Raw genomic sequence first — 72,089 nt, 5'->3', positions numbered from 1 at the left:
ATCAATCTATTTGAGCATCCATAATCAAATCTAATTTTTTTTTTAAGTTAGAACTACAACTTTTTTAATTTTATGAGAAGATTTGGAACTACAGTTTGATTTTTATTGTTTTACATATCCTATACTAAATGTACATTTAAGATTGATGTATGTATAAAATGTTGCATTTGAAAGCGTCAAATGTAGTTCAGATTGGTCAATTTGCTGCTACCTAGTAACTACCCAATTCTAGTTAGAGACGGAGCCATGTATTGGCCTTGGGGGGCGCCATGGCCCCTTCCAAAATTTTTAAAAATTTGACTATTATATACATGCACAAGACTTTTACAATTTTACCCCCAAAATATATACACTTGCCCCCCTCCCCAAAAAAATTACAAACTGACCCACGGAACCAAAAAAGAAAACATTTGGAATTGCTCAATTTCCCAGAGAAACCCTCACACAAAAAAAAAAAAAAAAAAAAAAAAATCACAAATCCAGATAACACAAGTTTCTAAAAAAAATAAATAGAGATAAATATCCTAATGATAATTATCCTAATTAAATAGAGATAAATATCTTAATTAAATTGGAATGATAATAGTTAATCATTATCTCTATTAAAATAAATAAACAAAAAATAGAGATAATTATCTACAAGGAGGTCAATCGCAGGTGGGACTCATCCTTTGAAACCACTATAAATAAAGGGCATACCTCCTCTCATTCAGGAAGAATTTTTCTAAGACGCCAAAACTCTACAGAAATTCTACCTCAAGAGCATACAAAGAACATTCAAAGAAGTTCCTTGAAGTTCTATCCCAAATCCTTGAAGCTCAATGGATCAAGCCTCTAAAGTCTCAAAGAACTTCAACCTAAAGCCCTTCGCATTTAAAGATTTGAAGAACAACAAATCTCTACCAAGCTCAAAGCTAGAAATTTGTTATGAAGACCATTCAATCCATCTTCCAACTAAAGTCAAGAAGATTTCTTATTCAAGTCAAGTTCAAAGAAGATATAATCAAAGGGTATTCTTTTGTAAAAGAATTGAAATAGAGGTTGTACTCATTATTCATCAATATAAATTTATTTTTGCAAAGCATTTTTTTTTTCAATTGTTTGATTTTTCGCAATTGAGAAATTTTGTGTTTACAAATTTCTAGCATGCCCAGTGGGACAATCTCTACCTCTCATCTATTCTTCATCAACTTGTCACATCCTTTAAAGTCCTATGGCTTCAAAGAAGACTTGAATCAACAATCCTCTTTTTGGAACAAGTGAAGTTGATCCTACAATTGATTCAAACTCTCAAGTTTTGATACTCCCTTGTTTTCAACACTTCTGAAACCTAGAAGTCACAAACAGCCTCATCTACTCAGGGGAAAAGCAAAGATGTAACTGGCTTCATCAAAGAAATGTTGTCTCAACCAACTTTTTCATCAGAACCAATCCAAGAAGCTCCAATTGTTGAAGAAGAGAATGAATCACTTGATGGCTCTAAGTTCTCTTTTTTAGAAAATATTCCTACTTCCAAGCTTAGGAACTCTCCTTACTCTGTTAGTTCATTTGTCATGCTAGTCATGATAACTAACACAACATCTCTAGAAGAACAAGTCTCAACTATAGCCCATACTTTAGAAGAACTAATGAAGTCCATGAAAAAAAGGGAAGCATTGACAGACACACAAATAACTTTCTTGATGGATAAGATGGGGAATACATCTCTATTGAATCGTGAAGATGAAAGCTTTAAGCTAAAACAAACTCATAATGATAAACCTGAGAGTTCAACAAATGATCTCAAACTCTCTACAAATGGGTCTATCTCTTCTTACCAGCTCAAGGACTTAATCAAGGAAGCTATCAAAGACCAAGTTGGGGGGTGGAAGTCAATCATCCATTGCCTATGCCAAACCATACACTCAAATGATAGATCTCTTGAGGATGCCTTAGAGAAGTTTTTCCCGTTCGTCAACAAATCACCGTGTTCTTTATTTTCCACTGCATATTTTTTATTTTGGTGATTTGTTGGTACCTTCACGATTTACATGTAATTTGACCTAATTAATCAACTTGGGTAATTGAATTAATTAACCGGTGTCAATTTATAACCCAACATACATTTAAAAAAATCAATAAATAAATAAAAATGCAATCTATAATTTGGTTCAATAAAACAGATTGTGGTCTATAATTAATAACGCTTTTGTTTTTCTTCCTTGCCCTATGCATGAGTCTTTTCCCCTTGTTATGATATTGCTCGGTATAAAATTCTATATAGTTCTTTTTGGACTAAGATTTGGTGCATATAATCCAAGGATTGAAATTAAAAATTAAAAAGTTAACTTTCTCCCTTAAGCATAAGATTTTATTATTATTATTATTTACATTTTAACTTTTCCGATCTAATAGCTAAGTGAAAAAGTTCAAAAATTAACTCTTAATCTCAGCTCTTAGAAGGTACAATACCATCTCAGTTGGTTCTTTCATGGGGTAGTTGGTTGGAGTAAGACCAATGCAAGCATCCATGCACGTATAAGCATTTTGGTAATTTTTTTTTACTCAGTTTCAAGAAATTAAGGTCAATCCTATTTTTTTTTTATATATATTATATAATACTGATATTAGAGAGATTGCAACCATATTTCGAGTGAGGTAAACTGTTGCAAAATAGTTCTAGCACTATTGCGGTAGGAAGGCAAGCAGAGAATTTTCAAAGATTGTATTGAGAGTCTATGCTTAAGATTTTAGATATGATGAGGTTTGAGATTTATATTTCTTTTAATATATTTGGATTTAGATTAGGTGCTTTTAATCCAAATTTGTCTTTTACCATTATGTAACTGCATAAAATAGATCGAAGTGGTCCAAATGGACAAAATTGGACCAAATTGAACAAAGTGAATCGAATGGATGGGCTATGACAAAATGGACCAAATATGAACAAGGTGGACCGAATCAGATCAATTTGGACCGAATAAGAACAAATGGACTGAAGTGGACTAAATAGAACCATAGTAGAAAAAAGAAACTGAATATGACCAAAGAAGACCAAATGGCCTGAATATGACTGAGGTGGACTAAAGTGGATGGAATGGACCAAAAAAGACCAAATAGAACCTAAGTGGACAGAATAGGACTAAGTTGGACCAATATGAACCGAAGAGAGCAATGTGGATTGAATAGACCGAATTGGACGAAATAGATAGAATTGGATCGAATGGGCCAAATACGAACAAGGTGGACCAAATAAGAACGAATAGACCGAAGTGGACTGAATAGAACCAAAGTGGACAAAATGGATTGAATTAGACCAAGTGGATGAAATGGCTCGAATAGGACTGAAGTGGACGAAAGTAATGGAATAGGACCAAATAAAACCAAAGTGGGTAAAATGAATTGAATAGGACCAATGTGGACCAAAGTGGACAAATTAGGACCAATATGGACCGAATAGAGCCAATGTGGACTGAATGGACTGAATACAACCAAAGTGGACTAAATAAGAACCATTGTACCGATTTGGACCGAATAGAACTTTAGTTGATAGAATGGACTAAATAGGACTGAATGAACCAATTAGGACCGTATGGACTGAATAGGACCAAACTAGACCAAAGAGGATAGAATGGACCGAATAGAATCAATGTGGACCGAATGAGACTTTTGAATATTTACCATTTTTAGGGCTCATATTTCCAATTTATAATGTCTATTTTTTTTTTTTGTATTTATTAACTCAAAACTATAGAATTTAACCCAAATATAATAAAATTTCATATCTTTTAACTCAAATATTAAGAAAAAAATGAATTTTTGAGCTAAATTTGAAAAGGCAGCCTACAAAAAGAATCAATTTGAGGTCCAATTAGTCTAACATGGGCTAAAGGAGACCAAAATTAACTAAGTGAGCTGAATTGGACCGAATGGGACTGAAATAGATCTAATTGGACCTAATAGAAATTGTTTAATTTTTAGGGAGAACAAATTATCTTCAAATAATTTTAGAGAAAAAATTACACATTATATTACCATACAAAATAATTATTTATCCACATTGGCTCTACGTCTAGTTCCTTTAATTGTCAAGAGTCTTGTAATTTAATTAGTTGACAATTCTTGATGTTTCCAACCAAGACATTTAGGGTTCAACTCCCCTTACCCCCAAATATTGATGTATCAAAAAAAAAAAAATCCCTTTACCTTTGTTAGCTGGATAGGCCAATAGAATTATTGATGATTTCAGATCTTAGCATAATAGTAAAATTAGAGGAAAAAAAAAAAAAAAAAGAGAGAGCAAATTCCCATAGAGATTTATGTAGTTTGACAGTGTGCCTACATCCACAAGTGAGTGCCAAAAAATTCATATAAAAGGTTTACAATCATTTATGGTGCCTCCATATATGGAGTCCAAATCTTCTGTCTCACTTTTCTTGTTCCACTCTATACTCCACTAATAAAAACTTGCCACGTGTTCACCTAATTAATTAAATATTACTATTAATTAATAACGGTAGCATTAATAAGTCAATAATGATAGTATTTAATTAATTAGGTGAACATGTGACAAGTTTTTATTGGTGGAGTATAGAGTGAAGCAGAAAAAGTGGGACAGAAGATTTGGACTCCCATATATGACTCGTACATTGGAAATTTTCAAAATACCCTTACAATTACTGGGGGTGACCCCTAAATTAGAGACTGTTACTTCCCATTGAGAACATGAGATACTATCTCTAACAAAAGAGTGGAGACCATTGTGACCGTGTTGGATTTTCACAAATATTAACATTTCTTGCAGTGAGAACATCCATTATTATGCTCTCTTGATTACAAGTGAATCCAATTCCTCAATATCAGCGTGCTTTTTTCTTTAGCTAAATAGCCAATTGGTTTTTTTTTTTTTTTTTTTTTTTCGTTTTTAAAGATAGTTTCAACCTGTAAGTCCATTTATGATGATAGTTTTTTATAGTTAGACTAAGACACCAATCAATTTTTTGTGTAGATTAAGATTGAACTTCAGATCTCTTATTCAATTATCAAGTATTTTATCAGTTGAACTAACTAAAACCCACAATAAATAAGCCAATTGGTTATTTCATTGTAAGAGTAATGGGACATAATTTTTTTATAAATACTAACATGAGATGTTGAGATTGGAATTTTGAATTATATTTCTACTTCAGTCCATCAGTACTGATACCACATTTATTACATACAATAAAAACAGCTCATGGCAGTGATCGTAAAAGATGTTTTTAAAAATGTAATGGCCTTAGACTCGTTGTACAAAAACCCAAATAATTAAACGTCTTAGCTTTAAACTTTATGCCCACCCGTTTGAACAAAACTTGTGCATTCCTTGCTTCTGTAAACTATCGAGCGTGTGGTTCAGTAACAGATTCTTCATTGACAGACGAAACAGACCATGACATGGACATGCTAGTAGATTGATCAGACTCCATAGACATTTGGGGTAAGTTCTGGTCTGTGTTGCGAAGGAAAAAAGCTGGCTGTTGCGGTGCTGGTAGACTAACAGAGTGGCTATTAAGCGCGAGAACTATTGATGCCATAGTGGGTCTGTCAGCTGGATCCTTTTGAACACATAATAAGCCAATGTGGATGCATTTAATGGCTTCATCTATCAAATAAAAACCTTCCAAAGTTGGATCCAACAATTCCAAGGGCCTCCCATCCCTCCAATGTATCCAAGCCTGCACATTTTATAAAGTAGTGTCTAGAATGTCATGCTACTAGTGGTGACCCTAGGCATTAAGAAAGGGAAACAAATTACACTTTATTTTATATACTCACGTAGCTCAAGAGGTCCTCAGCCCCTTTTGATTCAAAGTTACTGTTCTTTTTTCCGGTGATAATTTCAAGGACAAGGACACCATAACTATATACATCGGATTTATCAGAGAATTCTCCATGCATTGCGTACTCTGGAGACATATAACCACTGCAAACCAACACCAAAAACATAGTAGTGTTACTAAAGGACAACGAGGAACCTCATGATTATGTTCTTCAAGTTCAATGTGTCAAAATTACCTTTTTTTTTTGCATTTTTTATAATATATTTTTCAATGATTAATTACTCGGAATAGGACTTGAATAAATGCATTAATTCTGATGATGCAAATTAGAAGAAAAACCATCTAAAACTTACTATGACCCCACAATTTTACTTGCATTTCTTTGAGTTTGATCAACTTCAAGAGTCCGTGCAATACCAAAATCTGAAATTTTTGGATTCATTTCTGCATCTAACAATATGCTGCTATCCTTTAGATCACAATGTATAATTCTAAGTTCAGAATCTTCATGAAGATATTGTATTCCTCGAGCAATCCCTCCAATTATCTTATATCGTGTTTCCCAATCCAATTGTCCTTGTTTTTTTGAATCTAAAAGTTCATCAAAAGAAAAAAAATAAAACAAAAACTAAGAATTCCAAATGCTTATAAAACTATTGGATGCATGTTTAGAAAGACAAACCATATATAAAATTGTCAAGACTCTTGTTGGGCACAAATTCATAGATAAGTATCTTTTCTTCTCCCTCCAAGCAGTATCCCAATAGCCTTGCCAAATTTTTGTGTTGAAGCTTTGCTTGTAGTTCAACCTCATTCTTGAATTGTTTAAATTGTTCTACTCCTTGTCCTGAACTTTTCCATAACCTCTTTACAGCTATTTCTTGTCCACTAGGAAGTGTGCCCTGGTAATATATGTATTTTAAATAGCTTTAGAATAGTTTAATTCATGGAATTTATTAAATTCCAGTAAATTGAAAGCTTTTCAAATTATTTTTTTGACAATTCAATAATTGGGGATGAAGGATTTAAACTCTAAATGTTTTATTGGAAATACTAGGAAATGTCAATCAATTGAACTATAAGATTTGTTGACAAAACTTTTCACATTTGAATTCTAATTATATGCAGTAAATTTGCTACGTATGGTTATTTAAGTACCCAAAAAGAAAAACTAGAAATTAATTTTGATATATACCATGTATACTTTACCAAATCCACCTTCACTAATCTTGTTATCATCTGAGAATTTGTTTGTGGCAGCTTCAATTGTCCCAAAATCAAATTGCAAGGACTCCACAGTTGTTAATTCACTTGCAGCTAAACATGCAAAAAATAAAAGTAAGATATTACACTAGAAAGAGCAATGTTAGCTTATCATAAGGTGAGAGTTTGTACAAAGTCAATAACTTCTTTCTTATTTTCTGAAAAACTACCATATACCCTAGAAGTTTAAATTACAAGTAGTTTTTAACACTCCCTCAAGAACGACTTACATCGTAGACTCTTATTAACTCAATTGATAAAATTTCTTATCATCAAATAAGAGATTTGGGGGTTTGAGAACCCCACCTATACAAAAAATTAATTGGTATTTTGGTGTGATTCAAAAATCAATTGGCATCTTTATCTGATGGTAATAAATAATTATCATAGAGCAAATATTATAGATTGAAATTCTATAATATAAATATATATTAAAAAAATGTCTTAAATCAATGGGTTTTGTGTCCAATTAATTATTTTGTTTATATATAAAACTAATTATGATATATTAACAACTCATTTTTGTGATTATTATCTAACGTGGAACTTGAATATTTACCTATCTACACCACTCACACTTGAACTACACCACTCACACTCGAATATGTTAACATCATTTTCATTAAGACTTAAAAAGGAGAAGAAAGTGACATATGATGTAAATATAAGACTACTCGCATACCTTGATAATTTAGGATATGGTTAGATTTCTTAGAAATTTCTCCCTTTAGAGCATTGGTCTTCTTTCTTGCTCTCCTTAGGAAACAGAAGGATAGGATGACTAGGACTAGCACCAAGGCAGCTATTGGAACAACAATGGCGATTATTGTTGCGGTTGAGCTTTTGTCCTTTCCTGCGTAAACAATATCATGTTTCATTGACAACAGCAAACACTCCGTTAAGAGAGAGTTGCCCAATAAAATATTTAGGGTTAAACTTGTTTCACAGAAACTGTTTTACTCAGATGTATGCACACTCCAAAAAGGAGTAAAAATCGTAACTTGCGTGTAAAATTGTGTAAAATAATTTGTGTTTAATTAACATTACTTATTAATGGTCTGATAAGTCTACTTTGAGTCATTTTTCTTTTTGTTTCCCCATGAAAAAATTGTGAGGATGCGACCCCAGTCCTCACCGTACAAATGAAGGCTAAAGTGCCATTTGACTATATGACAAGATTGGCTGGTATGCTTGAGGCTTCTTCTTTTTTCTTTTTTCTTTTTTTTTAAATTTATGGATTTTAATATATTTTTAAAATTTTCTGAATACATAGCAGGTGGAGAGGGGAATTTGAGTCGTATGCCTGACCACTTCCTCCCACTTAATCCTTCAATTCCTTACATTTTCTTTTTAGATGAAATATATGTAGCATTTAAAAATCAAACAAATGTTATTTGTCACATATCTATCTAAAAATGAGAGAGAGTTTAATGTATCAATAGAAGAGGTTCATTTCGCTCATTAATTTAGGAAAATGGACAGTCATCACTCACAAAAAAGAAAAGATGATAGATATAGGTGGAAAATCAACCAACTAAAGAGTTTGAACTTCTTTTTTTTTTTTTTTTTTGAGAAATTAGGGCTTGATTGGTACTATAGTTTAAACAATAGTTTTCATTGTTTAAACAACAATACATGTATTTCTACCATATTTTTTCATCCACACATATTTTTACAATACTAACAACGATACTAGAAATTTCTTACCAAACGAGCTCTTAATATCAAATCAAACTTTTCTTTTTCTTTTTGTTTCACCTATATGTATTTTCACAACACTTAAACAACATTATTAAAAAAATTTTTACCAAAGGAAGCCCTTAATATCAAATAAAACTTTCTTCTTCTTCTTTTTGTTTATTATTATTATTTTTTTGTGAAATTTTTTCTTTTTTTTGCTAAACCTTTTTTTTTTTTTGGGTGAAAATGTTGATCAAGAAGAAAAGAGAAAAAAGATCTCATGTATCTTCCCTCTCACAAAATGTAGCCCCTCATGACTTTGGAGTCAGTGCACTATTACTGCCATTGCTGGGGAGGGAAGAATGTTTAGTAGATCTACCATGTTGATCCAAAACCATTATTCAACCTAGGCATGGTACAATAAAATCATTACTTTTAAAAAAAAGAAAGGATGAGCCCAGTTGTGAGTTTTTTTTTTATAGGAGTCAACCTTTTTTTTTTAAAATCATGCGCGCAGTAGCTACAGATCTCTACTTTTTAAATAAAGAAAGGATGGGCCCAGTTGTGAGTTGTAACAATTAAAGAGTAAACTTTAATCATGCAGTAGCCAAGGTTATATATATATAGGCCCACCAGCACCTGGGGAGAGCGTGAACCAATAACAGAAGATTATATATGTAGGCCCACCAGCACCGGGGGGAAGCAGGGTGGGGGTCTCTTAATAGGGTAAATTATTAGTTTACATTATACTATTAATTTAAAACAATAATCCTTTATATATATAATTTTAATAAATGGCCTCCAAAAGCCAAACAACAAAGATAAAAAATCTCACTAAGTGAAAAAGTGGGAATGCCAAGTCTCTATGTAACACTAATGTATGAATGTCATGTAATTTATTTATTTTTGTTAAAGTAGTTCACACCAACTTTTCACATGCACGCTATTCACTCATTAGTCATTGCATGTAATTTAATTGTCTGCTAAAGTGGTTGAAACCAACTTTTCACATGCTATTCACTCATTAGTGGTTATGTGTGACTTATACTTAGGGTTGTTCATGAGTCGGGTGGTTCGGATTGAAGAAGAGAAAACCAGCAATCACTACGGGTTGAGTCAGACAAGCTCTGACAAACGATCAAGTTGGTTTGGTCGAAACCGATGAAGCCATGAAGGAACGGCTTGTGGGTCGAGGGTAGTAGATCTTCACCGAATCTGAGTGAAGAAGAGAAAGATTCAACCGGATTTAAGACAAACCTTGCTAGATCTATGCCAAATGTCACCGGATCTGAGACCAATATCGTCAAATATGAGCAGATCTATGCCAAACATTGCTGAATCTTAGACAATCTAAGTTAATCATCACTGGATTTAAGTGGATCTAAGCAGAGAAAGGCCAAATATGGCCAAATTTGAGCTTTGAAGGCCTAATAGTCGCCGAATTGAGATAGACTCTGGTCGATTTGAAGGTTTCTTAAAGTAGTTTTCCGGTCAAGTCGGGTGGCTTGAATTTTGCTGGAGGACACCCACCACTCGATTCCCCGAAGTTGGTTTCTAAGAGAAGGAACTCGTGGCCGACCGATGAAGGGATCAATTAGGGCTGCTGGCAATCAATTTCAATCAATTCCGTCAGTTCTATCGAGTAGCCGGGTTTTTTGGACAACCCTACTTACACTTGACTTAGTATAAGTTGTTACAAGAATTACTTTTTCAGAAAAGTGAATCATAGAGGGATATCAGCCCTGCCAATGGTGGGTCTACATTCTACCCCTCACCGAACAATTTTGGTGGGCAATGGTCCAATGGAATGGCTTGTTGCCTACTCCATGGTGTTTGTTTTATCTAATAGCTCCATCCTTTAGAGTTGTAACCCACTTGGACCTGACTTTGTACATAGCTAATTGTCCATATTCATTAAAGAGCGAAGGTACATAGCTAATTGTCCCTATTCATTAAAGAGAGAAGGACCGGCACTAAAATCATACACAACAAAATTATCAATAACGACAAAGATTCATAAAGTATGCCATGAAAATTGAATCCCCGTTACTCAATAGCTAATAATATAGAGTAATACTATAATCATAAACTATTTTATTATATTTTTATAAAATGTTGATATAGTTAGTTTCTTTTTTGTTTTCATCTAAACTCACTATTAATATCACTTTTTCATTTACAAATAATCACTCATTACTTTAATAATTTGTAACTTTTTTTATAAAAAAATTTGTAACTATAGCGTTAATCAATAATGTAAAGAGAAAAGGGAAAAAGCATTCAAAGTTCAGTTACCGAACCTGGATGTGAAGATGTATGAGATGATGTAGGCATGAATGTCGCATTTTCCATCCGGTAAAAAGGGTACAATTCGTACCTAACATTACAACTCGGAAAGATGACTCTTCCCCCTTGCTTTCCACTGCAACACCATGGAAGAAGATTTATAGCAGCCTGAAGACAAGTACTACAATCGTTTCTGGACAAGTCCGCTGTGCACTGTACAAGGTTGTACAGTGTTTGAAAAGCAGAGATATTCACTTCTTTGGTTCCAAACTTTTTGGAACCAATAGGAGCATTAGAGGCCTGAGCTGCTGTCTCATTCATTGACTTAGCCAGTAGCTTGTTAAACCTGTCCTGTTCAGTGATATTCTGCGTGTTCAATAGGGCAAACTTTGGCTTTTCGTCCACTGTGGAAAAGAATGACCGATTTGAGTAACGCAACATGCACTCATCGTACCATATTACAGCAACCTTTTCTCTGGAACATTTTTTGGTTATCTCTTTGACTGCTGCAGCTACACATTCTTGGCAGAGTTGAGGGGTGACATCGCCGCGGCAGAGGAAGAGGCCGGAGACGGGGTTGGAGGTGTTTTGGCCACTGGTGGTGTTGTAGAATTCGAGGTTGTGTGTGGCGCTGTAAGAGAGTGAAGAGAGGAGGGAGTTGAGATTGGATTGGTAGATGCTATTGGAGCTGAAAGTGGTGTTTGCACATACCTCATTGAGGTGAATTGGGGCAGTTGCATGAGCGGTCAAGCTAAGGATGCTAAGCATGGAAATGAATAGAAGGGTGATAGAGGGATTCAAGCTCAAAGAAGTCATTTTGATAGTTCAGTCTCTTCCAATGTGTGTAACTGTAGCTGATTTTCTGCTTTTATTGATGGAGTGAGTGAGTATTGATAAGATTTTAGATAAGGAAATGCTGTTTTGAAGATGAATTTTTGGGTCCACATATCTTTTAATATCTTGAAACACGTGGGAAATATGCGCGTATTTGCATTCGATTTTTTTTTTTTTTTTGTTTTGTTTTTATTTATACACAAAAGAACAAAAATAATTTGTTTTTTTTTTTTAAGAAGGTTCACAAAAATATAATTATACTTAAAAATAGTAGATAAGTCGTGCAATACACAAATATATATATATATATATATATATATATATATATATATATGTGTGTGTGTATTTGCTTTGTTTAATTTTTTTTTTTTGAAAAATAAAACTGATAACTATAGAACAATTAATAGGAATTTATAATAATTTTATATGCATATGCATTTATCTATTCTAATAATGTGGTAATATTTTAAAGGAAGGTTTATATATAGAACATAATATAAATTCAGTTAAAAATATTTATTTGTTAAAATATTAACTTTTCAAATTTTGAGGTTTCAAAAATTTATATGAAAAATTATTATGAAGTCAACTAAAAAGTTAAACTATTTTAAATTAATGAAACTTTAAGACATATATAATAAACAGATTTAAAAAAATTCAAGAAAAAATTCTAATCCAAAAATATATGTTTTTGACTTATTCTACTTAATTAATATATATATAATTCCAACTATACAAAATAAGCCTTTTTCCGTGGTAGGATAGGAACAATACCCATCTTTGATATCCTGATTTCTTGTTTTATTCCATGAGATAGAGATGGAGATATTTTTCCTTTTTATAGTCTTGTTGTGTTCTATTTTAATTTGTGTTTATAAAAGTATTATCTAATAAAAAAAATTAAATATGTGTAGTCAGTTCAACTACAAAAGTATCTTATCCACTATTAAGAAATTTGGGGTTGAACCTCACAGATACTAAAAACGGATTAGTCTATTATGGTCAAATAATATATTTGGGGTTCGAACTCCACCTATACTTTAAATTAATTGGTATATTACCAATCACCATGATAATAAAGAACAATCATAGTTAAGCACCACCGTTCTCCCTTGGTGCGGTGGTCACTCTACAAGTATAAATACTTGTGGGGTGTGGGGGGTAAGGGTCAGGGTTTAAGTCTCTAAGATGGAGCTTTACATACATATAAACTTAATCATAGAAATTTTATCTTATATATATAAAAATTAAAAAAAAAAAACAATCATAGTTAAGCAGCCACAATAAATTGAAATTCTATAATATTTGTAAAATAAATAAAAAAATCTCTACGAAGAAGACATCAGTGGCGTAGATGCAAGCATTTGCTTGAGGATAAGGTTAGAACTTAGGATACCTTTCACCGTCTCTTGGACAAGGATAGGACTTGGGAGTTGGGACAAGACGTAAGTCATGTAAATTTTAGTAATTACTAGTAAGGGTTGCACGTGCTGCCCTGAGAAAATTTAAGATAATATTTTTTTTTTGAAGTAATATCAAACCATGTATTTAAATTTAAAATAGTTATTCAAGATATGGCTATCTATTTAATATGATAATTTCTTTGGAGATGGTTATGGTATCAAATGATACCCTGTCAACAGTATTAAAATTCAATAAGTCTGAGACATGTCAGCAAAAAATAACTAACCCACTAACAATTGAAAGACATGTGTTAGTGGGTAGTTAGTTTTGCACGCATATCTCTCATTTATTGGATTTTGATACGAATGACGTGATATTATTTGATACAAAATACTTTTCATTTCTTAGATACTATTTACTAAAGACAATATCTTCTCACAAAAAAAATTCCACTAAGAATGATAACAAATGTTGTCATCTTCCAACAATAAAAAACTAAGTTTTGATAAAATATTGTTATAATATTTAAATTCTACTAATAAATGATAACATATACTACAATTGAAACTCTGCATCAAATTAAATAGGCCATATCGGCCATTTACCACTTTTCGCAGAAATTATTAGCAACATATCATTGTTTGCAAAATAAATAGCAATATACCACTTTTTTGAAATTCAAGTTCATGAAACTCGAGTATGCTGTGTAAATCAAGTTTTAAACACTTGAGTTTCATAAAAAATAAAAAAAAACTTGTGCTGACATGGATTTTTTTATTGAAAAAATGTCAAATGGAACTTGAGCTTGGTAAACTCGAGTTCCATACTCAAGCTTACCAAGCTCGAGTTCTTTGTAAATATAAAACTCGACTCTTTAATGGTACTCGAGTTTACCAAGCTCGAGTTCCTTGTAATAGCTTAAATGCTTTTTTTTTTCTTTAATGGTACTCGAGCTTACTAAGCTCGAGTTCCTTGTAATATGGAACTCGAGTTTGCTAAGATCGAGTTCCTAATACTTTTTTTTTTTTTTTTAATCAACAAATAAACATAAACATAAAAATAATTAGTTTTTTCATTTGAACGCACAAACATATGTTATTATTTATTTAATTAGAAGCATTGTAAAATATAGAAATTTTCGTTTCAAAATATGAATTTTTAGGCCAGTCATACCCCTTGTTCATTCAGTTTTAACACACTCATCAATTTCTAACTTCTCAGAAGCATTATGGTCAAATTGGTTAAAATATTAGGGGTTACAATGAGAAATTCAAACAACATTGTATACAAAGAGAAATTCGAGCATGCTAGGAGTGAATTGAAAAGAAATGGGGGGGGGGGGGGGTGCAAATGTACATCATTGGGGGGCCCAATTAAAATTTCTGTAAACGCTGGTGGACTTTTTTTTTTTTTAGGGGCCACGGCCCCTCCAAGGTGCAATGTGGCTCCGCCCTTGGGCCCATTTTTACTCCCGAAATTTCACACTTGTTTTTGTTTGATTCGTGCTGCTTGGTCACCTAAAAACATTCTCTCCACTTGGACTATTAAATTGTCAATTTTTGTTGAAACTGCATTAGGAACTTCATTGTCGCCTACATTGTGATCTTATATTTTCTCTAATATAAACCTCGTACTTGCCCAATCAAGCGTCATGAGTTTCCAAAAGGGAGATTTTGTGAGTAACTTAACAAATATTAGCGGCAAGCTAGGGAAAAACGCCGCACAACCAAACATTGGTCTCCACGTACCAAATTTCACACTTGAATGCTCTTTTTAATATCTAGTTTATGTTTAAGAATTGTTTATTTTTGGTAGCTAATTCACATAATGTGAGAAACAAAAGTTAAAAGTTAGCTTATTTTTTAAAAACTAGAAGTAAGATTATTTGAAATAAAGCTAAGATTAAAAGTTGTGTGGGACACGTGAATAGTAAATAATTAAAACAAAAAGCCAATTTTTAATCTGTTGCCATACACATACCTAGTAAATCTCTCTAAAAAAAATATTGTAAAAAAATCCAACTCTGAAAATAAGAAAAATCATAATTGAATCCCCTCTCCTAGCCCAAAAAGAGGGAGAAAAAATGGTGAACAATTTTTTAAATAATGCTGTATAGAAAATAATTTTATGTAGAATGCTAGAAACAGTTTGTGTAGAAAACAGTGAACAATTTTAATGAGAAAACAGTGTATAGTTTTAATTAATGCAGAAAACAGATTTTATGAATGCAGTAAGCAGATTTGAATATACAGTAAACATGATGTGCAGAGAGCAAATTTTTTTTTGTTCACAATGTTGTTCAAATTTCTCATTGGAACCCCCAATATTTTAACAAATTTCACCATAACACTTTTGAGAAGTTAGAAATTGATGAGTGTGTTAAAAATGAATGAACAAGGGGTATGAGTAGCCGAAAAATATATTTTTTGAAATTAAAATTTCTATATTTTACAATGCTTCTAATTAAATAAATAAAAAAATATGTTTGTGCATTCAAATAAAAAAAAAAACTTATTTTTATGTTTATGTTTATTTGTTGATTATTAAAAAAAAAAAGTATAAGGAACTTGAGCTTAGCAAACTCGAGTTCCATATTACAAGGAACTTGAGGTAAGCTCGAGTACCATTAAAGAAAAAAAAAAAGAGCACATAAGCTCGATTTTTGTATTTGCAAAGAACTCGAGATTGGTAAGCTCGAGTATGGAACTCGAGTTTACCAAGCTCGAGTTCCATGTGGCATTTTTTCAATAAAAAAATTCATGTTAGCACAAGTTTTTTTTATGAAACTCGAGTGTTTAATTCTTGATTTACACAGCAAACTCGAGTTTTATGAACTTAAGTTTTAAAAAAGTGGTATATTGCTACTTATTTTGCAAACAGTGATATGTTGCCAATAATTTCTACGAAAAGTGGTAAATGGCCGATTTGGCCAAATTATAAACCTATTACCATTTGCAATGAATATTTTGTTGTTCATACTTCTTTCTTTATAATTTTATTTTATGAGCTTAGTTACAATGCTTAACTTACCTAATTTTTAATGAACACCTTTTTTAAGAAAGAAAACAAATAGAAAAAAATAACAAAATAACAAAAGACATATGTCATTGAAGTTTCTATTAGATAAAATTATAAATCTAGAAGATTTAAACCACTAATAAATTAGTGCTCTCTAGGTAACAAATAGAATACCATGGGTCACCATTTTTACTTTCTCAGTATGACTAACACATAAAACTCAAAATATATGAAGAAAATTTTTGGGACATTAAATTTAGTGAGGCATTTTAGATATTGCACAATGAAATATTCTAGGAATCATAAGATTTTGTTAGGGTTTAACAAAGAGAGTAACAACAAGGACTATATACTTGTCTACGAAATATAAAGGAGGAAATTATTCAACTTTAAAGTTGGGGGATGAAACTACCCCAAATATAAAGGGGGAAAATACTTTTTTCCATAATTCTTTTTTGTTGGTAAAGCTATGTGTTTTTTATTTTAAACAATACGTTAAAAAAAAAAAAAAAAGGAAAAAAAGAAGCCAGTCCAAGAAAATTGTTCATAAAACTATGAATTTTGGCTCAACAAATTGGCTAAACCAAAAACTATGTGTGTTTTACTTAAAATGGTGCATAAAAGAAAAAAGAAATACAAAAAAAAATACAAAAATTCAAGCCAAGAAAATTATATGTGAAATAGTGAATTTTTGCTTAACAAAAATTGACTAATAAAAAAAAATTTCTAGAAACACAAAGAATGTCATAACAATGTCATAATACCTTTATAACTTTTCTTGACTTGTAAAAAATTGACACCACAACAGTTTTGAAAATATTGTGACAACAACAAGTTGTCTTAACATTTTTATAAGAAAAACACTATGTTCATAACATTTTCATTACGAATCATAAGTAGTAGGTTGTTATCGTTGGGCAAAAAAATAATTTCATTGGTAAGTTAAATTAGAATAACAATTTATCACCTAAGATTTGTTATGAAAATGTTGTGAATGTAACACTTTTTTTTTTTCGTAATACCTTTATTTTTAGTTGTAGTTGGTTCCAGTATGATATTTTATTATTGAGAAATGCTATGTCCACAAAATTTTTACAACAAATTATAAGTGGCAGGTTGTTATTAGTTGTTATTGTTGGGGAAAAAAGTAATCTCAGTGGTAAGTTCAAAATTTGAACCAATAACAACTAGTCACCTATAATTTGTTGTGAAAATATTATAAAAATATTATGAACGTAATAGATCTCTTTATTAATTTGTTTTGACATATAAAGAACTAACACATCTAGGGGTGTGCAAAAAACCCACTGACCTGCCAAACCCGACCCGACCCAACCCAACCCAACCCAACCCGCCGGGTTAGGTCAGTTTTTAGGGCTTGGTGGGTTGGGTTGGGTTATAAAATTACAAACCCGCCAAACCCGACCCGACCCACACATATTTTAATATATATTTAAAATATATTATATATTTAATAATTTAAAAAAAAAAAAAAAAAAACTAGCTGTTGGGCACTTCCTCAGTTCCTCCTACTATCATATATATATATATATATATATATATATATATATATATATATATATATATATATAATAATTTTTTTTAAACCAGCTGTAGAGCACTTCCTCGGTTTCCTCGTCTCATATATAAAATCCTATACCTATTAGTTCATAATCAGTAAACCTAATGTGCCGCCTCCCTCATTCATCAAAAAAATGTGCCGCCTCCCTCTTCCCCTCCCCTCTCAGTTTCTCGCACTTCACTCACATTTGAACTCTAACACTCTCTCCCTCTACTAAGCCTCTGTCATCCACCAGCTATCATCTCCGCCTCGACGGTGGTTCTATCTTTCCGGTGTTAGGTAAAGTTTCTCAATGTTTTCTCTCTCTCACTCACTCTATCTGTTTATCTCTCTTGCTGTGGTGGATCAATGTTTAGCTTTTGCTTTGTTGATTTCTTAGTTTTCTTTTGGCTAATTTTTAAATGTTTTTGCTTTGTCTCAACCTATAAGTGTATTTCTTACTCTACAATATTGTCCAACAAGATGCCATGGGTTCAACCTGACCCAACCCGACCCATGTGGATTGGGTTGGGTTGGGTTGAATTTTTTTTGACCCACCATGGTGGTTGGGTCAAAAAATCCCCTCAATTCGACCCATGTACACTCCTAAACACATTAATAATTATGAAAATATTGTGATAATATTTTGTGTTAATATTTGATTATTATTATATAATCAAGTTCAACGCAAGTACTGTTGCGCAAGTACCATTAAAAAAAATGAAAAGAAGAAGAAGAAGGCGTAAGTGTGAGTTTGTGAGACATAATCCATTAGATACCTCCAGCTCTAAGTGTGTAACAGTGGATCAAGTGGAAGTTGAATAAACCAAAGTACTGTAGCACAAGTACTGGAGCGTTATACCAATTGACTCTTTTTATGTATAGACTAGTGTGGGTTGCATTGTAAGGCACGTGCTAGCCCTTTAGTAAAAAAATTAATATAGATTTTTTTTGTTGAAGAAGTATGAAATCATGTACTTAAATTTAAAATAGCTATTTGAATATCTATGTACTATGACAATTTCTTAGAACTTATTTACTAAATTTAATATCTACTCACCAAAAAATGCTACAAAGAGTGATAATGAATGTCATCATCTTTCTGCAATATTTAAATTTTCGTAATAAATGATAATATATGCTACAATTTTTTTGAAGATCTTCATTAAATTAAATATTTGCAATCATCTACAATGAAGATTTTCATATTTCATTCTTTATTATCTTATTTTATGAGTCTAACTACGATGTTTAGCTTACTTATTTTTAATGAATACCCTTTTAAACAAGAAAATAAATTAAAAAAAGAACAAAATAAAAAAAGACATATGTCATCAAAGTTTCTATTAGATAAAATTATAAGTGTAGAAGATTTAAACCTAATAAATTAGTGTTCTCTAGGTAACAAATAGAATACTATATATCATCATTCTAACTTTCCAAATATGACTATCAGTCTACAATATAAAATTGAAAATATACAAAGAAATTTTTTGGGACATTAAAATTTAGTAGAAGTATATTAGACATTGCACAATGGAATATTTTAGGAATTATAAGATTTTGTTAGGGTTTAACTAAGAGAGAAACAAAAGGGGTATATGCTCATTTACAAAATATAAATGATGAAATTATTTTAAAAAAAACTAGAAACAATGTGTAAACAAAAATCAACCTAAAAAAATTATACATTAAACAATGAATTTTAGTTCAAGAAATTGAATAAACCAAAAAATAAGTCTAGAAACACAACAAAAAGTCACGATATTTTTACAATACCTTTATTTTTAGCTATGGTGGGTCCTAATCTGATATTTTATTATCTTATTTTAGAGTAATGTTACGTCCACAATATTTTCATAATAAATCTTAGGTGGTAAATTGCTATTGGTTTTAAATTGGGCGAACCACTTTTAACCGTGCATTTAAAAATAAAATAAAAGGCCAATTGAATAAAATTGTGCCTAAAACAATGAGTTTTGGCTTACTAAATTTGACTAAACAAAAAAAGAAGCCTAGGAACACAACAAAGTGTCACACAAAAAAGAAGTATAGGAATATAACAAAATGTCACAACTGTAAGTGCACAATTGCACCTGGACCCAAAGACAATCACGGACTCAGGCCCAATGAGCCTTAGACAATAAAATTTGTAGAGTGTGGGCTTGAAACCTAGGTTAGAAGTACTGGGAGCTCGATAACAGGCTTTTATAAACAAATACAAGTAAATAACGAACAATAATTGCAATGGATCTTCTCGGACTCAAGCCGAGGACTACTTCTTTAGTATTTCTCTTTCTTGCTTTAAGATTACAATTTTTTAATTTCTCTCTTAGTTTTTCTGATCCCCCTTTTTTCTTTAGCCTTTACCCCCCTTTTATACTTCCTTCCCTGATACATTTTTAACAGTGACTAGAAGTTTCCACCTCACTGTTCAGGAGTCACCTCCCCATTAATGCGGCCAGGGAGGTAGGTGCAAAGCCTTTAATGCAGAGGTGGCAGCCTTTACTCTTGATATTTTCTTTAATATTGGTGCATCTAGAAGATTCAGGATGTCCCCTTTTAACCACTGGTCTTTCCAGAGTTGTGCTTTGACCTTCATAATGAAACTTTGAATTCTCTAGGACTTGTCCGAGGAGAATCTAGTCCTCGGCTATATCCCCGGACCCTCGGCGTATGGGCCAAATCGTAGAGCTTAATCCTAGAGCAGGTCGGCCCTCTATGTTGCAGCCTAATAGCCCATATGCTCACTTGGGTTCTTTTACTCCCCATAATAGCCCCTCAAAACTCTAATTTCCAACATCCGAGGAGAAAATTAGGGTTTTGATCCGATGAGAACTAACAATGCAAACTATGTGAATGATTGCACGTGTGGAAACCGTTTCGCGTTCTAGAAGACGCCACTTGGCGGTTTTATTTTCAGAAACGCGCGCATTTATTACCATGAGTTACACCTTGTCCCCCACGTTCAACGGTGAGATGGGCATCCAACGGTTCTCGTTATTTCACGAAAAATTGGGCGGGACAAATATAATTTCGAGGCCGCTTTCCGCACACCATGACGCTTCGGGAACCTGCGCCTTCATTTAATTGATCAAGGACTAATCCCATCAAAACATCAGTAAACATACTTGACCTGCAGAAAACCGTGGAACTCTGCACAACTTGAGATTCGTAAGTTTTTTATTCTCCTTTTCTTAACCTTTTCTCCTCAGAAATTGTCCTCGGCTATACTTGCAGACTTTTTCACTTTTAGAGTTTAATCTTTCGTCCCTCTCTGATGGGAAAATTTAAGTGTCTAGTTGATACCGCCGCTGGAATGGAAGGCTTCAGAGCCAAGTATCACATTCCCGGCGATGTAGGTTTAAAATATTGCCCGGCGGAAGCCATGGCCGGCTCTAGAAAGGAGGGAGAGGTTATCATCCCAATGATAGCCTTTGTAGAGGGTGGGATGACCCTTCCAATGAAGCCTGTAACCAGGGAGTACCTTCGCAACCATCGGTTGTGTCCCGATCAGTGCCTCCCAAACGTTTTTAGAGTTTTGGGTAGCGTTGATGCTCTAAACGAGCAAATGGGTCTAAACCTCACCTGGCACGACGTCGTCTTTCTGTACGAGTCCCATAAACTCTCCAAAGTAGGTTACTACATTAAATCCCGCTCCAGCATCGTTAGGCTAATCTCCTGTCTGCCTAAATCCAACAAAGGCATGAAGGATGACTACTTGATCGTCTCTGGGAACTGGCACGACGGCCTCCACTGCCCAGTTGAGTGGGGAGATCCAGGTGCGACACCTCAGGATTAACCTCCCCCCCGCACAAACTCCTCTAACACTCACGAAAATGCGTATTCACATGTATTCATGTTTATTTAGATTTATTGTATGTTGTGTGAATCTAACCATGTTTGTTTGATTTGGTGTCTTCTTTTACAGATAAGCAACACGTGCGCCCACGCTTAAGCCACTGCAATGTTGCAGATCTCAACCGAGTACTGCGCTCCGAGGTGTTTGTCAGCGAGGACCTACAACTCAGGGCTGCTCATCTAATTCTGGGGTACACTCCCATTTCTTCGGACTTCCAGGAGATAGAAAACGCCATAGTCGCGGGTGACCGAAGGCGAAGGAAGATAAACATAGCCCGGCCCCACTTTTTGGACGACCACGATCTCCCTGACGCCCCTCACACCATTTTGTACACACAGCCCATAGCGGCAATTCCCCTCGCCGTGCACTCTCAGGCAACCGTTGTTCCAGAAGAGCAGGTGTCTTCTTCACACACGCTAGACGAGGAGATAGAACAGTTCCAATTTGAAGACACCGAAAGACCTCGAGGGAACCAGTTCGTCGTACTCTCTGACGAGGAAGAAGAAGCCACTGAGGCTTCTGGAATTGCAGGGTTAGTCGTTGCCCAACCAGAGGACGAATCCGAGGAGGATATGGACAGGATGAAGGGTCTCCTAACCAATAGAGCTGCGAAGGTTGTTGAGAGAAAGACGGGGGGGTCCCAAGCTCTTTCATCCTTGCCACCTCCCCCTCCTCCAGCTGAGCCAAAACTTCCCGCCGAGGATCCCAAAAAGAAAAGAAAGGGGGAGGCCGAGGGGACAGGCGGCAAAGAACCAAAGAGACCGCGACAACAACCGCCAGCCGTTCAGCAGCAGAAGCTGGATAAAGGCAAAGGCAGGGCCCGCTCAGTTGAAAGCGGGGAGATCAGGGAAGAGGCCGAAGTGCGCCGAGCACCGGCCACCTGGTCCCCTGACTTAAGGCTGGACGGTGCACCCATCTCCTGCCAATCCAGTATAAGGGCGGTTCAACAAGGCCATGCCCACCACTTGGCTGAAGTGTTGGAGCGCCCTCTTATGCTGCCCAAGGACATGGAAACCTTGGAAAAAATGAGCCAGCCACAACTATTCCTCTCTTTAAAAAGGGATTTAGCGCTGGTAAGTTTAACCCTTTTAGGAAGATTCCACTTTTAACAATATCAGATCATTCATAAATGCCTTGCTATATCTGACTTCCTCGCACTTTACTGCAGGCCATTCAAGAAGTCTTCGTAGCCGAGAAATTTATAGAAGACACTCGGAAGAAGGCCAAAACTGAGTTTGAAGTCAGGGTAGAGACTGAGAAGTCCTTGGGCACAGCCCTTGCTGAAAATGAGAAGCTTACTTCGGAGGTGGCTGAGCTGAAGAGAGAGAAAAATGGGGCCGAGGCGAACTTGAAGACCATGAAGACCCAGATAGAAGGGCAGCGCAAGCTTCTTCGTGAAAAAGATGACGAGCTCTCCCAAACCCAAAAGGAGCGCTCGAATTTGGAGAAGGAACTTGCGCGAATGAAGGAGGAAGCCGGCGCATTCCATCGTTCTCTAGAAGCCGCCAAGCAGGCGAGTTATGAGGAAGGGGTAGCGGTCACTGAGGAGCAACTGACAGAAGCCTTTGCGGCCTTGTGCCGGGAGTACTGTTAAAAGGTCTGGGGGGAAGCTCTGAACGTAGCAGGAGTTCCTCTATCCTCGGATCTAAGGAAGTCCGAGAATGTTCGGCTTCCCCTGGAGATACAGGAGATTGAAGAGGCTCCTGCTGCTACTCCTACCCCTGAAACAACTCTTCCTGCTCTTCCTCCCATGGTCCCAAAGCTAATTCCAGATCCTACAGGACCTTCGGGTTCCAATAAAGAAAAGGAAGGAGACGGGGATGCCGAGAAGGACCTGAGCCAGAATGTGAAGTCCAACGTCCCTCCAACAAAGGCAGCAGACAAAGGAAAGCAAGTGCTGTCTCCCTTTGAGCTGGAGTTGAGAAAGACCGAGGCCACCAGCACTTCTCAGCAAGACCCCCCTCCAAAAGCTTAGGACCTAGCTTAGGACTTCTCTTTTTCCATATTTGAATTAAATATGTAATGTATATTTGAATGATTAATGAAGAACAATTTCATTTGATTGTCAACTATGTTGCATCCATTTTACTTTATTCTTTTTGTATTTGTCATAAAGATTGCCATTAGTACATAGTCAAAAAAGGACAGAACAAACAAATCTAACTCCAAGTATTACACAATCATAACCTCCACGCAGTCATTCGCATGTTTTAGTATTAAAAACTTAACAGCAGATGACATGGTTGAGATATTTTGAACAATGCCTTGGTAAAAAAAAAGACCTCATATAACGGTTAAACCCTTATAATGTGTGGTTTTGTTTTTAGTAGGATGTAAGATCCAAGGACCATTCCTTACATAGATTCGTTTAACACTTAAAGATATAGAACTTTAAGATCCGATCTAACAAACAGTAAGGCACTAATTTCCAGACGCAATAAGAAATTAACTTTAATCAAGTTTGCGGTCCGAGAACAAGACTTAACCAAGTTGCTGTTTGATTATTTAGATCAGTAACTTCAAATGTTAATTTCCCCAAAGTAGGAGGTCCGAGGACCCAGCGTAACTAAGGTTCTGTTTAACAAATGACAAGACATCAATTTCCACAAGGTTTGTGGTCCGAGGACTGCACTTAACCAAGTTTCTGTTTGATTCTTAAGAACAGTAGCTTCAAATGTTAATTTCCCCAAAGTAGGAGGTCCGAGGACACCGCATAACAAAGTTTCTGTTTAACAAATGACAAGACATCAATTTCCACAAGGTTTGTGGTCCGAGGACTGCACTTAACCAAGTTTCTGTTTGATTCTTAAGAACAGTAGCTTCAAATGTTAATTTCCCCAAAGTAGGAGGTCCGAGGACCCGGCATAACTAAGGTTCTGTTTAACAAATGACAAGACATCAATTTCCACAAGGTTTGTGGTCCGAGGACTGCACTTAACCAAGTTTCTGTTTCATTCTTAAGAACAGTAGCTTCAAATATTAATTTCCCCAAAGTAGGAGGTCCGAGGACCCGGCATAACTAAGGTTCTGTTTAACAAATGACAAGACATCAATTTCCACAACGTTTGTGGTCCGAGGACTGCACTTAACCAAGTTTCTGTTTGATTCTTAAGAACGATGTTGCAGTGTCGAGGTACTCATAACTTTGAAACATTAACTGACAAAAACCCATTTTATTAATAATAATACCTTCTAAGATTATTTACATTCCACGGACGTAGTACAATTCTTTCATCTAGATCAGCTAGCCGATATGACCCTATGCCTGCTACTGAAACAATACGATAGGGGCCTTCCCAGTTGGGTCCTAGCTTACCCCAAGCTGGGTTCTTAGAAGTCCCTACAACTTTTCTGAGTACAAGATCACCAGGTGCAAGTGGCCTTAGCTTCACATGGGCATTATATCCCCGTTTTAGCTTCTATTGATAATAAGTCATTTGGACCATAGCCGCCTCGCGCCGTTCCTCAAGTAAATCAAGACCTTTCTCCAGGAGTCCATTGTTATTCTCCGAGCTAAAAGAACTTGTCTTTAGGGTGGGGAAACCAGATTCCAGAGGTATCACCGCCTCGGCACCATAAGTCATAGAGAATGGCGTTTCTCCAGTGGACCTACGCGATGTGGTCCGATACGTCCACAGAACATGAGGGAGCTCTTCTACCCATCTGCCTTTCGCATCGTCCAACCTCTTCTTCAGCCCGTTGAGTATGACCTTGTTAACGGCCTCGGCTTGTCCATTTCCCTGAGGATAAGACAGGGTGGAGTACCTATTTATGATACCCATGTCACCGCAATACTTCCTAAAAGCTTTGCTATCAAATTGGACACCATTATCTGATATAAGTGTATGTGGTATTCCAAATCTAGTGACGATGTTCTTCCACACAAACTTCTTGGAATCAACATCTCTAATATTTGCTAAGGGCTCGGCCTCAACCCATTTGGTGAAATAGTCTGTTCCCACAAGAAGCCATCTTTTATTCCCTGCTGCTCTCGAAAATGGCCCCACTATGTCCAATCCCCATTGCGCAAAAGGCCACAAACTGGAGAGAGGGTTAAGAACCCCTCCAGGCTGATGAATATTAGGGGCGAACCTCTGGCATTGATCACACTTTTTGGCATAGTCCTGAGCCTCCCTCTGCATGTTGGGCCACCAATAACCCTGAGTCAGGGCCCTATGTGCTAAGGACCTTCCCCCAGTATGGCTTCCACAAATCCCTTCATGCAGTTCTTCAAGAAGTGCTTCCGTTGATTCAGGGTGCACGCACAATAAGTATGGTCCTGAGAAGGATCGTTTGTACAGTTTCTGATCCTCGGATGCCCAAAAGCGTGGCGCCTTTCGACGTATCTTATCCGCTTCGGATTTGTCCTCGGGAAGGATGTCATTCTTAAGAAAAGACACGACAGAGTCCATCCAGCTAGGACCAGGCCTTATCAAATGATTGCGAGGCATGTTGACAACGATAAGAGAGGGTTCTAGCAAATCCTCAACGAGGATAACCCTAGGTAAACCTTGAGCCGAAGACGTTGCCAGCGTGGCTAAGGAGTCTGCATGGGTGTTTCCGCTCCGAGAGATATGAGTTAAGACGAAGGAGTCAAACTCAGTCTGCTGACGCTTGACCTGGGCCAAATATTCCTGCATCCTTGGATCTCTAGCCTCCATGGTCCCCGTGACCTGGCCAACCACCAGTTGAGAGTCCGAGAACACATGGATTTCCTTCCCTCCCATTCTACGTACCATTTTCATGCCTACCAAGACTGCTTCGTATTCGGCCTCATTATTAGTAGCCGAAAAGGCCAACCTTAAATATTTTTCGAAGACAATTCCTTCAGGAGACATTAGAACAAGTCCGACACCAGACCCTCTCTGATTAGCAGCCCCATCCACATACACTTTCCATGCCGAGGGCACCGCGGCCGTGATCACTCCAACTGATTTTTCATCCATGTGTGCTTCTCTTAGAGTTTCTTCTAACAATGATTCAGTAAACTCTGCCACCAAGTCAGCGAGGACCTGACCTTTCACCGAGGTGCGAGGCTTGTACTTAACGTCAAAAGCTCCTAAAATGGTTCCCCACTTTGCCACCCTACCAGAGTAATCAGCGCTGCGTAGCACTGCTTTGAGAGGCAATTGGGTCAGAACCACCACAGTGTGAGACTGGAAATAATGAGGAAGTTTGCGCGTGGCGTGGACTACGGCCAGAAGCGCTTTTTCCAAGGGCAGATAGCGCACCTCGGCCTCATTCAAAGACTTACTAACATAGTAGACCGGTCTTTGAATCCCACTTTCATTCCTGATAAGGACCAGGCTGACCGCGTGGACAGCCACTGCCAAATAAGCAAACAAGACCTCTTCCGCCTCGAGGAGAGACAAAATGGGCGGCCGAGAAAGATATTACTTAAGTTGTTGGAAAGCTAACGCGCAGTCCTCGGTCCATTGGAACCCTTTCCATTTATTCAACAATTGGAAGAAAGGATGGCACCGGTCAGCTGACCGAGAGATAAACCTATTCAATGCAGCGATCATTCCGGTCAATTTCTGGATCTCTTTTGGGTTCCGAGACGGCTGTAAATTCTGAATAGCCTTGACCTGTGCTGGGTTCACCTCTATGCCTCTGTGAGTAATCATGTATCCCAAAAACTTTCCGGACCCTACTCCAAAAGAGCATTTTGAAGCGTTAAGGCGCAGCTTATATCTTCTTAGTACTTGGAAGGTGTCGGCTAGATCTTTGACGTGTGAAGGTATCGTTTTGCTGTTCACCACCATGTCATCTACATACACCTCAATGGTCTTCCCCAATTGCTGTTCGAACATCCTGGTCATCATTCTTTGGTAAGTAGCCCCAGCATTTTTCAAACCAAATGGCATGACCTTATAATGATAATTCCCTGTCGGAGTAATGAAGGCAGTCTTCTCTTGATCCTTCAATGCCAAGGGAATCTGGTGGTAACCCTGGAAGGCGTCCAAAAAACTCATCCGAGGATGTCCGACAGTGGCATCCACCAGTTGATCAATACGCGGCATGGGGAACGAATCTTTGGGACAGGCCCTGTTCAGATCAGTAAAGTCCACACATACCCTCCACGTTCCATTCTTCTTTTTAACAACGACTGTATGGGCCAACCATTCGGGGTAGAAAACTTCTTTGATAGCCCCAGCCCTTTTGAGTTTAAGCACCTCTTCCTTCACAGCCTCGGAATGTTCTCTGGAAGAACGCCGAGGTGGCTGCCTTCTCGGAACAATGGCTGGGTTGACATTTAAATGATGACAAATGAAGTCCGGATCGACGCCCGGGGCTTCGTAAGGATCCCACGCAAAAACATCAATATTGTCCTTCAGAAATTCTAACAATTCGATCTTCTCTTGGTGTGGCAAAAGTATGCCGACTTGGAAGAACCTCTCTGGATTATCGGCTATCGGAAACTTCTCTAACTCCTCACAGTGTGTCTCCTCTCCTGTCACCATCCCAGATGACCCAGGAGTTGGTAACTGCTATAAGTCCTTGGTGATTAAAGCCGAAGACTCGGCTTCTGTCTGATGCAATACTACAGCCGATATGCATTGCCTGGCCACCGATTGGCTGCCGAGAACTTCCTCAACATATTCCCTCGAGGGGAATTTAACTTTAACATGCAAAGTAGAGGAGACAGCTCCCAGAGCGTGCAGCCAAGGCCTGGCGAGGATGGCCGTGTATGGAGAGTACGCGTCAACCACGATGAAGTCCACTTCAACCGTTTCTGAGCCGGTTCGAACGGGCAAACGAATCTGTCCCTTCGGTATAACGGCCTTCCCCTCAAAACTCATCAACGGCGAGTCGTAAGGGGTGAGATCCTCCAACTTCAACCTCAGCCCCTTAAATAGATCAGGGTACATGATATCTGCACCGCTGCCCTGATCTATCAACACCCTCCTCACATCATAGTTCCCAATCCTAAGCGTAACTACAAGAGCATCGTCATGGGGTTGGATAGTCCCTACTTTATCCTCCTCAGAAAATTCCAAGACAGGCAAATTGAGCTTCAACCTCTTCGGCCTGCAGCCTGTATCCTCGGCCTGGGAATGGGAAACTGCCATCACCCTAGTGGGAGCCGAACCGGTCCTGCCAGGTGCAGCAAAAATAACATTAATTGTTCCTAAAGCCGGCCGAGGTGAATTATTCCTCTGATTGTTTGAACCAGATCGACTGCCCTGCTCGCTGGGTTGGCAGAGGTGCTGCTTCAGTTTTCCTTCACTGACAAGCTGCTCCAAGTGGTTCCAAAGGGTCCGACAGTTCTCAGTAGTGTGGCCCACATCCTGATGGTACTGGCAAAAGAGGTTCTGATTCCTCTTCGCAGGGTCTCCTGCCATCTTATCAGGCCATTTGAAGAAGGGTTCCTTACGAACTTTCTCCAGCAGTTGATGTACTGGTTCTCGGAACACAGTGTTCACGGCCTGAGGTGCTGCCAAGGCGGACTGCCCGACGTAATCTCTCCTCGGCCTGTTATTGTGGTACCTGTCCGACCTGAAATCCCTTCTCTCCTGTGGGATAACCTTCTCATTACCCTTTCCTTGCTGTTGGTCTTCCTCCACTCTCTTGTACTTGTCAATACAGTCCATGAGGCGACGTACACTGCGGACGGGCTTTTTAGTCAAAGACTTTCTCAGGTCGTGATCAGTAGGAAGGCCTACCTTAAAGGTATTAAGTCCCACCTCATCAAAGTCACCATCTATTTCATTAAACATCTCCCAGTAACGGTCGAAGTATGCTTTCAACGTCTCCCCTTCCCTCATGGTCATGGATAACAGCGAGTCCAATGGCCGAGGTACTCTGCTACACGTAATGAACCGCGAAGCGAATGCTCTAGTAAGCTCCCCAAACGAACCTATGGACCCCGATTTAAGGCCGTTGAACCACCTCTTAGCAACAGGTCCCAGGCTAGAGGGGAAAACTTTACACATCAGGGTCTCGTTGTGAGAGTGCACCGCCATCCTCTGGTTAAAGTGACTCACGTGCTCCACCGGATCAGTCCGGCCATTGTAGATGGTAAAAGTGGGCTAGGTAAACCTTCTGGGAAGCCTTCCTTTCTCAATCCTCCGTGTAAATGGAGATTTGGAGAGTTGGTGCAACGCCCTACTCATAGCATCGTTGCCTAAGCCCCTAGAACGAAGCTTCTTACGTCTGCGGGTTGGCTGGTCGTCCTCCTCACCGGAGGACGTTGCACTGGTGGGGGAGCGCGACCTTGAGCTGTAGCCACCTCCCCTATCCTCCTCCGAGGAAGAATTAGACGAGGACGGTGAAAACCTACGTTTAGCACGGCGCAACTTCCTCTTCAAACGATTGATTTCCCTCTGCATGGACTCAGAACCCTCCTCGTGGGTAGTGCTACCCCCACCATGAGTATGGCTAGCCCCTAGGTATTCTGTGTGGACGCTTCCCTCACGATCCCTTCGACGTTCAAGACGCTCGAAATGATCCTCCGGTTGTGATTCCTGTGACTCTGCATGGTGAGCACCTAAGCCTGCCATAGTATCCCTACCTCTTCTAGACTAGATTCCCACAGACGACGCCAATTGTAAGTGCACAATTGCACCTGGACCCAAAGACAATCACGGGCTTAGGCCCAATGAGCCTTAGACAATAAAATTTGTAGAGTGTGGGCTTGAAACCTAGGTTAGAAGTACTGGGAGCTCGATAACAGGCTTTTATAAACAAATATAAGTAAATAACGAACAATAATTGCAATGGATCTTCTCGGACTCAAGCCGAGGACTACTTCTTTAGTATTTCTCTTTCTTGCTTTAAGATTACAATTTCTTAATTTCTCTCTTAGTTTTTCTGATCCCCCCTTTTTTCTTTAGCCTTTATCCCCCTTTTATACTTCCTTCCCTGATACATTTTTAACAGTGACTAGAAGTTTCCACCTCACTGTTCACGAGTCACCTCCCCATTAATGCGGCCAGGGAGGTAGGTGCAGAGCCTTTAATGCGGAGGTGGCAGCCTTTACTCTTGATATTTTCTTTAATATTGGTGCATCTAGAAGATTCAGGATGTCCCCTTTTAACCACTGGTCTTTCCAGAGTTGTGTTTTGACCTTCATAATGAAACTTTGAATTCTCTAGGGCTTGTCCGAGGAGAATCTAGTCCTCGGCTATATCCCCGGACCCTCGGCGTATGGGCCAAATCGTAGAGCTTAATCCTAGAGCAGGTCAGCCCTCTATGTTGCAGCCCAATGGCCCATATGCTCACTTGGGTTCTTTTACTCCCCACAACAACATTTTCATAATATTTTTTATTTCTAGCTGTGGTAGGTCCCAGTTTGATATTTTATTATTTAATTTTTACATCCACAACATTTTCACAACAAATCTTAAGTGAAAAATTATTACTAGTTTTAAAATTATTCATTGAAAAAAACAAACAAAAAGACAATTCAAGAAAATTGTGCGTGAAACTTACAGTGAATTTTAGCTCACACAATTTGATTATATATACTAAAAAGAAGTCTAAGAATTCAACAAAATATTAAAACATTTTCACAATACTTCTATTTTTGGGATCCGAATAGATATATTTTTATTTTATTTGAGAGAAATACTACATCCATAAAATTTTTAGAATCACCTCAAAATAATAACATTTTTAGAACAAATTATATATGACAAGTTGTTATTGGTTTTAAATTGAACCCACTACTGATATTACTTTTTTCTCCTTCAAAAATACCTTGCTACATAAAATTTGTTACAAAATTATTGTGAAAATGTTGTGAACATAGCATTTATTTTTATTTTATTTTATTTGGATCTATAAGGAACTGAGATCTTGTGATTGTGAAAATATTGTGATAAGAAGAAGATGTTATACCATTTTCATAATACATTTATTTTTAGTTGTGATTGGTCTCAGACTCTTATTTTATTATTTTATTTTGACCTTTAAAAAATTGACACCTCAATAATGATAAAAATATTGTAAAAATTTGTTGCGTTAGCGTAATTGTGTATGCACATATAATATCTAAAAGCACAAGAAAAACCAGCGTATTGTGAAAAAAAAAAAGGGGGGGGGGCAATGAACAGTGCAAATTTTCAATAATTGTGAAAATAGTATAAGAATTTGTTAAGTCAGTATAACTATACATACACATCTAAATATTTAAAAGAAAAGACAAAAACAACACAACCAAAACTGGTGTACTGTGGTTTGTGGGAAAAAAAAAAGCCTAATGAACAATGTTGTGAAAGTGTTGCAAAAAATGTTGTGAATGTAGAACTTCTTTTTTCATAATACCTTCAGTTTTAGTTGTGGATGGTTCTAGCACGATATTTTATTTTAACCTATAAGGAATTAACATATCAACAATTGCAAAAATATTGCGACAATTTATTGTGTTAACTAACATCTTTATATATAAGAATAAAAAAATAAAAATAAAAAGAGTGGACACGCGCCAAAAAAAAAAAGGCAGAGAAAAAGGAAAAGAAAAGAAGAGAAAGTAGCAAGAAAAAAAAAAGTAAAAGAAAGCAACTACAGTGCCAATTGAACAAACCAAAAAAAGGTTGAAACCAAAGCACTGTAACTACAGTGCCAATTGAACAAACCAAATTGGCACTGTAGCAACTATTCAAAACTTGAAAAAAAATAAAAAATAAAAAGGTAAATTTCATTAACCTCCCCTGAAGTTTGGAGAAATACCACTTAGGTCCAAAACATTTCAAAATTGACCAATTAGGTCCCTAAAAGATATATTAGTCCTTAACACCCTTAACACCGTTACCCCTCCATCATTTTTCTTTCCCTCACTCAGAACTCTCTCTAGTCTCTTCCCTCTAGTTCCTTTCCCTCTTTCAATCCTAGCCAAAGCCATAACAAAAAAACCCAAATCTTACCACAAAACCCAAAGCCAAAACTATCCAAATCCAAATTCCAACCGAATCAAGCTGGGGTCACACACGGTGGGATTTAGGGTAAGATTTAGATAGCCATCAACGCTATCCAAACCCTCAAGCGAACTCACAAGTCCTCCTCCACCACACCCGATTACTCCCCCATCCTCTCTCGCCTCCTTAAATCCGACCTCCTCACTACCCTACGCGAGCTCCTACGCCAAGACCATTGAGCCCTTGCTCTCCACGCCTTCTCCGCCTTCCGATTTGAATACAACAACCCGGACTTGTCCCTCTATGCCAACGTGGCCACCGCTCTCACAAAGAACAGAATGGTGGAAGATCTCGACCATCTAATCTATGACTTGGAGACAGATTGTGGTGAGGGTGGGATCCAATGTGACGACAAGGGGCTCATTAGGTTGATCGAGGCGATGATTGGTGCTGATAGGAGGGAATCGACGGTTAGGATTTATGAGATGATGAAGAGGAGTGGGTGGGGGTCCATTTTTGAGGCAGATGAGTATGTGGTTAAGGTTTTGAGTAAAGGGTTGAGGAGGCTTGGGGAAGAGAGTTTGGCTGTTGAGGTTAAGGGGCTTTCGAGGGCCAATTTGGAAGGTTTAAGAGTGTAGAGATGATATAGTTTTGTGGTAAGATTTGAGTTTTTTTGTTATGGCTTTGGCTGGGATTGTAAGAGGGAGAGGAACTAGAGAGAAGAGACTAGAGAGAGTTCTGAGCGAGGGAAAGAAAAATGACGAAGGGGTAACGGTGTTAAGAGTGTTAAGGACTAATATGTCTTTTAGGGATCTAATTGGTCAATTTTGAAATGTTTTGGACCTGAGTGGTATTTCTTCAAACCTCAAGGGAGGTTAATGGAATTTACCCACAAAAAAAAAAAGATAAAGGGACTCAATAAACTAAATGTATACTGTAGGGACATTGGTGCTTCTTATATAGTTAATAGATATTTACATGTCCTCACTCTTTTCTGGGACATATATCTGAAAAATTTAAAAACGTTAAGAATATTCCCGTCAAGAGTTGTTGTGCTGCGAGAGTGGTAAAAGTCGTTGATGGGTAGAGATTGGAGTAGAACTGTGACAGAAGCATTGCCCAAACTGATTTACTTTCTACTGTAGTGAATCCGTGGTCTATATAATAGCACTTTTGTTTGAAAATTCTGTCTAGAGATGAAATTCCTCCCCATAAATACTAGCTAAAAAATTGCAAACTATATTCTTAAACTGTGAGAGTATTTAAATTTTACATCTCAAAATTTCAGAATTTATAATTTCTCTTTGAAATTCTATTTCGTTTGCATAAAAAGTCATTTTATTTATATTTTTCATTAAATTAATGTCACATAAACTTATCATGTGTGTTTAGTTTGTCCAAAAAAATAATACATCATTTTTGCAGAGTAAAAAAATTAAAATGACATGGCATAGTAAAAATGACGTGACATCATTTTATTGGAGGAACTAAACATGCATGACAAGCTTATATGTCACTTAATGAAAAAAAAAAATGAATGAAATGGCTAATGATGCAAATGGAATAGAATTTCAAAGATTAAATTCTAAATTCTCAAACTTCATGGTATAAAATACCAACACCCTCAAACCTTAGGTGTGTAACTTACTATTTAGCCAAAATTAAAATGCGAAGACTTCTTTTGTGGGTCAAAGAGTATGGTAGTGGCTCGGAAGGAGACCAATGTGGAAGGCATTTGCATTGGTTAACAACTTGCATATGCGAGTCCAAAGACCCAAATTCTCCTTCATGAATGAATGATAATTCTTTTTAATTGCCTTTCTCTATCTAAAATAAGAAACGTTTCTGTCAATCTATGAATAAATTTCCATATGTGACATAAACGTATTTAATTCCATATATTATTTATTTATTGGATATAAATTTTGACAAATCCACCATTAGATTACATTTTCTTCTTATTTTTTACATACTTGCAAAATTTTTAAAATATAAAATCTTTATAGCTATATCATTAATTAAACGTTTAGATTTTAAGTTTTTGTAATCTAAAATTATACATAGAAAATAAGTTTATGGATCAAATAGTAAATAACATCTAATAGACTCATAATTTGACATGCATGTTAAGAACATACAATCCAACAGGTAGATTTTCAAAATATGTAGGACAATCAAGTTTATCCCCAAACTTTGTCCTATCTATATATATGGTGTTTCAATTATTTATAATAATAAAAATGAATTTATAGGGTTAATTTCATAAAATTTAAATATAAATAAAAACTTATTCAAAATATGACATTCTTTTTGATGTTTTGTAGCTTTGGAAGCCAACAATTGAAAGAAATACCATCTAAAAATAAAAACGTTTTTAGTAGCATATGCAACAAAAAATATTAAAAATACTTCTATGCTTAAATTAGTTGAAACAATTAAATATATGTGAATTTACTAAAGTAATGTGTGTGTGGAGTCAATATTGTAGTAGTCTCCTATTTATTATTCTCCCGTTCTCTCCCATTTTTAATATGGATGAAAGTTGCATGGTAAAAAAATCCAAAGGCCAAAAATAATCCCCCAAATTCTCTCTCTCTCTCTCTCTCTCTCTCTCTCTCTCTCTCTCTCTCTCTCTCTCTCTCTCTCTCTCTCTCTCTCTCTCTCTCTCTCTCTCTCTCTCTCTCCAGAGGCACCAAAACACTAATCTAATCTCAAAACCTTGAACATCTCATTCTTTATATTTTCAACATATGACTTTTTTTATATAGATAATTTAATGTTTACAATGGAAAGAGAGAATTTGAACTTTATATGTCTCTATTATAAACACCAAGAGATAGTAATGAGTTGAACTACAAGCCCCTTGGCTTTCAAACATACACACAACAGGCACACATAAATTTTAAGACATCAATTATAGATAACTTGCATCTCCTTAGGTGTACTTTTGGTCTCAATTTCAACCGTCACCTAATAATTTGGTTTTTAAAACATGAGATACTCTTCTTCTTTTTTTGGAAACACACACACCCAAAGGAGAGGAAAAAATGTTTTGTGTGTAGTATAACTTACCTCACACTCCCTTAAAAGTTACCATAGTTTTTTAATAGAGTTGTAGTATACCTTTGTATTAAAACATGGGATACTTGACTAAACATAGGATTTGGTTTTTAAAACATGGAATACTTGACTAAATAAGCAAATATAAAAGAGTCAAAAACCAGATCAATGCCTATGAATAATATTATCTGCAGTTATGTTTGGAATATTGGTATCACCCATCAGAATCTAAGACAAATTGCATGTTACTTATGAGTTAACATAATGGTTAATATCTAGTGGGTTCCAATTAGCTCAACTAGTAAAGTCTCTAATGGTTGTATAAGAGATCTGGGGTTCAATCCCCGCCTACACTAAAAACTGATTGGTGTCTTGGTCTGATGATAAAGAGCTATCATCAGGAGCGGATGCCATAGGTTGAAACTCAGACAGTATCTACAATCTATTATTATGTATCCGGCATATCAAGCAACATTTTTTCAGTCCCCCAAGAGTGGGGATAAAATGAAATAAACAAACCATTGAGACCAGAGCAGCTTGTGCTTTTTTCAACTTTAGAGTCCATTCGATTTGGAAGATGAAAAAGTTGGAGGATAGAAAATTGTGGGAGGATGGAAAAGTGAGAGGGTAGAAAAAATTTAGTTTTCCCTCATTTGTGTTTAGTTGGAGGGGTGGAAAAGTGAAAGGATGAAAAACTTTTTTGTTTGGTTGAGATAAAAAATGAGAGGAAGAAAAATAAAGTCAATATAAATTTATCATTATATCCTTACTAAATATATAAACAAAAAGTAACACATTTATTAATAAAAAAAAATTGTATGGACACTTTAATTTTTTTATTTATTTATAAAATAAGCAAATGCTAAAAGGATATTAAAAAAAAAAAGATAAAAACAAACAAAAAGAACCAATGTGTACTGTCCAAAATTTTATCCACCAAAAAAAAAAACAAAAAAAAGAAAAAAAACAAACAAACAAAACAAAACCAAAACCAAAACCACACCAACGTGAACGTACTATGCAAAAACCAGAAGAAATTTTATCCACACAAAAAATAAAAATAAAAAACCGGAAAGACAAAAAGTTGGCTATTAGATGGAGAAGGGCAATTTTGTCGAACACTCATCTTCCTCATTTTCTCTCAATTTTGGAGATATTGAATTTCGGTGGGCCCAGAGAGAAAATAGTTGGGCCCCACTACTTTTCTCTTCCCCTCTTCCTCCCAACCAAACAGGCTTCCTATTCATTTTCCCTCCTATTTTCCACTCTTTTTTTTTTCATCTTCCTTAAAATCCACCCAACCAAATATACCCTTAATTACACAGAATAAAAATTATGAGAATGGAAATACTAAGAAAGTGTCATCCCCCATCCAAAATTAACCAACCCTATGAGAAATACATGTAGGGAATTTCCACGAATTCCTAAACCTGTGAGAAAAAATAAAATAGAGAAAACACACGCCAAAGAAAATAATCACACGTACAAGATAGTATTTACATGGTTCGACAATTTGCCTACGTCCACGGAGTTACAGGGATTTCACTATTATCAAGGAAAAAATACAAAGTGCGGCTACAGTTCTTTTTACTCTCTCAAAACCGACTACACAAAACCCTAATCACAAAAAACTGCGTTTTATACATCCTACGCACAAGATTCACAATGGGCTACAAAACGGGGAATGACACACAACATATTGCGTTTTATACATCCTACGTTTTATACATCATCCGCTCCATGGACTAAGTCTCATAAAATATCCCATTAAAAACCACGCAATATTGTTCGGGTCGGGTCGGGTCGTCAACCGGATCAAACATAAACTAGGCTCCACAAAGCCCAACAATACAATTGGCACTCAACATCGATATTGTACTATGTTAGTTCTAAATGATAGGGAACTTATATTTATGATTGTTTACAGTTTTCAATCCATAAGTAAGGGCTATCTGAGTGCTAGAATAGAAGTTCCGCCACTTACTAATATAGACTGATTTTGGAAAGCACCTTGTCTAGTCAAACTATCAAGGATATATTTCTGTGAATGATGCTTCCTTAATAGACCATCATGATTGGCTTTTATGTTGACCAGACTCAAGCTCCGTCATTGTCTTGTTTAGCTTTGCTCTGCTTCAATGCAGAAATGATGGTTGCTGAGGTAATGGTAGCATTACAGAATAACTATTAAGCATGAGACCTATTGTAGCCATTGTTGGTCGATTTGCAGGATTTTCTTGAATGCATAATAAGCCAATATGGATGCACCTAATAACTTCATTTCTAGAATAAGAGTTTCTCAGAGAGGGATCCAACAATTCCAAGGGTGTTCCATTCGTCCATTGTTTCCAAGCCTGCAGAAACCCGTTAAAAATGTGATGTTCATCTTTCTTCATCACGACCACTGCCAAAATAATTTCTAAGTACCCCAAAATTAAAATATCTACTTCATACTTGTTGGGGAAAAATCCTAACCCCCTCTAGGTCTATGTGTGAATTAAAATATATAACTACCGAGCAATAGTAATATTATGGAAACAAAAATTTCAGCAAGCACCACATAAATACAACTACACAGGAACACCAAATCTTACGTGGAAAATCCTCCAATGTAGAGGGAAAAACCACGGGGTAGCTCTGAAAAATATCCACTATGAAATAGAGATTACAACTATCAAGTTTATGCTAAACTTGAGTCCACAATAAATTGGATATACAACAAATAAATCTCAAGAAGTAAATACAATCTCACCACAAAGCCAGTAGCAAAATCTTCCTCTGAATACTCCAACTCTCCATAGTTGTAGCACTCAAAAACTCCATAAGAACGCCACCAATTTATCTTCCTTGTGTGCAACTTGAGCAAAGAAAAATGTTTCATTTTTCTTTTTCACACTCTCACTGTGTTTCTCTCTATCTCTTCACTCAGGCTACACCTCTCAAGCTAAAGCTCTCTCTGTTCTGTATTTCTTGCTCACTCTGGAACTCACACAAAATGGCTAAATATTGCTCTCTGTTTTCTTCAACTCTCCACTAGGCCGAATGGCCTTAGTTTCTTTCTTTTCTTTTTCTTCAACGTGTTCAACACCTTTGCTCAGCTTTGCATCACTTCTCATTAAGAGAAGTTAAACTTCTCACAAATCTTGGTCATTTCTCAATAAATGAGAAAGCAAGCTTTGAAGACTTTTGGAGCTTGAAGACTTTTGGAACAAGCTCATAAATGAGCTTTGACAATTATGTGTGATGGAATCCAAGGGTGTCACATGCATGCAACAATCTCCCCCTCCAGCACACTACGAAGGAGATCTTCAATCCAAGTCTTCAATTAGAATTCATGCCGGCCAACCCGACACAAAGATTTAGCTTCTCTCTAGAAACAACCTTGGTCAACATGTCAACTAGATTTTCATCTGTGTGAATCTTCTCTAATTCAAATGACTGTTGTTCAACAACTAGTCTCAACCAATTGTATCTCACCTCAATGTGCTTTAAGTGTGAATGGTACATAGAATTCTTGCCCAAGTCTATAGCACTTTGACTATCACAATTAACTACATACCCATCTTGCTTTAAACCCAATTCTTAGAGAAACTGTTTCAACCAAAGCATCTCTTTACCTACTTCATTAGTTGCAATATAGTTAGCCTCAGTTGTAGATAAGGAAACACACTTTTGCAATCTTGACTGCCATGACATAGCTCCCCCTGCAAAAGTAAATAAATACCTTAATGTAGATTTCATACCATTAAGGTCAACTGCCCAATCTGCATCTACATAACCCTCCAAAACTGGTTTAGTATCACCAAAAGTCAAGCACAATTTAGAGCTACCTCTCAAGTACCTGAAAATCCACTTCACTGCTTCCCAGTGATCTTTACCAAGATTAATCATGAACTTGCTGACAACACCAACTACATGAGCAATATCTGGTCTTGTGCAAACCATAGCATACATCAAACTTCCAACTGCTGAGGAATAAATAGTTGATGCTATGTCTTTTTTCTCTTCCTTGGATGAAGAACAAGATTTCTTTCTTAGCTTGAAATAAGCACCAAGAGGTGTACTGACTAGCTTGGCATGCTTCATTTTGAACCTTTCAAGAATCCGCTCAATATATTTCTCTTGTGATAACCATAGCTTTTTAGCTTTCCTGTCACGTAGAATCTGCATACCCAAAATTTTTCTTGTAGGACCCAAGTCTTTCATATCAAATGACTTGAACAAGTCCTTCAAATTTCCAATCACACTTGCATCTTATCCTACTATCAACATATCAACTATATATAGCAAAAGAATAACAAATTTAACATTGGGAAATTTTCTGACATACACACAATGATTTGCATTTGTCCTTGTGTACCTGTGACCCACCATGAATGAGTCAAACTTCTTGTACCACTGTCTTAGAGCTTGCTTCAAGCCATACACACTCTTTCTTAACTTGCAAACCATTTGTTCTTTCCCTTTCACTTTGAATCCCTCCAGCTAATCCATGTAGATTTCTTCTTTTAAATCACCATGAAGAAAAGCAATCTTCACATCAAGTTGCTCAAGCTCAAGATCCAAGCTAACTACTAATCCTAGAACAACCCGAATGGAACTCATCTTGACTACTGGAGAGAATATCTCGTCAAATTCATTCCCTTGTTTCTGACTGAAACTCTTGACCACCAATCGAGCTTTATACTTTACTAACTTGTCACCATCTTTCTTCAGCTTGAACACCCATTTGTTTTTTAATACCTTCTTGCCTTTAGGAAGTTCCACTAAGTCATAAGTTTTATTCTTGTTTAAAGAATTCATCTCTTCATGCATATCCTTTGACCAACTTCGCTTATCCTTATTAGACTGTAATTCCTGAAAACTTTCTGGCTCCACCTCTTTAGTAATCATAGTATACTCAGAAGTGGGATATCTAGTCGATGGATGACTCTCTCTAGTAGACCTTCTCACTTGAGGTTCTACCATCTCTAGTGGAGGAGGCTGCTCCCCCTGCTCAATTCCATTTGTATCTGTCACATCATCACCATCTGCTGGCGCATTAGCATTAAATTCAGTTGGATCATCACCATAATTCCCATCTTGTACCTCTTCCCTATTTATGGCATTATCAAAGGAAGAAGAGGTAAGTGTAAGATCAGGAACACCTTCAACTGTAGCTTTAAGCTTTTCAGTTTTCTCAAAGTTTGCCAAGTTTTCATTCCCATGAAAAACCACATCTCGACTTCTGATCATTTTCTTTTCCTTTGGATCCCATAACTTATAGCCAAATTCTGCATCTCCATATCCAACAAATATACAAGGAGTGGATTTGCTATCAAGTTTCGATCTTTGTTCCTTAAGCACATGTACAAATGCCTTGCACCCAAATACCTTCAAGTGAGAGTAAGAAACATTTTTTCCTATCCATACTCTTTTTGGAATATCAAAACCCAAAGGAACTGATGGAGGTCTATTAATTAGGTAGCATGCAGTCACAACAGCTTCACCCCAGAATGACTTAGGCAGTTTAGCCATTCTCAACATACATCTGATCTTCTCAACAATAGTGCGATTCATCCTTTCTGCCACACCACTTTGCTATGGGGTATCAAGAACTGTCTTCTCATGTCTAATGTCTTTCTCGGAGCAGTAACTCTTGAATTCATTAGATGTGTATTCACCTCCATTATCACTATAGAGACACTTCAAAGGCTCCCCTTTCTCATTTTCCATCATGGCATGGAATTTCTTGAAGTGCTCAAATACCTGGTCTTTTGTTTTCAAAACATAAACCCACATCTTTCGTGAAACATCATCAATAAATGTAACAAAATATTTATTGCCACCTAAAGTCTCAACATCAATAGGACCACATACATCAAAATAAAACAAGATCTAATACATTGGGTTTTCTAGTAGACGGTATATTAAATGAAACTCTATGCTGTTTACCAAATAAACAAAAGTCACAAGGATTTAGTGACGTACCTTTGGCAAAGGGAATGAGAGACTTCTTTGTCAAAATCTGCAACCCTTTTTCACTCATGTGAGCCAGCCGCCTATGCCATAAGTTAGGCGAAGAATCCTTCAGAGCTGCACTAACAACATCCTTGCACAACTTTACTTGTGTCTTGTAAAGTGTACAACAAATTTTCCCTCTAGCAAACACCAATGATCCTTTGTTAAGCCTCCATTTTTCATCACAAAAATAATTGTCATAACCTTCTTTATCAAGAACATGAGTGGAAATCAAATTTAGGCAAATATCCGGAACATGTCTCACATCCTTCAAAATCAAGGTGTATCCAGTGTTAGCTCTAACACAAATTTCACCAATTCCCACAATGTCGGCATAACTATCATTGTCCATCTTCACTCTCCCAAAGTTTCCCGCTTTGTATGAAGTGAATAACTCCTTTCTTGGAGTGACATGGCAGGAAGCAGCTGAATCAATCACCCATTCAACATAAGGATCTGAAATTGTACAACAAGCATCTTGCCCTATGGCTAGAACCTCATCTTCTAACACTATAACAACAGTGGTATTCTCATCATCCGTCTTTATTTGATTTTTATCCTCTTTCTATTTGTTCTTCCAAGCCTTGCAATTCCTTTTTATGTGACCTTCTTTATCACAGTAAAAACACTTGAATTTTCCTTTTGATTCTAACCGACTTCTGGATTTACCTCGCCCTTTACAACTTCTACTCTTACTTCTCCCCTTGTTCTCTGTGACAAGAGCATGTGCAATAACCTTGCCCATATCCTTTCTTCTAGTTTCTCCATTAAGCAAACTATCTTTAACCATGGCAAGTTGTAACATACCATTCGGAGTAGAATTACTAAGTAACACTACCAAAGTCTCCCAACTGTCAGATAAGGAAGTCAGAAGCAATAAAGCTTGCAACTCATCATCTATTACTAGCTTCATTGTAACCATCTGATTAATCAAGTCTTGGAACTTACTAAGGTGCTCGGCAATGGACTTACCCTCCTTAAGCTTCAAATTCACAAGCTTTCTAGCAATTAAAGCTTTATTTTGAGCTGTTTTTCTTTCATAAAAACTCCTTAATTTTTCCCAAAGAGCCTTTGCATTTGTTTCTTGAGACACATGGTGAAAAACACTAATATCGATGCATTGTCTAATACACTCGATAGTTTTTCTATTTAATTTCTCACAGTCTCTATCTGACTATCACTAGGCTTGGCACTATCACTCTCAATAGGGTCATGCAAATCCTTGCAATAAAGAACATCCTCCATCATCGGCTTCCATATCGAATAATTTGATAATGAGAGTTTAACCATAGTATTCATAGCCATATTCTCCATTTAATCCAACACAAGACAGTCAAACCTAAGCAACCAAAAGCTCTGATACCACTTGTTAGGGAAAAATCCTAACCCCCTCTAGGTCTATGTGTGAATTAAAATATATAACTACCAAGTAATAGCAATAGCAATATTAATATTATGGAAACAAAAATTTTCGCAATCACCACATAAACACAACCACACAAGAACACCAAATCTTACGTGGAATACCCTTTAATGTAGGGGGAAAAACCACGGGGCAGCTTCGAAAAATATCCACTATGAAATAGAGATTACAACAATCAAGTTTATGCTAAACTTGAGTTCACAATAAATTGGATATACAACAAATAAATCTCAAGGAGTAAATACAATCTCACCACAAAGTCAATAGCAAAATCTTCCTCTGAATACTCCAACTCTCCATAGTTGTAGCACTCAAAAACTCCATGAGAACTCCACCAATTTATCTTCCTTATATGTAACTTGAGCAAAGAAAAATGTCTCTTTTTTCTTTTTCACTTTCTCACACTCTCACTGTGTTTCTCTCTATCTCTTCACTCAGGCTGCACCTCTTAAGCTGAAGCTCTCTCTTTCTTGCTCACTCTGGAACTCACACAAAATGGTCGAATATTGCTCTCAGCTCTCCACTAGGCCGAACGGCCTTAGTTTCTTTCTTTTCTTTTTCTTCAATGTGTTCAACACCCTTGCTCAGCTTTGCATCACTTCTCATTAAGAGAAGTTAGACTTCTCACAAGTCTTGGTCATTTCTCAATAAATGAGAAAGCAAGCTTTGAAGACTTTTGGAGCTTTGAAGACTTTTGGAATGAGCTTTGACAAATATGTGTGATGGAATCCAAGGGTGTCACATGCACCCAATAATACTTACATAACTCAAGAGTTCCTCAACAAGTTCTGATTGATGGAAATGTGTATTCTTTTTGCCCCACTTATAATCTATAGATCCAAGGCTCCAAAACTAAACACATCGGACTTACAAAATATTGTCCATGCATAGTATACTATGGAGATGTATAACCACTACAATTAAGAACCATAAAAATAAATAATAAATAAATAACTAAGTAAAAAATGTGAAGAAAAATTCAAAAGGTCAATCATAGTATCAAATTTGTAAATTTTGAAACATCTCATGCTATTCAATGTCCTAAGATAATCTCTCTGACACTCTTTACAGCATTGCTATTTACACAAGTTAGAGCATGGATTGGCTGTGTTAAAGTAATTATATATATTATTCATTTCAATAAATCTAGAACGTAATAAGAAATAAATAAATTTGTTAATTTTGATTATTCAAAGACATATATAATGATTAAAAACTTACAATGTTCCAACAATTCTATTTATATTTGCTTGAGTTTGGTCTTCAGCAAATATCCTGGCCATGCCAAAATCTGAAATTTTTGAGTTCATATTGTGATCTAACAAAACACTACTAGCTTTAACATCATGATGAATAATATCTAAGTCGAGAATCTTCTTGAAGATAAAGAATCCCTCGAGCAATTACTTCTATAATCTTGTAACCGTTTTGACCGATTCAATTCTCCTTGCTTTGCTGGTTCTATAATTTTGTCATAATTTAATATTCAAGTTAGGAATGAGATTCAAACGGACAAGGAGATAATTTCATTCAATTTGAAAACAAAATTTTATTCTCATTATTTCTTAGAATTTCAGCTCCTTGGCATTGATTCAATGTGAGAAGTTCATCACAAGTGAATTTTGAAGGATTTTTTAAGTGATTAGAATTGTTACTCTGATGCTAATCATACTAGACATAAAACTAAGAAAGAAAAATAGCTGGATACAAGTTCAGATGGGCCTAACCAAATAAAAAGTGATCGAGGCTTTTGTTGGGCACATATTCATAAATGAGCAACTTATCTTCTCCTCCCAAACAAAATCCTTAGTCTCGTTAGATTTCTGTGTTGAAGTTTGATTACCAATACAACTTCATTCTTAAATTCTACTGCACCCTGCCCAGATCTTACAGATAATGTTTTCACAGCTATTTGTTCTCCATTGGGAAGGGTACCCTGAAAATATATTTGAACCAAGGTTAAACAATTTTTCTCATTGAACTTCAGTATTAACTAAATTGTACCTTGTAAACGGTACCAAATCCTCCTTCACCTATCTTATTATCATCTGAGAACTTGTTTATGGCAACTTCAATTATATCCAGGTCAAATTGCAAGGACTCTACATTTGGAATTTCGACTTCACCTAGACAACAAACAGGAATATAATGGTTTTTAAAATGAAATCTTCAATTTAAATTGTTTATAGTTATACCACAGAGACCAAAAAAGAAAAAAGAAAAGTGATCAAATAATCTTTTATTCTTCACCATTTTCCTCCGGTAAAGTATTGAACTTCCTGCTTGCTCTCCTACGAAGGAAGCAACAGCCAAAGAAGAACAGAACCACAGAAACAGCAATTGGGATAGCAATGGCGACAATTGGTAGCGATAACATTTTGTTTTCTCCTGCATACGACGATATGCATCATTTAATTAGAAAGTTAGATATTTCATCATGAGAAATACTCCTTTAATTTCCAAAAGTGCCTCTTGATTTTTCCTTAACAGTTTGTCTCTTATTTTTCCATAACCATTTGTGCCTATTGTCGTTCCATAACCTTTGTGCCTTTGTATCTTTCACTTTCTAGAATTTTCATTTATAACTTGAACAGCCATTAGACTAAAGACAACTCTTGTAATTCCACTTCGTTGGAAACTATATAAAAAAGAGGTAGAGGTGTGGTTTGAATGAGAGAGTGAAAAAAGTGTAAAGAGTGAGAGAACAAAGTGTAGAGAGTTCTCAAGGCAGCAGCCTAACGTTATCTAGCATGTGAGAAAAAGTATTGAAAAGTGCTCAAGGGCGCTGCAGCATTATTTATGAGAGTTTTGTGAAAGGCCGAAGCCTTATTTGTAGGAGTTTTGTACAAGGCCGAAGCCTTGTCCATATTCATCCCCTCTTTCTTGTGAGTGTTTATTTTGTTATTCTTCCTATTAAGGCTTTGCAAAGGCAACAAAATGGTATCCAAACTTCTGCTATTCCAACATTTGATATTAATAACAACATATTTTATGTACTTAATATAACAGAGCTATCTAAGTTTTTTTCTCTCGCAAGTGTAGAACTCAATCCAGCCGGACATATTACATGGTCTAAAATGGCTAAAAATCACAGGTCTGGAAAAATAATGTTGTTTATTACCGTACATGCAGGAGTAAGAGGAGGAACTAGAGGCGAAGCAGATGTGATGTTGTAAAATGGGTACATGTGAAAAATCAATGAAACAATTTGTTTACACAAAGTTTAAAAAAAATAATAATAATAAAATAAAATAAAATGACACAAAAAATTTACATAATTCGAAAATATATTTACATCCATAGGAGACAATAGAATAAAGTTTCACTATAATTTTAGAGATTACAACAATAACTTAAAGACACTCTCATACAAACTCAAATCTCAAATACATAATTAATTCTCTCACAAGTAAATAAAAAACACCCTATTAACAAGAGTTGTAGAACACTTTTAACTTTCTATCTCTAGTATGCACACACCGAAGTTCTTTGCCATCCGTATCTCATGTCATGGCTCTCATTTACTCCACCACTGTTTATAGCTAAAGTTCAGCCAAACATCAATAGTTTCAGCACATGAAACTTATCAAGTCAAAAGAAGGTGGCCAGTATTTATTGCCAATGGAGTCATACATTTCGGATACAAGGTGAAGCATGTATTTGGTTTGCATGTCAGCTACTCCTTGCCTTTTTGACAATTCCTGAAGACAACATTTAATGCAAGCTACGTGTATTTCTTCATGCATGATATTTGGTTGTCATCCAAACTTTCTGACATAGGCATGCAAGCCACTTAATGGCTTGTTGGCTAATGGCAAACCACTAAGTTTGACAATTCAAGCCATTCCAACAGTACGGTTCATATCTAATATTAAAACTTGGGAGCAGAGAACTCTTCCACCTTCTTTTCCATTACAACACGTAGGAAGAGCTCCTATGACAGCAGGGGTGGAGCCACCTTATGTCAGTGGTTCTCCAGTGGTTCCAAAGCTACCTTGACTTGAAAAAAAAAATTTATATATAATAATTTAAAATTTTATATTTATTTATCTTTTAAAAAAAATTTGAGAACACCTTAAATTTTTTTTATACTAATAAAATTAAATTTTGGTCTATAATTTGAGTAACTTAACAATATTTTAGGGTCTTTCAAGTAAAAAGAAGCCACGTGCTTTTATATTCTTTTAAGCTTATACTACAACTTTACTTTTAATTTTTGCTTTATCTGACATATTGTCATTATACAACTACTTTTTTCTCAAAAACATTATAATATATATTATATAACTAATTGGTCAAAGTCATGTAAATTTAGCTTTTTTTATTGTACAACTACTTTTCCTTTTTCTCTTTTCGACAATTTTGATTAAAAAATAGTAGTTTTAGTTAATTAAGTGAATAAACTTAAAAAGTTACTTAATTTTTATATAACATCAATTAATTCATTATATATATATATATAAAATAAACTTTTTATTTTTATGATTATAATTAAACATGTGATTGTCCATTCTAAGGAAATTTGATTAAATTTACATGAAAAGTGTCACTAAATATTATGTTTTAACATTGTGCTATCATATTATTAGTAATAAACTTATTATATTTTTATTTATATAATTTAAAATTTTATTAATTATATTATTTATGACGTCATCGGTTCGACCATCGGTCGGATCTCGGTTCGACCAAAAAACTAGTAATCACTCTCTTTTCCAACTCTTTCACCGTACTGGTTTATAAAACCATGAAAAAAAAATCCAAAAAAAAAGTTGGACGAAAATCTAAAAAAAAAAATTATAATAAAACTACTAACAAGGCCCAAACCAAATGTCAATAGAAAAGCCCAATACAAGATCAATCTCATCTCAGACTAAGACTATCACAACTCCAACACCAACACGATTACGTTTTTAATGCAACAAATTTTTTTTTTTTTTAAATCCTCACTACCTCAGTGCCTCGCAAATTCACAAGTTATTAAACAATTTAAATTAAAACTGAATCAAACCTAAAGGCTAAAAGGAAATAAGAAACTCACTATCGTCGTCCATCCTGTTCAACAACACTAACAACAATCATAACTAAACTCCACAAGCTTTATGTTGTAAAATTTTATGTATTTACATGTTTTTTTATTTTTTTTATTTTCAATATATAAATTTTTCTTTTTATTAAAGGGTGTAATTTATACTTCTAGAGAAAGAGAAAACACCTAAAGTAACCAGTCTGGCGTGCCAGACCAAGACTGTACAGCGACTTTGAACTCGTGAATTCATCTTCTTCCGTCGCAAAATTCTTATCTGAATCAGAGTTTGAAGCTCTCGTCGCCAAAGAATTCATCGCGTTGGCCAACACATCGTTAAACCGATCGTTCTCTACCTCTGTGATATTCTGCGTGCTAATCAAAAATATTGCAGGGACTTCGTTGATGGTAGCGAAGATGGATTGGTTAGAGTAACGAAACAGGTACTCGTCGTACCATATTATAGCGACTTTGTCTAGAGGGCATCGCCGCAATATATCTCTGCCTGCAGTGGCGACGCAATCTTGACAGACTGCGGTGTTGACCTCTCCACGACAAAGGAAGAGACCAGAGACCACGTCTTTAGCTGGGTTGTCCCCAGCTGAGGCGTTATAGAATCCGTTGTTGTTGTTGTAGCTTGTGGCGTTTGAGGTAAGAGAAGAGAGGACAAGGTTGAGGTTGGTTTAGTAGGTACTGTTAGCGATGAAGAATGTCGAGTTTGAGCAAAAGTGAGCGCTGTAAGTGGGTGCTGATTCAGTTTTGGTAAGGCTAACGAAGGTAATTACCCAGAGAGACAAAAGGAGCATGGGAAATTTGAAATAACGCATTTTGGTTATACCTCTTAACAAGTGCACCAATTGCAAGGTCACCCAATATTTGTTAAATTTCATGTGTAATTATTTTTGTTTTTTTTGGGTAAGTTGGGCAATGGAATAAAGTCATAAAGATAAAAGATTTGGTGATACGATGAGGATACGGGTGACGAGTATTGAGTAGTGCGGGTGGGGTCTCTGGACGCAAGTGAACCAAAGCAACTTTAGTGTTCCTGGTTCACAGAAGTTTGACTGTTGACTTTGACTTATTTTGTGGACCATGAACCGAAAGTCAAAATTTAGAAAATTACCTATCTTGCTCAGTTTTTGTGTAGATTCTAATTTTGGATTCCGTTTATTCATTTGAAGTTCTGAAATTGTCCAATTGACATATCCTTTGTTGTGGTTTCCATAAAAGCATTCTTCCAGGTATTTTTAATGATTTTTTTCATGCTTATTCAACTTTAAACCTTCGTTAAGCTTCCTCCTTGAGTTTAGAAGAATGTTAAAGTTATAAAGTTCATTCTCTTATATATATTTATGTTATATTTTACTGTAATATAGACTTTGTATTATACTTAGACATAATAAAAATGTAATCCTTAAGGACTTTCTTTGTAGATGTAGGTCGTTAAGGCTGAACCATGTAACCCTGTGTTCTTGTGTTTCTATTTTATACTTCATCTTTCACATTTACTTCAACATATATAACATGGTATACACATTAATGCTAATATATTCAACAAAAGTCACTTTAATCGGAGAAGATGTCAAGGAAATCCTATTTATTACCAACCTAATACTAGTGCTTTCTTTTTCTTTAATATTTTTTTTTATTCTGATATAAGACAATAATAAAGTTCATCTTAATTGAATAATCGTGGATTTTTATGAATTTGGGTAGACGGGAATGGAAAGTTCTTATTTGTTGAAAGTTCTTATTTAAGAGCCTAGAAGAAAGGAGTAGTTCTAGTATTAGAAAGAAGCTGGCAATAAAATTCTAGTTCTACGCATGGGCTTCTAAGGCGAAAATGGCACAAAAACAATAGGTATACCTTATACGATAGAAATTATCAAGTAGGAAGATAATTGCTAACATGGTCTTTCATGATCTCTTAATAAATAAAATGCTATTATTTAGGTAAATATGACATCATTTAGTAATTTTTTATTTTTTATTCATTATATTGATTAAGAAATTCCCTTGCACAATCGCACATTTACATAAATAGCATCATCTTATTAGTTGACAGAACTACGCGGTAAAACTAATAAAGTAATAACTCCTCCCAGACTTAATCTTAAGACAAAAGGTTCACAAAAGTAAAAGTTGGCGGGAACAGTGGTGCAGTGGGTAATAAGGGTTGTTTGGTAAAGTGTATTGAGCAATAATTTTTAGTATTTAAACATTACATGCATTTTCATATACTTTTTTACTCCACGTATTTCTAAAATATACAAACAACATTACTAAAACAGCATTATCAAATTACCCTTAATTTTGCCACTCAAATGGTGTTCTTCAACATCTCAAGAAAAAGGTACTGGAGTTATCCTTAACACCCCACTAATAAATGATAAATGAAAATGAGTATAGGCTCCTATACCTCAAAATACTTGTCTTCTTGTGGCAAATATCTCAGAGACCAGATGTATAAATAGAATTCCTCTAAAAAAAATTAATGCAAAGATTACAAAACTTTCATTATAAGGTGTCTCAGAAATTTCTCAGTCACCATCATTTAAAAAAAAAAAATGTTTATTATAATATGATGTGATACCAGGTCGATTTTAGAAGAGACCAGTTAAATACCTTGTCCTTCACCATGATGAGAATGGAATATTGAGAAAGTGTCATTCACCCCATCCAAAATTAACCAGCCTTATGAGAAATACAATTGACACCCAACTTTGATATCGTACTGATATCAGTTCTAATTGACAGCGAACTTATATTTACGATTGTTTACAGTTTTCAGTCCATAAACAAGAGCTACCTGAGAACTGGAATAGAAGTTCCACCACTTATTAATATATACTGATTTTGGAAAGCATCTTGTCTAGTCAAACTATCGAGGATATATTTCAGTGAATGATGCTTCATTAACAGACCATCCATTTGATTGGTTTGTATGTTGATCAGACTCAACCTCCGTTATTGGCTTATTTAGTTTTGCTCTGCTTCGATGCAAAAATGCCGGTTGCTGAGGTAATGGTAGCGTAACAGAATAGCTGTTAAGCATGAGAGCTATTGTTGCCATTGTAGGTCGATTTGCAGGATTTTCTTGAACGCACAACAAGCCCATATGGATGCACCTAATAACTTCATTTCTTGAATAAGAATTTCTCAAAGCGGGATCCAACAATTCCAAGGGTGTTCCATTCCTCCATTGTTTCCAAGCCTGCAGAAACTCGTTAAAAATGTGAAGTTCATCAAGTTCATCTTTCTTCCTCACAACCAAAGAAAAATAATTTCATTGTAAAAGTGACAAATTTAAAATATTTGATTCAAACTTACATAACTCAATAGGTCTTCAGCAAGTTCTGATTGATAGAAATGGGTATTCTTTTTGCCACTTATAATCTCTAGAACTAAGACTCCAAAGCTAAACACATCAGACTTCACAGAATATCGTCCATGCATAGCATACTCCGGAGACATATAACCACTACAATCAAGAACCATAAAGAAACAGCCTTAAGTAAAATAAAAGAAGGAATTTTTAAGTCAATCATAGTATCATATCTGTAAATTTTGGAACATCTCAAGCTAATCAATCTCCTAAGATAGTCCCTCTCACAGCATTGATATTTACACATGGCAGAGCATGAACTGATGGTGTTAAAGTATATGTATATGTATATTTCATTTCTATAACTCTCACATGTTACAAAAAATAAATAAATTAGTGATTAAGAACTTACAATGTTCCAACAATTCTATTTGTATTCGCTTGAGTTTGATCTACTACAAATATCCTTGCCATGCCAAAATCTGAAATTTTTGGGTTCATATCATCATCTAACAAAACATTACTAGCTTTGACATCACGATGAATAATTCTAAGTCGAGAATCTTCATGAAGATAAAGAATCCCTCGGGCTATTCCTTCTATAATCTTGTAACGTTTTGACCAATCCAATTCTCCTTGCTTTGATGGCTCTATAATTTTGTCATAATTAAATACTCAAGTTAGGAATGAGATTCAAATGGACAAGGAAATATGCTGATTCAATTCGAAAACAAAATTTTATTACCATCTTAGCATTTCAGCTCCTTGGCACTGATTCAATTTGTGAGAAGTTCAAGACAAGTGAATTTTGATGGATACGTCAGTGATCAGTATCATGTGCTCCGATACTAATCAGTAACCATACATACCTTAGAGGCATTAAACAAAGAAAGTAAGAAATAATTGGATTTAAGTTCAGATGGCTAACCAAATAGAAAGTAATCAAGGCTTTTGTTGGGAACATATTCATAGACAAGTATCTTCTCTTCTCCTCCCAAGCAAAATCCTAATAGTCTCACTAGATTTCTGTGTTGAAGCTTGGCTACCAATACAACCTCATTCTTAAATTCTACTGCACCCTGTCCAGATCTTACAGATAATCTTTTCACAGCTATATGTTGTCCATTGGGAAGGGTACCCTGAAAATATATTTGAACCAAGATTAAACAATCTTTTGTGTGCAAAAAATTCTCATTGACCTTCAGTACTAACTTAATTTTTACCATGTAAACGGCACCAAATCCTCCTTCACCTATCTTATTATCCTCTGAGAACTTGTTTGTGGCAGCTTCAATGATATCTAAGTCAAACTGCAAGGACTCTACATTTGTAATTTCGACTCCACCTAGACAACAAAGCAGTAAATATAATGATTTTTTTAGAAAAAAATTCCAATTGCAAATTGTTTATACCACATAGACCAAAAAGCAAAGTAATCAAATAATAATCTTTTATTCTTCACCATTTTCCTCTGGTAATGAATTATACTTCTTCCTTGCTCTCCGACAAAAGAAGCAACAGCCAATGAAGAGAAGAACCACAGAAACAGCAATTGGGATAACAATGGCAACAATTATTACCGATGACAATTTTTTTTCTCCTGCATACAACGATATGCATCATTTACTTTAGAAAGTAAGACAGCTCATCGTGATCCTTTAATATTAAAAATAACATTATATATAATTAGTAATAATAAACTAGACAAATGATATGTCAGTGACAGCCCAACCAATAAGTAATAGTTAAAGAACGAAGCAGGAAAAAGGCCAATAAAAATTCTGTCCCAATTATATCTTCTTCTTTTCTAAACTCTGGTTATTTTATATTATAGCAAAAAACCAGGAATTTAATCAATAAGATTTCTATTTTGTCTATTAATAACTCTTAGCATTAGATGCATCAAAACCTCAATCTAGTATCATGGGTGTCATGCCAGGCTTCCTCCTGTATTTACTCAGTTTGTAAGACAGTAAGACTACACAAATTAATAATTCTGGACACCCAAGATAATTGTTTAAAATTTAAATAAATAAATAATCTATCTTCAATAGCAGAAGATCGAGACAGGACCATCTCTCAACTGCAAGACCCAATTAAGGCCACACAGGGTCTGAAATTGTTAAGAATCACAGATCTGGAAAAAATTAAACTGTTCTTTATTACCGTACCCGGTGGAGCAAACGGAGGAAGTATAGGCAAAGCAGATGTGATGTTGTAAAATGGGTACACTTCATATCTGATGTTACAACTTGGGAGCAGAACTCTTCCACCTTGTTTTCCATTACAACACATAGGAAGAGCTCCTATGGCACTTCGAAAACACCTATAGCAATCAGACACAGTCAAGTCCGGCGTGCACTGCCCGAGACTGTACAGCTTCTCTGAACTCGTAACCTCATCTTCCTCCGTCGCAAACTTCTTGCCCGAGTCAGAGTTCGACGCTTTAGTCGCCAAAGAATTCATCGCGCTGGCCAACACAGCGTTAAACCGATCAGTCTCTGCCTCTGCGATATTCTGCGAACCGGGCAAGTCAAACCCAGGCACTTCGTTGATGGTAGCGAGGATGGATTGGTTTGAGTAACGCAAAAGGCACTCGTCGTACCATATTATAGCGGCTTTGTTTAGAGGACACCGCCGTAATAGGTCTTGTCTTGCAGTGGTGACGCAGTCTTGACAGACTGTGGTGTTGACGTCGCCACGACAGAGGAAGAGACCAGAGACCACGTCTTCGTCAGGAGCGTTCCCTCCAGCTGAGGCGTTGTGGAATCCATTGTTGTCTGTGGAGTTTGAGGTAAGAGAAGAGAGGACGAGGTTGAGGTTGGTTTGGTAGGTACTGTTGGCGGTGAACAAGGTTGTGTTGAAGCAGTAGTGAACGCTGTAAGCGGGTGCTGATTCTGTACAACTGGTAAGGCTAAGCAAGGTAATTAGCCAAAGACACGAAAGGAGTCTGGGAAGTTTGAAAGAACACATTTTGGTACCCTCAATTGCAAGGTCACCTAGCATTTATTTAATTTCATGTTTGTTTCAATTTTTTTTTCAGGTAAGTTGGATAAGAAATAATATGAGGATATGGGTGATTGATAGGTAGTTCAGGTGGGTCTCCAGACTCCAGAGGCAAGTCAACAAAAGCTACTAGCCTACAGAAGTCACTGTTGTAAATGGGAGAAAGTATCTCAAGGAAATCCTTTTTTTTTTTTTTTTTTCCCCCATAACATTAATTGCATTCTCATCCGCTCTTCTATAAAAAAATGGTATTTTGACATATTAAAAGTCTATTTTATTATTTTAGCACATCATTTTACAACATACCATTTACCAGATGTTCTACTCTTCAATCTCATACATTAAAATAATATATACATCACATTAAAATATTATTAAAAAAAACTTCAAGCAATAATATATACTACATAGCCCACCACCACCACTACCCATAGCACACCACCACCACCACCACCACTGCCCATAGTATCCCACCACCGACAACCATAACCAAAACCCAAAATCAACCAACCAACCCACTACCACCAACCACCATGGCTAAAATCCAAAATCAACCAAAACTCAAAATCAGCCTACACCCACTGCCATAACCCAGCAACATCAGCCATCACAACCCATGAAAATCAGCCCACCCACCGCCATAACACACTACATCAGCCCATTACAACCCATGAAACCCAACCCACATCCACCAAAAAAAAAAAAAAAATCCAATGCGATCTGATCTAAGAGTGTGAGGTGGACAACACTGCGTGGTGCACGCTGATCTGCCCATCCAAACCCACCCACCATTGATCTGCCCATCCAAAGCCACCCATTGCCCAACCCACCCATCAAAAAAAGAAAAAAAGAAAAACCACAGCTAGAAAGAGATTGGCGTGGAAGTGATGCGTGGGCGTCGGTGTGGAATTGATGCGTCAACGTCAGCATGGGCGTGGAAGAGAACTGATGGTGAGGAAGAAAATATGAGGAGATGAGAGATAGGATCGGTGTTTGAGAAAAAAAAGAAGGAAAAGACTAATAGAGAGATGAGAGAGAAAAGAATAAAAAATTCATTGAAACTATACCACATCTCTCTCTACGCTTTCATATTTGAGAGCGTATTGTTGATGTGTGTCAAATTTTTTGAGATTTAGAACATCTCATGAGAGATGTTTTTTGGTATTTGGTATACCAAATGCCAAATATTTAGAATTTGGAACACTTAATGAAAATGCTCTAATTACCTAATCCTAGTGCTTTTTTTTTTTTTTTTTGTTAAAAGGAAATATAATTAAAACAAACTAGGAAGCCAAAATGGCTAGTTTCGCGGCTAAAAAGCCTACAATAGTTAACCCCATTAACATCAAAACATAACAACTCCTTAATTAAGTTTGGGGTTGAATCAGAAACACAAAAATCTCCCTCCATTGTGCTGCCATTCTTTGCAAGCGCATCAGCACTACAATTTGCTTCCAGAAACATATGGCTCACCCTGGCATGAGGAATTTTGCTTAGCACCAACCTGCAATCCACCAGAAGAGTTGTATAGGCTGCATTAGTTTGAGAGTTAGAGTCAATCAAATCCACACCAACTTTCGCATCCAATTCAACTTCCAGATTCTAGATGCCGAGTTGGATAGCTAGAATCAACCCATCCCCAAGAGCCCAGCACTCTGCTAACATGCTGGTATTAATTCCTAAGGACCTTGAGAAACATTTAACCCAAAACTATCTCTAATGAGCCCTCCTCCCCCAGCCTTCCCCAAGTTCCCCATTGAAGCCCCATCAGTATTTAGCTTGAACCACCCAAGTAGGGGCTTATTCCACCTAACATTCACGACCACCCTGCTTCTCTACATTTTTATTTTCCCCACACAATAAAAATACTCCACCGCCTGATTGATGCATTGTTTCTACATCAACATGTGATGTATGAGGGTTTATCATCTTTATGTTTTTTCTGTGGGCTCTTAGGACACAAGCTAGAGAACTATCTGTATAGCATTAAGAAAATAATAACAATAAGGCCATAGAGGAAATGGTGGAAAACCAAAATTAGGGAAGCCAAGAGGGAAGCTAGTTGGATCCTAACTATGGCACGTGGATGCTTGTCACAAGGAAAAGAAATCCAGTTCGGAATGGACGTGAAAAAATCCCATGAAATCTTATAGAGGGAAAAAAGTTAGCCCTAAGGGAAATCTGGTCCATTTAAGGGCTAAATGGAGTGATATAGATAAGGACACATCATATGGATCTCTTAAAAAAGATTTACCCATCACAAAAGCTTCTCAACCATATAAGACCTTGAGTCAGAACCATTAGATGATAGTCATTCCCGAGGGCGAGGGTGAGAGTGCATTGGTTCTATACCACGAAAGCTCGAGAAGTGGAGGAAGGTCAGACCGGATTCAGGGGAATGGGACTAAAGGTAAGGCTATTGTAGTGTCTAAGTCAAAAAAAATACAAAAAGCCTAGGTGTGAAGGGATCCAAAGCACTCAAACGCCATTTCCCAAGTACCTCTCACAGACCTTCTTCTCCAAAAACTCCATAGTTTGGCTCAAATGGAGGCTCAACTTTGGGGACTAAGTTTGATGCCTCGAATGGGGTGGGCGGTTTGGTTCAAGGGCAAGGCTTTAGTAGTCAGCGATGAAGTCATAGCCCAAATACGAGTAGCTCCGACAGATACACTGGGGTGGTTTGAGGAGGAGTTGAACAAGGCTTGGAAGCAGCTATTTCCGATCACCCAAGCAAGTAGCAGAGTGGGCGAACTTCCTATGGACCATCCGACGTGGGGTTAGACACCCAACCCGTGGTGGAAGTTCCTCACGGATACTCCGCTGATATCTTGGGAGGAAGCCAAAATGTTGAACAGGCAACTGATAGGCCAAAAACGTATTGACCCCTTGTGATGAATTAAGTTGATTAATTAGCCAAGTTATTAATTAATCAAATTAACATGCAAACGCGTGGTAGCACAAAAAAATTACCAATAAACTAAAGTATGCAGCGGAAAATAAATAACACGGTGATTTGTTTATGATGGGGAAAACCTACACGGCAAAAACCCCACCGGGTGATTTTAAGGTCACCACTCCCGAAATTCCACTATTATCACAACAAGCAGTTACAAGTAAAGGAATCCCAAGTACTTTACCAACCTACAGTTGAACCCTTACCCCAATACCCAATTGGACTTGTTCTATAGTGACAATTTTTCCTTTCAATGCACGGCTCTCAAGTACGTAACTAACCAATTGCGCGGATCCCAGTACGTAACTTCAATCACCAACTAGAGAAGATTGTTGGCTGCAAAGTTCTTCAATTCATCCACACTATGATGATCAAAAACATGCTTGGTTACAAAACCCTACGGTGCAAAGACACAACAACTTCACAAGAGAGATAAACTAGGGCAATAACTTCATCTCAAGTCACAATTTGCATGAACAATGATTTCTCAATGCTTGTGCAACTTGCATCACTTTGACGGCCCTTAAAATAATCCTTTTATATGTCTAGGGTTAGGAGAAAAGAAAGCCCAAAGACATATCCACGGATTGGAATCAAAATAGAACTCAGAATCTGTTTTTCTTAAACCTCGACAGATAGAGGTATCGAGATGCTCTCGAGCAACTATCGAGCCACGGGGCTGGAACAGCTCTTTAAACCTCGACACATGCTAGCTGTCGAGCTTTAATGAACTTGCACTTTTCAGCTTGTTTCTTGGACAGACTTGATGACTTCAACACTTGATCTTAAAACACAGTTTCTTGAAGTATAAAACTCATCCTAATTCTACCCAATTACAAGTAAAGTGTGTTTTGTCAAAGGATTAGCCAATTACATAAATAAATGACATATGTTCTAAACAAGTGAAACACATATGTCCTAACAATCTCCCCCTTTGGCAATCCATGACAAAACCACAACCAACAAATGAACATATGAGAGAAGTCATAAATCACTTAACTCGTATTCACTAGTTGAATACAGTAAAATCTATCCTAACACAAACTCTTGAAAAACTTTACAAGAAGAGAGTTTATGACAAGTAGACTTTGACAACCTGTATTTTTGAAACACTTTAAACAAAACTCGTCAAGGCATCTTAGTGTCAAACAGAAATAATAGATTGCATACAAATAAAGAATCATATGTATAAATAGAGAAAAGAAACAACGCATATAGAGAAAGGTGAAAGAAACATACATCACCACATATATAACAAAGATAAGCACAATGTATGTAATAATGGTCACAAGACCTAGGTACAAGAAGAGAATGTATCTAAAGTAAAGAAAAGAAAAAGATACAAGTAATCCTCACTACATCCCTCAACACTCAACACTCCCCCTATCAAAAATGTCCCTATACAAGCTCTCCCCCTAAGTATGACTACTCTCATAACCCACAAAACTACTCCCCTTTTTGTCACGAGTGACAAAGGGTAGAGTGTCAGGTAGACATCTCATCGGTAGAGCTAGCATCTCCAACATCATCATCTGAAGCATCATCATCATCATCATCATCATCATCATCACCATCACCATCATCATCCCCAGACTCGGAAGCCACAGGAGGTGGTAGAGGAGAAACCTCGGGAGTAAAACCACCCATGGTCGCCTGTCGCCGGGCAATGCAACTAACACGAACATTCACCTGATACAACTCTGTAGAGAGCGTATCCAGGCTAGCATCCATGCGCTAAAGCTGCACCATGATGTCTCCTAGTGACACATCCCTCGTAGAAGAGGAGGGAGCGGATGAGACACGAGCATATCTAGATGGAGCGCAACGGGAGGAAGGAGCTACTGAACCTATCTGTCGCGACCTAAGCTGTGCCTCACTACGTTTTACGGTAGCAGCGTCTATGGCAACCATGACAGGAAAAGGGTCAAAGACAGGAAAAGGGATGGAAAAATGGCGTAAAATCCTCGTGATAGCAGAAGGAAAGATGAGCTTATCACGGGTAGCCGTATCCTTATACACATCTATGATAGAAAAGATGAAATGTGAACGAAAGTCAATGGTAAGATCCTCAAGAAGAGACAACAGAAAACGAGCACGAGGCTCTGTGATAGAGTTGTAGTGAGAGAGAGGATGCAAGATAAAAGTCATCACCATGTTTAAGAAACGAGGACATTTAGCAAAAGGTGGACATGACATAAACTGGTGCTCACCCCAAATCAAAGGCGCTCACTAAAAGCAGAAATCATCTTGTCTTTGGACAGTCTGTAGACGCTCACAACTGGGGTAGTCAGGATGCGCAACCCTCAGAACATGGAGCACATCGGATACTAACTCCGGTGTGACAACTATGAGTGTACCTTGAATGAGAGTGAGAAAGAAAGGTACTGAAGAATCGAATCCATGCATGTTGGAGTAAAACTCTTGGATCAGCAAGGAAGGACAAGTGACCGGGACGTCACACAGTGACTCCCATTCTCGTTTGTGAAAGACATCGGGAAGGTCAGTATCGGCGAAGTCCGCCAGAACAACTTGGCATTCCGAATGAACACCTCGTTTAGAAAAATTCTTCGAGAAGTCCTGATGGGCTTTCTCATCACGGAACTGAACAGAAAGAGAAGTGGAATCAGAAGATGAAGAGGCCTTAGAATGAAGAGGGTTCTGGGTCGGAATAGACTTACGTTTTGGTGCCATAGACACTACTAATGCAAATAATAAGAGAGGGGGGAGAAAGAAACACACAGAAAAGTTCCAAAACAATTCAAATATAACAAGTATATTGAAAAGAGAGAACGTATGCATGGGGAATGCATGAACATGTGACATGCAATATGAAAAACATCATGGGCTCAGCCCAATCCAATCCTACCAGCACACAAACATTTTGCACACATCTAAATGCATGAGAAGACTGTTAGAATGCAAATGTGATGCAATGTATAGAGTTTTTAGATCAAATCTACAAAACCCATCCCAAAAATTTCAACAATAACTCAACAATTTGAAAACCCCCAAAATTTTTCGAAAACCCCAAAATCTAGGTTTCAAAACATGAAATGCATGTAAATGAGAAAGATTAGATGCTTACCAAGTGAAGAAAAACTTGAATAAGCGTGAGGAAACCTTGGGTAGAGGTTTGGAGTGAGAGAAAGAGGTTTGGGAGGTGAAGATACAGAGCTATCGAGAGAGAGATCGAGAGAAATGAAGAACCGGATCGCACGAAATTTATATATAGATCCTCAGTAAATCTCGACAGCTACAGGTGTCAAGAGGTGTCGAGACATCTGTCGAGGGAGGTGTCGAGAAAAACAACTTCGATAGATAAATCTATCGAGAAGGTGTTGAGGAACAAGGCAAAGACACAAGAACAAAAGCTCAATCGATCCACCAGGTGTCGAGAAGCTATCAAGAGGACAGGAGGTTTCTCGATCGATCCAGAAGGTGTCGAGAAGCTATCGAGATTGCGATAACAAAAAGCTGAGAAGCTAGACAGACAGCCAGGTGTCGAGGAGGTATCGAGGAGGTGTCGAGCCAGCTTTTCAAAACAGTTTTTCGAGAAGGGAAAAACACAAACATGAATGCAATCACGCATGCAACTCAACCAAAGATCCAAACACATATTAGACTCTCAAAATCATCTCTCATCAACAATTTTAAGCACAGGGAACTCAAAAAAAAAACACACTCACACACTAAACAAGTCTAACCGATTATATATTTAAAAAACAAGTCAAGACAGTTTAGTGAGTATACATCAATACATGTAAACCTTGTGATAGCCAAATCACATTGTATCTACACATGTATCAAAAGTAGCAAAGAATATTGCGTGTTGTGTGTGAAAACATCGCAAGATTGCATAAGTGTTTCTATGTTACGACGATTTGAGATATGAGAAAATCACTTTAACTCACACACAATCATAACTGTTTGATGGGGACTATCACATTTGAGGTACATCATATAACTCCCACATCTCCTAGAAAACACGCTTACAATCATATTTAAAGTATTTTTTATCTTTTTGCTTTTATTTTCTTTACATATTTTCTTTTTATTAAGCAAACCAAGCATAGGTATATAAAATAGAGAAAAGAAATACCCAATTATGTTAAGCTTTTGACATTGCACTTTTGCTATGCCGAAGCATACAGATGTCATATCATGATTGGCGGGCAACAGTGGTGAGATGGTTATTTATGTCTTTCTCTTAGGATTTTCTAGTCCTACCCGTCAAAAAGAGTGATACGAGTGTTAAGTTTAAGAGATTACATAACCTTACTCATCACAAACAAAGAGCCACAAAGTTCACTTGCTTAGTTGTGCATAGAGATGCTTATCTAACCTACAAGAGATACAAAGTTTAGAAAACTCTGTTTCAAAGACCATTTTAAGGTTCATAAGAACCGATGTACACAAACACACACTATTTTTGTATTGTTATTTTTTTGAAAAATAAAATAAAATAAAAAACTGAAAACACACAAATAAAAACATGTTAAACAAAGTAAAACAAAGCATAAAACTAGACTGACTCAAAACATTAAAGCAAAACACACAAGTAATGCAAAAACAAAAAGAAGAAGGGGAGAGAGAGAAGAAGTGAATAAATCACTTGGAACCCTTTTCCTTCCACACCTTGGAAGAACCTTTCCTTTTTGCAAACCCTTGAACCGGTGATAAGGGGGAAGGATTGAAACCGTTCAAGTTCGAAAGGAACATGAGGGCTTTGATAAGATCTCCAAGAGGAGCAAAAGAGGTTTAAAGCTGATTCTGGTTCCCAGATGCTATTATGACATTGCTCTGTTGAGTGACTAACCACTTATAGCAATTTGGTCGAGTATGACCGGCAATACCACAATGATGACAGAGATGCTGCTTCTTCTGTTTAGGCTTTTAAGAGTTAGCCTTCTTAGTCCTAGGGTTTTTAGCCTCCTTCTTCTCACGTTTAGGGGGTGCTCCTAAGATGGACTTACCCTTGTCTAAGTTCTCACTTGCTAATTCAGTTTTATCATCATTGTTCTCAATTTTAATATTATTAGCAAGAGGAACAAAAACAGTAGTGCTAGCAGAAGTAATATTAGAGGAAAAGAATTCATACCTCAATCCTGTTCAATCAGAAGCAGATTTCTTAATGCTGAGCATCTCATCCAGCTTTGCACTTGATGTCCTTTCCAATTGAGCTCTTACTTGAAATAGCTCCGCTTCAAGCTTCTTGGTCTTCTCAGCCAAGAAATTATTCTCGAATCTCAGTGCTCCAATAGTTTGATTAGCTTTATCAAACTTAGTGGAAAGCTCTTCATGTCAAGTTCCACATCATTGAGCTTCTTGGTGGCTAGCCTATAGAGTTTCTCATGCTTCTCAGAAAGCTTGTACAGTTTCTCATAGGCTGTATGGATATCATCTTGATCATCCATCTTTTCAAACTTGGATTCCACCAGTTCCTCTTCTTCATCCACATCTTCAACAATCCCTTCAGTAGGATTAACAGTGGCAGTGAAGGCATTTAAAACTCCGTCATCTTCATTGTCGGAATCATCTTCAGGCTCTGTGTCGCTCAAGGTAGCAGTAAGTGCCTTGCTCTTCCCAATACTCTTGAGATATGTGGGACACTCCTGTTTCATGTGACCGAAGTCTTGACACCCGAAACACTTAGGTCCTGCAGGAACAGTGTACTGACCGCCAACTTTAGCATCCTTCTTTCCTTTATCTTAACTCTTGAACTGAGAAGAACTGGATTGCCTACGATCCTTGTCGAAGCCTTTTCCATTGGCATTTTTCATGAATTTCTTGAATTGTCTGGTGATGTAGGACTTCATCTTAGAGTCTTCATCGTCTGATGACTCATCTGTCTCACTACTTTTGGCCTTCAGTGCCATGTTCTTGCCTTTAGCTGACTTGCCAATTCTAGTCAACCCTAGCTTATAGGTTTGCAGATTACCAACCAGCTCAGTCAAAGGAATCTTGTCAATATCCTTTGATTCTTCTATCGCCGTGATCTTGGCATGGAATCTCTCAGGCAGAGATCTGAGAACTTTTCTCACAATCTTGGGTTCAGGAATGGTTTCCCCAAGATTGAAGGCTGAGTTCACTATGTCCTTGAGCTTGGCATAGAACTCATCAAACGACTCATCCTCCTCCATCTTAATTTCTTCGAAGCTAGTAATAAGCCTCTGTAGCTTCGAATCTTTGACAGCCTTTGTTCCCTCATAGGTTGTTTGAAGGATGGTCCATGCTTCCTTAGCAATTTCAGTGGAGAATACCTTCTTGAACTCCTCATTTGTGACCGCACTGAATAATGCATTCAATGCTCTACTGTTGAAGTTTGCCGCATTGATCTTAGCTTCATCCCAGTTGGCCAGGGCTTCTTTAGGCTTGGTCCAGCCTAACTCCATAGCTAGCCACACATTCTCATCTAGTGACTGCAAGAAAGCTCTCATGCGTACTTTCCAGTATGTGTAGTTAGTACCATAAAAAAATGGAGGTATAATAAGAGACTGACCTCTATCCATGACAATTAGGGGTTAATGGATCACACAAAAGATTAACCCTAATCAGAGTGTGTCTGCTCTAATACCACTTGATAGGCCAAAAACGTATTGACCCCTTGTGATGAATTAAGTTGATTAATTAGCCAAGTTATTAATTAATTAAATTAACATGCACACGCGTGGTAGCACAAACAAATCACCAATAAACTAAAGTATGCAGCGGAAAAATAAATAACACGGTGAATTGTTTAGGAATGGGGAAAACCTACACGGCAAAAACCCCACCGGGTGATTTTAAGGTCACCACTCCCGAAATTCCACTATTATCACAACAAGCGGTTACAAGTAAAGGAATCTCAAGTACCTTACCAACCTACAGTTGAACCCTTACCCCAATACCTAATTGGACTTGTTCTGTAGTGACAATTTCTCCTTTCAATGCACGGCTCTCAAGTACATGACTAACCAATTGCACGGATCCCAGTACGCGACTTCAATCACCAACTAGAGAAGATTGTTAGCTGCAAAGTTCTTCAATTCATCCACAAGATGAAGATCAAGAAGATGCTTGATTACAAAACCCTACGATGCAAAGACACATCAACTTCTTCACAAGAGATATGAACTAGGGCAAGAACTTCGTCTCAAGTCACAATTTGCATGAACAAGGATTTCTCAATGCTTGTTCAACTTGCATCATTTTGACAGCCCTTAAAATAATCATTTTATATGTCTAGGGTTAGGAGAAAAGAAAGCCCAAAGACATATCCATGGATTGGAATCAAAACAGAACTCAGAATCTGTTTTTCTTAAACCTCGACAGATAGAGGTATCAAGATGCTGTCGAGCAGGTGTCGAGCCATGGGGCTGGAACAGCTCTTTAAACCTCGACACATGTTAGTTGTCAAGCTAGCTGTTGAGCTTTAATGAACTTGCATTTTTCAGCTTGTTTTTTGGACAGACTTGATGACTTCAACACTTGATCTTGAAATACAGTTTCTTGAAGTATAAAACTCATCCTAATTCTACCCAATTACAAGTGAAGTGCATTTTGTCAAAGGATTAGTCAATTACATAAATGAATGACATATGTTCTAAACAAGTGAAACACATATGTCCTAACAGCAACAAATGCCATCCGTAGTACCACATTATGACGAATCGAGGTGGATTATTCAGGAGAGGAAACTTGTGGATTTCTGGGGGATGGCAGCGATGCGCATGGGCAATCACACAATGCTGAAGCTAATCCAAATTCTAGAACCGATCTGGACCTGTGATGTACTGGTGTGTTGTAGGGAGGACATTGTAGGGATCCTAAAATACATGATGATATGGAAACCGTGCTGGTCAACCTCCAAGGACTTGCTGAGGAGGATGGAAACGGAGTATAGTAAAAGCCGCCATGATGAATCCTAGTTAAGTGGAGTTTCTTGTGGGTCAGTTTGTTCAAATGAATATTCTAATGTGAAATTTCAAGGGTGCTCTAAACCCAGATGTTTTAGGAGACGGATTTTTGAGGTGGTTGTTAACCACCACCCTTCAATCATGGTTATTACTGAGACCAGAGTTGGGGGGAGAGAGCAAAAAGAATAATTAAGGGGCTTCCTTTTGATGGTTTTCTCACAACTGAAACCATAGGATATGCGGGTGGTCTTTGGACTCTCTAGAAGAAGGAGGATGCTGAAGTGGTGCACCTAGCCTCAACTGAGCAGAAGGTTCACGCTACTATAAAAGTATGTTCCACAAAGCTTTTTTGGCTGTTTATTGCTATTTATGCTAGTCTGCACTTAGCGGAAAGGAGAATTCTTTGGTTTAACATTGAAGAAATAGGACAACTACATAATCTTCCCTAGCTAATGGTGGGGGATTTCAATGAGGTTTTGTGTGCAAAGGATAAATTTGGGGGTAGTCAGATTAATATCAACAGGACAATGGCTTTTAAGGCTTTCCTGGATTCTTGTAATTTTGTGGATTTGGGTTTTGCTGGGGCGAAGTTTACTTGGTCCAATAAGAGACAAATAACGAACTTAATACTTTAGAGGATTGATAGGTGTTTTGCTAACCCATTTTGGAGAATCCTGTATTCGGAGGCTGCTATCACCCACTTGCCTAGAACATTTTCGGACCACCACCCTGATCTGATTGAGTTAAGTAGGCTGAATTTAAATCTTCTAAATAAGCCATTTTGATTCCACTCCATGTGGCTCATGCACCAAGATTTTCCTAGAATTGTAAAAGAGGCGTGGCTTGAGAATAATTCCTTACCTTTGGACATTTCCAATTTCACAACGAAAGCCAAGAAATGGAACCGTGAGGTGTTTGGAAAAAATTTTGCTAAGAAGAGAATGGTGTTGGCCAGGTTAAATGGAGCCCAAAAAGCCTTAGTTGACAGGCTGAGTGATTTTTTGGTATGTTTGGAGAAAAAATTATTAGATGAATATACTTTAATTTTGTTGCAAGAGGAAGAATATTGGGCTTTAAAATCACGATTGAATGCAGCTACTCTTGGGGATCGTAATACATCTTATTTTCTTGTCTCCACTTTGGTTAGGAGGAATCGAAACAAAATTAGGTGTATTAAGGATGGGAGAGAGGATTGGATTGTTGATGAGGAGGGGGTTAAGAAGCACATTCTCTTCGGGTTTGAGACACTCTACACCATTGGGTTAGACATGGCCCCTATTTTTTCCTTAATTTCACAGTTTTCTTGCTGTTATTTCACTAAGGAGGATCAAGCATGGATTGGCAGGGTAGTCAATGAGGAGGAGGTTTAAGATGGACTATGGGCTTTAAAAACTTTCAAGGCTCCTAGGCTCGATGGGTTGCATGTTGGCTTCTTTCAGAAGTTCTGGTCTGATGTAGGGAGATCTGTATGGTCGATAGTAATTTCTGCCTTTAACAATGGAGTTATCCCTGATTATAGGTCCATTAGCCTTTGCAATACGGTGTACATGGTAGTATCGAAGATTATAGTGGGAAGGATTATACCTTTAATAAGCAAGCTGATTTCTCCTGTTCAAGCGACTTTCGTTCCCGGCAGGAAGGGCATTGATAATGTGGTGATTGCGCAAGAATTGTTCTATACTCTAGATAGAAAAAAAGGGAAGGAGGGCTATATGGCTATAAAAGTGGATTTGGAGAAAGTCTATGATAGATTGGAGTGGAGTTTTATTCACCAAGTGCTTCAAGCTTTTTGATTTCCTCAGAATCCCATTAAATTGATCATGAGTTGCAGAACCACTTCTAAGGTTTCAATTCTGTTCAATGGAGGTGCTTTGGAATCTTTTGCTCCCTCAAAGGGAATCAGACAGGGGGATCTGCTCTCCCCCTACTTATTTATTTTGTGTATGGAGTACCTTGGTTATCTAATTGAGGAGAAATGTGTTAAGGGTGTTTGGAAACCTTTAAAAGCTTCCCGGAATAATATAGGCATCTCACACCTTCTTTTTGCTGATGATATTATCATGTTTGCCAAGGTGGACAAAGAATCTTGTGAGGGGATATCAGAAGTTTTGTGCAAATTTTGTAAGGAATCTGGCCAAAAAATTAGCCTTGAGAAATCAAGGATATATTTCTCTCCGAATGTTGATTTGGAAGTGAGAGATGAAGTTTGTGAAAGATTGTGCATCCAAGCCACAACAAACATTGGCAAATATCTTGGAATTCCTATCAAGCATAGAGGAGCACCAAGGAATTAACTAAACTTCATTGCTGAGAAAGTGATGAGCAAACTTGCAGGGTGGAAAACTCAGTTCTTATCCTTTGTTGGAAGAGCGGTGTTGGTAAAATCAGTTATGGCTGCGATTCCTAATAATGTGATGCAGGGAAGGGCTCTACCGGTCCATTTATGTGAAAAATTGGACAAGATTAATAGAGATTTTCTTTGGGGCAGCACCAATGAAAAAAGGAAGTTACAATTGGTTGGATGGAGTACGATTATAACAGATAAGGAGAATGGAGGATTGGGAATCCAAGTAGTAAGGGCAAGGAATATTGCCCTTTTAGCTAAGTTGAATTGGAGAATGGACTAAGAAAAGGAGGCCTTATGGTTCAAAATGATTTTGGGAAAGTATTGCTCAACAGATAGGAGAAGATCGAGAGACCCAGAAAAACTACTTTGCATCTCCTAATTGGGCAGCTGTGAAACTTGGCTTTAAAACTTTTGAAAAAGGTATCTGTTGGGGTGTAGGTAATGGTGCAAGAATCAAAGTGTGGATAGACTATTGGATCAAAGGGCAATCATTAAGGGAGCTGGTGCAAGGCCCACTGACACAACTAGAGAGTGATATAGTGGTTGCTGATTTAATGTATAGTGGAGGACAAGGGTGGAATTAGGAAGCTATCTCATTTGATCTTCCTCAAATTATTAAAGATAAGATCTGAGCCATTCCTTGTTAGCAAGTTGGGAGAGCAGAAGATATTATACTCTGGAAATTCTTGAAGGATGGTAATTTCTCCACAAAGTCAGCTTATGATCTTGCTAACCTTGCCCAGGAACAGAATTCTCCCTTTCAAGGGCAATGGATTTGGAAGTTGGATATGCTTCCAAAGATTGTCAACTTCCTTTGGCTTATTATGCATAACAATGTGCCTGTGTGGGATGTGCTTGCCTCAAGAGGGATTAATTGTGAAAGAAAATGCCCTTTGTGCAAGAACCATACTGAATCAATCATTCACTTACTAAGAGAGTGTGTCTTTGCTTGTGATTTCTGGCATAGAATCCGTGCCCCTGCAACTCTGATTGGCTCTTTTAACAGTGATTTTTTGGACTGGCTTAGGGTCAATTGTCTTAGTAAGGTTAATCACCACTCTCTAATCCCCTGGTCATACATCTTTCCTATTGCCTGGTGCTTTCTTTTTCCTTAATAATTTTTTTTATTCTGAAGTAAGACAATAATTAATAAAGAAAATATTATTTGAATAATAGATTATTATGAATTTGGAATTTGGGATAGAGTTTACTTTCAATGGCAGACTGGCAATACAGGTTGTTTTAGATCCTTCAAGTTCTTATTTCAGAGCCCAGGAGAAAGTACTAAAAAAAAAACGCAATAAATTCTGCTCGAGGCCTTTTAGGCGAAAAAAAAAAGTAAAAAAACAAGAATACAGATACTCCATGACATTTTATGTGTTTCATTTTATATTCTATCAATCACAACTTACCATGTATTTATTTAACTTTCTTCATAAAATAGCAAAAATTTAAATTGAAAAAAAAAATAAACAGATAACAAGTTGTGATTGGTAAAACAGAAAATGTGATACATAGAATTTGTATTCCAAAAACAAAAGTTAGATCAACTTGAACTTGGCCTAAAGGTGCACAAAAGTAAAAGGCATTGTGCATAGTCATGGGTAATTTTTTAAAAAACACTGAGACCACATTTTTTGCCACAATTTTTACCATAATTTGCTCATGTGGCAAATTGTGAGTAGTGGAGTAAAAATGATGAGTCCACAATTCCACCACTCACGATTTGCCAGATGAACAAGTTGTCACAAAAGTTGTGGTCTTAGTATTATTCCAATCCTTTACTAAAATGCATAAGTTAAATGTTGCATATCACTCACATGTGACCCACACATTGTGAGTGAGCAGACACAGCATATCCTTTGTTTCTTTACAATGGATTAATTGAAAATATAATTTTGTAACCGAAGTACGGTGTCCAATATATTATATACAACTTAGTAGTAGCATCAAACAGAAAGATTTTATCTGAAAAACCTACAACTGTCCATTTAACTTGGAGACCTAATAAACCTACTCAACCCGAATCGACTCGTTGGGATTCAAATGGTTTCAATGGCAAGAGGCAATTGGAGTTAGTTATCCTTGTCCAAAACTTGACTAAAATTGGTCGAGTGTCAAATTTACCCTTTAGGAACTGATGGAACCCAACGTTTTCAATATCCTCCTCTTCCTCCTTTTTCTAATGATTAATCTTGCCCAATCTCGTATAGATCTCGTGTTTTTTGACAATATCTGGTGATGATCTCTTCTCCCTACCATTTTATTGACTTTGACTGCCACCCACCAAGACTTGATCCATCCAAACCACCATTCATTTTGAGTCAACAATGACTTCTACTCTTCCCCACCCTAATGGCTTGTTTGGATGGAGGGGGAAGGATGGGGAGTAGAGTAGAGTTGGCTAAAAATAAGTTAATTTTGTGCTAAATCTACTATACTCTCCCTCAATCCAAACAGACCAAAAATATTTGAGTCGAGTTCATGCTAAGCATAAATCCAACCCAGACTGACCTATGTACACCCCTCAACACCCAACTAAATAAAAGTGAGTATAGGCCCCTATGCCTTAAAATGCTTGTCTTTTTTCTTGTGTCAAATTTCTCAAAGATCAGATTAATAAATAGAATTCCTCTAGAGATAAAATAATACAAAGATTATAAAATTTTCAATATAAGGTGTCACAAAAAATACTTTTAAGTCACTATCATTTTTTCTACAAAATATGTATACAAACAATGCAAATCTTATTTTTTTTCCTTTTCTATCCACCCACCCAACCCAACCCAACCCTAGTGGCCAGGGCTGACCCTTCCCTTAGGCAAGTTAGGCAATTGCCTAAGGCCCCCAAGTGGAAGGGAGGCCCCCAAATTTTAAAAAATAAGGGGTAGTAGGGAAAAAAAATTAGTATCAGATTAAAACAAAAAAAAAATAATAGTATTAGACAAACCAAAAATCCAGTTAAACATTGTTATCCTCTAAACAAACCAAAAATCATCCAGATAAACTACAAATCTAGTCTAAGAGATTAACCACAAAACAATCACAAATCAAAACAAATAAAACAATTCAAACCCTAATTATTTTACCTTTCTCTCTTGCTCTCCGCTTCTCTCGGTCTCTTATTCTCTCTGATTCTCTCATTACCTTTCTCTCTTGCAACTGAACTGAAGCAAGCAGCAAGCTTGGACGGCTAGACCACCTCGACGCCTCCCTATTCCCTCATTAGTCCGCCTCGCCGCCTCTCTCATTCTTTCTCCGATTTGAAACTGCTCTCCGCCGGATCGCCTCCCTCCCTCATCACTCACGGACTCACCAGACACCAGCAGTTCACAGTCACTTCATCTTCAGGTATAATTTATAAATATTTGGGGTCCGGTTTGATTAATTGAGATTGGGGGCACTACTTGTATTCTTGTAATTAATAAGATTGACTGATTGTGATCGAGTTTGGGCCTGGTTTTGACGTTTTGTAATAGTTTTGGGCTTCAATTTTTTTTTTTTTTTTCCGAATGATTTAGCCCTTTTTTTTTCAATGATTCAGCCGTATTTCATTTGTAATGATTTAGCCCCCTTTTTTTTTGTTATAGATAGGATTTGTTTTGTGTTTTTTTTTTTGGGTGGGTATTATAAATTAATAAGCCTAGTGTTATAGTTGTGCTTAAATTTTTGTTATGCTTGTGCTTTTTTTTAATTTTAATCTTGTGTTTATATATATATATATATATATATATATATATATATATATATATTAGTTAGTGGTAATATATTAAATAAGTCTTTATTTATGCAGGTTGAGATTGCTAAAAACTTGTTATTGTTCGGTGAAACTACAACAATAATTTCTATATAAATCAGGCTCTATTTCTCATTTGCTCTACACTTGAAAGTTATTTTTTATTTTAGTCTTTATAAATATATTGTTTGATTAGAAATGTTTACTAGAAAATATGCATCTGGATATGAAAAACTTAAAAAAAAAAAAAAAAAAAAAAATTAATTAAGTCTCAAAAAGGATCAATGTATAAATTTGTTATAAGTAATAAACAAAACATAACACAAAATTTAGATGAAAATATCACAAATGAGCAAGAAATTCACCAAAAAGAGTTAGAAGATAATGAAATGATACAATTGCAAGATAACAATAATGTTCAATTTTACAATGCAACAAATCTTGATAATGAACTTCAAATGATAACAATGATGTTAGAAGAACTTGAATACAAAAATTTAATTAGTCAATTTGCATCTCAAAAGACAAGAAAAATAGATTTTAAATGAAATATATTATAATATAAAAATATTAAATAAAAATTAATTTAATTAATATATATGTATAAAAAAGGCCCCATTTTTAGTTCTCGCCTTAGGCCCCAAAATGTCTAGGGCCGCCCCTGCTGGCGGCCACCAGTCCTCTACTCTTGGCTTTGAATTTGCTCATGAAATAGCCTAATTAGCATTCACAATGAGTACCTACATTTAT

At 36.6% G+C, this 72,089-nt stretch overlaps 2 protein-coding genes and 2 pseudogenes across 2 annotated transcripts; 1 reads left to right on the top strand and 3 right to left on the bottom strand.

Annotated features, from left to right (window-relative positions):
- Positions 1-5,132: 5,132 nt before the first annotated feature.
- LOC142636187 (cysteine-rich receptor-like protein kinase 25) lies at positions 5,133-11,891 on the bottom strand. The gene is made up of 7 exons (XM_075810315.1): positions 11,045-11,891; positions 7,747-7,917; positions 6,997-7,118; positions 6,484-6,703; positions 6,155-6,392; positions 5,797-5,944; positions 5,133-5,696 (listed from the first exon to the last, which is right to left on the bottom strand). The coding sequence occupies exons 1-7, from the start codon at positions 11,844-11,846 to the stop codon at positions 5,358-5,360; spliced, it is 2,040 nt and encodes a 679-aa protein (XP_075666430.1). The 5' UTR covers positions 11,847-11,891; the 3' UTR covers positions 5,133-5,357.
- Positions 11,892-23,171: 11,280 nt separating this feature from the next.
- Positions 23,172-33,206, top strand: LOC142635710 (protein THYLAKOID ASSEMBLY 8, chloroplastic-like; annotated as a pseudogene).
- A 4,491-nt stretch (positions 33,207-37,697) lies between these two features.
- On the bottom strand, positions 37,698-48,904 carry LOC142634078 (cysteine-rich receptor-like protein kinase 25; annotated as a pseudogene).
- A 1,660-nt stretch (positions 48,905-50,564) lies between these two features.
- LOC142634319 (cysteine-rich receptor-like protein kinase 10) lies at positions 50,565-54,433 on the bottom strand. The gene is made up of 7 exons (XM_075808616.1): positions 53,574-54,433; positions 52,865-53,002; positions 52,626-52,747; positions 52,331-52,541; positions 51,815-52,052; positions 51,408-51,558; positions 50,565-51,291 (listed from the first exon to the last, which is right to left on the bottom strand). Exons 1-7 carry the CDS (start codon positions 54,406-54,408, stop codon positions 50,959-50,961), a joined length of 2,028 nt encoding a protein of 675 aa, XP_075664731.1. The 5' UTR covers positions 54,409-54,433; the 3' UTR covers positions 50,565-50,958.
- Between the last annotated feature and the right edge of the window lie 17,656 nt (positions 54,434-72,089).

Source organism: Castanea sativa, chromosome 5 (assembly GCF_040712315.1).
Source record: "Castanea sativa cultivar Marrone di Chiusa Pesio chromosome 5, ASM4071231v1".
Lineage (NCBI taxonomy): Eukaryota > Viridiplantae > Streptophyta > Magnoliopsida > Fagales > Fagaceae > Castanea > Castanea sativa.
The sequence above is the reverse complement of the archived record's forward strand: the minus strand, read 5'-3'. Positions and strand labels throughout refer to the sequence as shown.

Excerpts from the sequence above, each read along its gene's own strand:
- LOC142636187 (XM_075810315.1), bottom strand. The coding sequence starts at position 11,846 with ATGACTTCTTTGAGCTTGAATCCCTCTATCACCCTTCTATTCATTTCC. Across the intron at positions 7,119-7,746 it reads CCATATCCTAAATTATCAAG|CTGCAAGTGAATTAACAACT; the intron begins GTATGCGAGTAG and ends TTGCATGTTTAG. Across the intron at positions 6,393-6,483 it reads TCTTGACAATTTTATATATG|ATTCAAAAAAACAAGGACAA; the intron begins GTTTGTCTTTCT and ends ATGAACTTTTAG.
- LOC142634319 (XM_075808616.1), bottom strand. The coding sequence starts at position 54,408 with ATGCTAGGTGACCTTGCAATTGAGGGTACCAAAATGTGTTCTTTCAAA. Across the intron at positions 53,003-53,573 it reads TCCTCCGTTTGCTCCACCGG|GAGAAAAAAAATTGTCATCG; the intron begins GTACGGTAATAA and ends CGTTGTATGCAG. Across the intron at positions 52,542-52,625 it reads GATTTGGTGCCGTTTACATG|GGTACCCTTCCCAATGGACA; the intron begins GTAAAAATTAAG and ends ATATATTTTCAG.